The sequence below is a fragment of the Bufo bufo genome, chromosome 2 (assembly GCF_905171765.1).
Source record: "Bufo bufo chromosome 2, aBufBuf1.1, whole genome shotgun sequence".
NCBI classification, from domain to species: domain Eukaryota; kingdom Metazoa; phylum Chordata; class Amphibia; order Anura; family Bufonidae; genus Bufo; species Bufo bufo.
This window is the reverse complement of record NC_053390.1, coordinates 200,676,183-200,748,271: the sequence shown is the minus strand read 5'-3', so window position 1 is coordinate 200,748,271 and position 72,089 is coordinate 200,676,183.

Sequence of the window (72,089 nt, the reverse complement as noted above, 5' to 3'; positions counted from 1 at the left end):
ACAGTTTTCTCCAGGATCGCCTGGAGGTCAGAGCAGGATTCCTCAAGCGCATGAATGCTGGTCTCTGCGCTGTCAAGCCTGTTGCCATGTTCGGCCGTAGTCGCCTGCAGGGATTGAAGCGTCTGCCCGACTGTGCTCGCCAATGATTCCTGCAAGTCAGGTAAGATTCGGCTAGCAACCTCGATTGCTAGTCTAACATAGTCCACCTGCGGGTCTCCTCCCTGTGTCTGAGGCTCTCCTTGTGTAAGCCGATCGCACTGCTCACTTAGCTGCTCGGGCGGGAAAGGTTCCTCCTCATCTGCTTCATGTTCCCGCGCTGCAGGCTTTCCCAGCTTCTGGGCTTTTGTCTTATTCCTCGTCCCCATGTTCATAATGTAGCGGTCCATATGCCCTCGCTTTATCAGCAGGTACGATTGTCCCGGAATTTATCCGGTTTGTATGGGGGATTTAGCTCGTTTTTCACCAACTAGCACGGAGCCGAGATTAGCTGCGTCCCACCATGTCGGTGCCGGAACCGGAAGCTACCAACATATTTTTAATCACATGATTCATGAACAGCACCTCCCCCACCCCAGATTGTGCCAAACCCTACAGAGAGTGGGAAAGAGCACAATTTTATAAAAAGCACCACTCCCACCCTTTTGTGGCACTAAACCTTACAGGAGACAGTAAGGAAGCACCATTATATGAGCAGCACCACCCCCACCCCTGATTGTGCCAAACCCTACAAACAGTGGGACGGAGCACCATTTTATAAACAGCACCACTCCCACCCTCTTGTGGCACTAAACCTTACAGGGGGCAGGAAGTAAGCACTGTTATACGAACAGCAGCACCTCCAAACCCGGTTGTGCCAAAACCTACAGAGAGTGAGAAGGAGCACCGTTTTATGAAAAGCACCTCTCCCACCCCCCTTGTGGCACTAAACCTTACAGGTGGCAGGAAGGAAGCACCATTATATGAACAGCAGCACCCCCACCTCCGGTTGTGCCAAACCCTACAGTGAGTGGGAAGGAGCACCGTTATATGAACAGCACCACTCCCACTGCCTTGTGGCACTAAACCTTACAGGGGGCAGGAAGGAAGCACAGTTATATGAACAGCACCACCTCCACCCATGGTTGTGCCAAACCCTACAGAGAGTTGGATTTTATGATCTGTAGGATCCTTGACTTGTAGAGAAAGGACACAGAATCAGTAGTAACACAATCTTTATAAAGGGCAGGGAATTCCTGGATTATATCATTGCCTTCATACTTTGAGGTCTCTGTAGACATGCAGAAAACATGACATGTCCTCATATAGAGATATTGGGGCTCCCCTACAGGTAAGATGAGGTATCCCCACTGTTGTGTGGAGGGCTGTCTGCTGAAGCCCATACACCAGGCTGGCTTTCCATGGTGTAATTATCACTCTCTCTGAGTGACTTGTCGTATCTATACAGCAGTAACACTGATATATGTCCATTTGTGGTCACGGCTACCTGTGTGACGAAGGCAACTAGAGACGTGACCATCAACCTGCCTAACTAACTAGATCTAAGCGGCTTCAATTGTGCCATAACCGCTGCGTAGGAGGGACACCTAAAAGAGGGCATACCCTGTAAGATGTAACATGAAAAAGAAGGCCCAGAGGGGAACACTTGTGAGGTTAATGAAGGCTGCTGCCGCCCCTCCCACAAATACAGGCCAATAAATCGGCCTTCATACTTGTGGTCATGCAGGGCCGGACTGGGGATAAACACCAGCCCTGGAAAAAGTTGCATACCAGCCCCACAGCATTGCGTCATTATTTACTTGCTTATAATAGGAGAAAGCATTCATTTTAAAACACGTGTGTAAACACGAATATGAACTTTGCCCCACTATAGCTCTTTTGTAGAACCCCCATTGTTCATATTATCACAGTGTTTTCCCAACCAGGATGCCTCCAACTGTTGCAAAACTACAACTCTCAGCATGCTCAGACAGTGTTTTACCACGCCCTTTGACCCGCCCCTTTTTTGTTGGCCACCTATTTAATGATTGTTGTATGCAACATTTTACTTGACCAGCTATTTTAGATATTCTACGGCAGTCCTGTTACAATCCCCCCATGAGCCTTTCGACCAAATAATAAAAATATTTATAAAATCTCACCTATATGCTGCAAAAAAAATAAGAAATCTGCAATGTAAAATCGATAATAAAGATCAACTACAAACATAAACATATTTCACATAAAAACTTACAGTTACTTGGCTTGGCCCTTGGGGATCTCGGACACCACTTCAACACTTGGCCGGGGGCTCGGCAGAGCTGATGTTGTGTTTTATCCTAATGAGAAAGATTTCATAATAAGGATTTGGAGAAGGGGCAGAGGGATAGCAGAGCAGGGAGAGGCTGGTGCTGCTACTAGTGGGTCATACCATGGGGGAGTAATAAAGCCCACCATAATGCCCCCCCAGTAGTAATAATTCTCCTTATAATGTGCAAAACAAACCCCCTTGTAATGCCCCCAGTTGAGCTAATGTTCCCATAATGTGCCAATATAAAATACCCCTTCTCAGTGCCCCCATAGATGACCCCATAGTGCTCCTCCCCCCTTCCCCATAGTACCCACCATAATGTGTCCCAGTATAAAATGCCCCTATACAGAGCCCCCCATATAGAATACCCCTTCTTTTTAGCCTCAGTAGATGCCCCTATAGTGCCACCCAATAATCTGCCAGTAATAAGTGCCCCAATAGATGTCCCCAATCATGTGCCAGTAAGATGTGCCCCCATAGATGCCCCCAATCATGTACCAGTAATAAGAGCCCCCCCACCATCATGTGCCAGTAGCCAGAGCCCCCCCATATCATGTGTCAGTAGCCAGAGTGCCCCCCCTATCATGTGCCAGTAGCCCCCCCTTATTATGTGCCAGTAACCCCACTCATGTGCCAGTAGCCCCCACTCATGTGCCAGTAGCCGCCCCTTATCATGTGCCAGTAGCCGCCCCTTATCATGTGCCAGTAGCCGCCCCTTATCATGTGCCAGTAGCCGCCCCTTATCATGTGCCAGTAGCCGCCCCTATCATGTGCCAGTAGCCCCCTTATCATGTGCCAGTAGCCCCCATATCATGTGCCAGTAGCCCCCATATTATGTGCCAGTAGCCCCCCTTATCATGTGCCAGTAGCCCCCTTATCATGTGCCAGTAGCCCCCATATCATGTGCCAGTAGCCCCCATATCATGTGCCAGTAGCCCCCCTTATGTGCCAGTGGTCCCCCTTATGTGCCAATAGCCCCCTTATGTGCCAGTAGCCCCCCTTATCATGTGCCAGTAACCCCCCATCATGTGCCAGTAGTCCCCCTTATGTGCCAGTAGCCCCCCTTATGTGCCAGTAGCCCCCTTATCATGTGCCAGCCCAGTAGTCCCCCCTTATCATGTGCCAGTATTGTACCTATATAAAAAATAAAAAAAACACTTATACTTACCTCCAGCGATGCGAAGCAGGCCTCTTCCGGCCTGTGTCCCTCGCTATACGGCTCAGGCGGCGCAATGACGTCATCGCACCGCCTGCACCGGCCTCTGATAGGCTGCCAGCACTAGGCCGGCAGCCTATCAGAGGAACAGGAGGGGACACACCTCTCCCTCCCCTGCCGCAGCATAGACATCTGTATCGCCGTCCTGAGGACGGCGATACAGATGACTATGGAGATGATCGCTTCCACAATGGAAGCGCTCATCTCCTGCTGCTGTGCCCTGCCGCCGGCCGCCCCCACTTGTCACCAGGGCCGCGGCCTTGCGGCACTCAGGCCTGCCGGCCTAGCGGGAAATTTCCTGGTATCCCGGCAGGCCAGTCCGGCCCTGTGGTCACGGCTACCTGTGTGACGAAGGCAACTAGAGACGTGACCATCAACCTGCCTAACTAGATCTAAGCGGCTTGAATTTTGCCATAACCGCTGCGTAGGAGGGACACCTAAAAGAGGGCAAAACACCACAACTCAATGATTAGCAATACTTTATTACAAACCAACACTACATGACCAAATCCTGAAATGCAAGTAACATCTCTTGATTGGGCTGAGGTATATACCTATTAAAACACGAAGAGTGTCAACGACCTAGTTTGCGGATAATATGGGCCGGCACTCTGTTCCTGGAGGCAGCGGATGCTGCACCTATCCTGAAAGAGTGACCCGACACGGTTGCCGGGTTCAACCCTAAATTGGACACCAGCATACGGACATGACATACAAACTGAAAGGTGGTGAGTGGTGCTGTGGGAAACGGCAAAAAAAGAACTGTCTGGGTCTCGGTCTGCTAAGGCTGTCAGTAACTGCTGAAATACCTGAACCGGGCACCATGAATGAGACGTCGGAAAGAAAATGACCTGAGTGGGGGGTCCTGTCTGAGATGTCTTGGTGATGGGTAAGGTCAGCGTGTAACCGTCGGGGCTCAGGCTAAACTGGTTGAGGCAAACAAACCTGCTATTGGTAGAAGCGCACGTGAACTCGCCCGGCCTCATGAACCAGTAGAATGCTAAGTATATGGCGGCTTTAAGATCTAAACTGGGGAGTACACCGAAAGGGGCTCTATCCAACATGTCAGACAGGTCCTGAAAGATCTTTCCAGTGATGGCCTGTCTGCGAGGCTGGCCTTCCGTACTACATTTACCCAAACCTCTCAAGGCGGCCTTGATCACATGAGCAGAAAACGGGGACCCCCACTCCGGATGACTAATGGCGGAGAAATGTTGTACCCCAGCCAGGTAGGACCGAACAGTGTTGTGGGATAACTTCAATTCCGAGTGGCAGTATCCTATGAACGCCAAAATATAATCTATAAAGCTAGTATTTCCCTTGGGGTATCTCTTCTGAAACCTGCCGAACAGATTCCAACCTGTGTTGTAATTCCTAGCCGTGTTAGATGACAGTGACCTGGCTACCAGGCTGTGTGCAGTAACCAGATGGTTTGCTAGTCCAGAACTAATGCTGAGTAAGGAGGAATCGAGGCCCCTATGACGTCCGCTTCTGTCATGACCTGTGAAAAGAGGGAGCAGTTAGCCCGTGACAACGCGTCAGCCGCCACGTTCTGTGTACCTCGAACATGGGAACAACAGTAGTGAAAGTTGTATTGTAACAAGAGCTGCACTAAACGTCTCATGAAAGACATAACATGTGGGGATTTAGATCTACCTTTTGTTAAAATGTCCACTGTAGCCAAATTATCTGAAATGAACACAACCGTGGAATTGGCCCATGAGCTACCCAAAACGTATGCGGAAGCCACTATGGGGTACAGTTCAAACAAGGCTGAAGTCTGTAGAAAACCCGGGATCTGTCTAACTTCTGCAGGCCATGTCCCGGCCATCCAGTGGGTGCCAAAAATGACTGCAAAACCAGTGCCAGCGGAAGCATCAGAAAAGACCTGGGAGACGAACTAGAAGCAGCGGGGATGAAAAAAGAAATCCCGTTCCACTGACTCAGGAACTGGTCCCACATGAGTAGATCTGCCACTGCCTGGCCATCTAGCTGTACTGGGCTATCCTGATGTGGTGCCATCTCCAATAACGACTGTAAGTCCGCCTTCGTTGCCACCCTCACTACTGTAAACTTGTGGATGACTTCCTTAATACTCACCAGTTTGTCTTCAGGCAGTCTGGCTAACATGTTCCCTGAATCTAGCACGATGCCAAGGAACATGATAACAGTGGATGGGCCCTCAACCTTCCTGGGTGACACTGGCACACCTAGCTGGGAGAAAACTGCTCATAAGGTTTCCAGCCCCTGACCTGTACGTCCCGGACGTTCAATCAGCAAAAAATCATCCAGATAGTGGATGACATGTTCGCAGTGGAACTTGGTTTCCAAAATCCAATGCAGGGCCTGCGCAAACTGATCAAACAACCAAGGGCTACTCTTGGAGCCAAACGTTAGCTTCGTGGTGAAATAGTACATACTCCTCCATTTTATACCATGCCATTGTCAGAGCGCAGGCATGATGGGAAGGAGTTTGAAAGCATCGGATATGTATGCCTTAGACAAGTAGGTTGCTATGGCCTGATCTATCGTAGAATACTTCATGCTGACTTCCTCTGACGGAATGAGGGAATTGAGGCTGGCAATGTGAGAAGCATGCAGAGCTGAGAGGTCGTAGATCAGCCTCTCCTTTCTGCTAAATTTACCTGTGACTACCCCTACCGGGCTAACCCTCCAGCGGTCGAATGGAAACACCGAAAAAGGCCCTATGAGAAACCCTTTCTCTAACTCTCTAACAATTTGTCCACTGAAGTTGGGGCCCTCTCAGCAGACTGTACATTTTTGCACTCGTACGTAACCTCTGACAGGGCGACTAGTCCAGTATGGAACCCTACCATGGACCCAGTGATCAAGAAATTGACGAACTTAGGGTCATGGTGACCTTGCAGACATAACTGTAAATAATTAGTGTTTATGACACTCATGTAAGCTTTATCTGACTTTAATGTGCACGCTATCTTAGGGTGAGCTCTGAAACAATTGGTGCAGACATGAAGCAGACGACATTGGCTGTAATTACAAGCTGAGAAATTGAAGTTGTTGCAAATCTGGGATCTCCCTAAATGTTTGATAGGGTGACCTAACTTATCCACCGTGCCGGTACCCCTGTGAGCATCCGACGGACCGGTTGCAGGGACTTTGAAACTCGACTCCGAGCCGGTAGTGGCACTATGACACCATTCGGCCGTATGAAATATAGACTGACACAGAGAACACGATGGGGCTCTAAGCCCAGCAAAGTGTCTGCAGAAGACCTCAGTGTCTATGTTGGCCCAATTAGTGGTAAACTGAAACTGACTAAGTGCTGTTGCTGCTTTCGCAGAAAAAGAACAGTGGTAGTCGTAAAACGCAGCACTGCCATACTTATGTCCCAAATCAGTGACTCTATCAAGGTAGAGATCCAACTCCTCTCTCCTGTCTGGATGGACAGAGCAGATTACATCCCTGTACAAGCTGAACGCCAGAACGAATAACGGAATCGTTAGCTTCCGATTGAGCCTCTGGTTGCGGCTCTTGAGAACCACCGAAACTTCGCCACAGGCAATAACTTTGTTATCGGAGAGATCTCGAGTGGCAATCAGTAAGGAAGCAAGATTCACGTCTCTACCCTCAAGAATGTCCTTCTTGATATTCGCGGGAATGAAATGACCAGGTGTGATGTTGGGCACAGGGGACATTGTACCTGCGGCGGATGTGGAGGCGACAGGTACATCTGGTGGAGGATGAGTGACAACTGCACCCCGAGACTCCACTGTCTCCAACCTCGCCTGAATATTGGTGATTGAGGACGTCAAGTTATTGATCATGACATGCAACTGTGAAAGAGAAGTCTGTACTGTGGCCATAGACACCTCCTCTTGGCTAGGACCAGCTGTGCCCGCCACGAGCAAGCAGTACAGCTCCGCCTTCCTAGCAGTGGCCGAGAAAGGGATACCCCTTTTCAACAACTTTCACGTGAGCTTGGGAATGGTCCAGCTTCGAAGCGACGGAACACTGCCACCCTCCGACATCCTGGCGACGTTCTCATCCACGGAAGCTTCCACTATGTCAGACGCATGCGACATGTTGCAACTGTTGATGATAACAGACATTTTGGACAACTCAAGTATGAGTGACTAACGAAAACCAACAAGTGCCACTTGCCACCAAGAAAGCTCACTGACGGAAGCAGAGGAAAGCCCTGAAATAACATGACCCCGACTACAGCGGGCCCCCGTGTCAGTTACTCACTGGCTCGGTTTAAACCGTGGAAGTGAGACATGCATAGGCACTGAATATGGCGAACCAGAGTGACCCCTTGTCTACCACTGAGCATATGCTTTTGTATTAAAATTTTAATTTTATTTTTTTTATTTTTTTGCCTAAGTTTTTATTTTTTATTTGCCTATTAAACCTGTGACCCACCATAAGTGAATTTCCAACGGCCATTGGAGAGTGCAGAGGAGCTGCCGAGAAACATGCAAATGACGAATCCGCGGTGACAGGCTTGATGTGACAGGTCGAACTCGTGACACCGTAAGTGAAGCTGGGAGAAAACTGCTCATAAGGTTTTCCGGGCACAAGTGAGCAAACCTGTGACCCACCATAAGTGAATTACCAACGGCCATTGGAGAGTGCAGCGGAGCTGCCGAGAAACATGCAAATGATGAATCCGCGGTGACAGGCTTGATGTGACAGGTCGAACTCGTGACACCGTAATGAAATGAGTTTCACTTACGTAAGTGAACCTGATGTAAATCAACCTGAAGAAAACTGTAAGTAGGCCAGTAACCTAATGAGACAACCCACCCATAAGAAGAAAACGTGTAAGCTTTCCCCTCTTCTACCTGACCCAAAGGCGTATTTGACAATAAACTGAAAATGGAACGCTGACCTGAAAATAAAGACTACGTACTATTACCACCTTTGCTCTGGAGCATGCAGACCTCGACAGAAACCGTATGTGACCACAAAACTTACATATAACATGGACCAATGCTGCTGTAGTTGGGTAAGCTATCAGTTTGTATCCCCCAGAAAGCGGGGGGTGGTAGGGCGGCATAGGCCACGGCGGCGTGCCCAAGCATAAGCATGGACCATACAGCCATAACCTAAAACAGCTGGTGCTGCTACGTGACACAGAAAAGGAACCACTGCAACACGAGCTAAAACCCTCCCCGTCTCACCCCCCCCTCCCCACCCTGCCTCTCTTATAGCACGGCGGCCCGTGCAAGACATTAAACAGGAGGAACCGAAACGGAGGCCCGCCCTAATGGTCCTGCCGTGTGGGAGTCAATCGCCGGCTGCCGGGCAGACCGTTCCGGTGTGATGCTCCTCCTCAATACCTAAGGAGCCGACACACCACCAACCGGACTGCAAGAAGACGGTGCTGCGCGAAGTCGCAGCGGACTCACCTGACCGGGAGTAAATCGTCTGATTCCTTGCTGCTGAGTAGATACCGATGTAGCTGGTCCTGCACACATGCTGCACCGAGGCTCTGGCAGCACACTACTATACAGCACCGATGCTGAGCCCGGAGGGGAACACTTGTAAGGTTAATGAAGGCTACTGCTGCCCCTCCCACAAATACAGGCCAATAAATCGGCCTTCATACTTATGGGAGAACATCTTCTTTACAGGGTCTCCTGCTGTAGACTGTCCGTGTGTTGGGGAATATGAGTATAATAGAGGGGATATCCTGCTCAGGACCCCACTATAATCACCAGAGCAGGGAGCCGCTATGATGGTTTTCCTTCCTTCTAGACGACCTGTCCCATCTGTGCATTTATTTTAATGGCTGTCGTGTAGACTATTCATAAAAAAGTAAGCTGTCAAGGACCTTTGCCTGTTACCCCTTTCCCCCAACTTCCAAAATAACAAGGTTTGCAGCCAGCCATAAAAACTAATATGAGACACATAGGCCCTAATTTATCATATCTTCACTTTAGAATTCTGTCGTCAAAATGTCGCTTTTGCAACTTTTTGCACTCACTTGCGCAAAATTTAAGCGATTTTTACACCACTCACTCCAGTTTTGTATTGTGGGTGGTAAAGTGGGTGTGGTTAGCTATATTAATGAGTTTCCCTCCAGATTTATCATTGAGACTTTTACAATCTCACTCCAGGAGCAGGGTGGAGTAGGAAAACTGGAGGAGCTCCTCTAGACAAAAGGTGTCAAGTCTAAGGATAAGAAAAATTTATCAAGTAACATTTGATAAAAGTGGCATAAAGTACTCCAATGCAGACTCAAATTTTCCCCTAATGATAAATTCCCCCAATATTTCCTCTCATTTCTCTATGTTGGTTGCCATGGAAACCTCACAACCAGTAACCAGCAGCTACAGTCCAGGTCAAAAGTTTAAGACCACTTGAAAAATGGCAAAAAAATAATATTTTACATTGTTGGATCTTAACAAGGTTCCAAGTAGAGCTTCAACATGCAACGATTTTATTTTTCAAGTGGTCTTAAACTTTTGATCAGGACTGTATCTTGTCTACCTGTAAGGCCCCTTGCAGACGAGTGTGCCGGATTCAGTCCGGATGCGTTGTGGGCGGGTTCATGGAAACCCGCGTGAGTTTGCATGCAATTTGTCTGCGATTGTGTTGTTCAGTTTTTTTCGCACGAGAGCAAAGCATTTTAATGCATTTTGCATGCACGTGATAAAAAACTGAATGTTGGTACCCGAACCCGGACTTCTTCACTGAAGTTCGGGTTTGGGTTCGTGGTTCTGTAGTTTTTATTATTTTCCATTATAACATGGTTATAATAGAAAATAATAGCATTCTTTAATACAGAATGCTAAGTAAAATGTCCATTAAGGATTAAAAAATAATAAAAAAATTACTCACCTCATCGACTTGATCGCGCAGCCATTATCGTCTTCTTTCGTCTTCTTGCAGGACCTGCTAAAGGACCTGCACTGACGTCATCGCGCTCATGTGGTGAGCGTGCTGACGTCAGCGCAGGTACTACTAAATGAAGATAGAAGGATCTTCTATCTTTTTTTTTCATTATTTTTTAACCCTCAATGGACATCTTAATTAGAATTCTGTATTAAAGAATGCTATTATTTTCCATTATAACCATGTTATAATGGAAAATAATATAGTAAATGGACTTTAATGAGGTCCCGGGGCTCATCCCAATTTATTAACATCATCTCCTTAGCAACCATCCGTGAAAATCGCATTGCATTCGCACTTGCTTGCCAATGCAATGCGATTTTCACGCAGCCCCATTTACTTCTATGGGGCCTGCGTTGCATGAAAAACGCAGTATATATAACATGCTGCGATTTTCATGCAACGCACAAGTGATGCGTGAAAAACATCGCACACGTACACAGCCCCATTAAAATGAATGGGTCAGGATTCAGTGCGGGTGCAATGCGTTCACGCCCGTGTGAAAGGGGCCTAAGGGTCCATTCACGTGTCCGCAAGTGTTTTGCGGTCCGCAAATTGCGGATCCGCAAAACACGGACACCGGACATGTGCGTTCCGCATTTTGCGGACCGCACATGGCCCGCACTTTAATAGAAATGCCTTTTCTTGTCTGTGTCTGCAGACAAGAATAGGACATGTTCTATTTTTTGCGGAACGGAAGTGCGGATGCGGACAGCACACTGTGTGCTGTCCGCATCTTTTCCGGCTCCATTGAAAATGAATGGGTCCACACAACATTGCAGAACGGATCCGGATCCATTTTGCGGACCTGTGAATGGACCCTAAATAGGGGTCTGTATGAATAACACTCACATGATCTGCTGTGTAGTATCCACTAGAGCTGAGCCGATCACTGACGATCGCCTCATCAGCGTTGTACAATGGGGGAATTTCCTATTGCTGAGACTTATTTGCAGTAGATAAGACAATGGCGGCTGAAATGCTGGAACATGGATTTGTATTTTATCCTCCATTGTCTTATATCTGGTAAATCTCAGAAAATTTCAACTGGTTTCTAACAAGTACATTTATACCCCATGACCCCAAGACACCATGTATTACCACCTTAATTCCTGATTACAGATCTGTGCCATATTTACAGACTACAGGAAACCGAACATGGTGCCATATGAGCAATAACTTTTACACTTATAACATTAAACCAAGAAATGTAATAAACACACAACAAATTAATGTGGTGAAATAATGGCCGCGGTCCTTTATTAAGGGTTAATATACATACCAATAAATATTAAAAAAATAATTAAAAAATTCAATCAATAAATAAACATTAAAAACCAGTAAACCATTACTGACTAACCACCCTCTAACTCAGGATCGCGACTAAACTTTTTGGGGGCGGGTGAATGGGACGACGTCTTCTCTTCTTCAGCTGTTCCAGGGCAGACAAGCGCCGGACCTGCGGACACCTGTTTAAATAGTCCAAATTCCCGCCTCCTGGCCTTGCTTGTCCAATCAGCACTGGGCAGAACTCAGGTACCCAGCAACAGGTAAGTAACCAGGGACCAATCAGCAGTTTTCTTTCGCTTTACCTCAGGTGAAACATGAATTACCTGTGTTATAATGAAAAAAGGAGGGAAAAGACGGAGAAAGCAACAAGGGAGGAGGGGGGCTTGGAAACACACCATATAGAAAAGAAATACCCTCCTATGCTCAATGTCACCATGGTGGTGACTTCGGCATACGCCTACGTACCCACTTCCATTATGGGGGACATGCTGGTGTAAAGGAGGAAAAACTGGCTTATTTGGTTGCTATAGGCAACTAAGCCAGTTTTCATAAATCTCCCTTTATGTTTAACCTGTTTGGGACATAGGGCGTACCTGGTACTTAAGGACACAGGGCGTACCTGTACGGCCTATGTATTTCCGATCACCGCCACGCGCAGGCACCCGGAGACAATGCGCGGGGGGGTCCCGTGTCAATTCAGACCTGCGGTTTGTGGCTTTTTATGGTGCGGAGGCAGTGCCATTGGGTCCCTGTGGGGCTGTAGGGGGGACCCGATGGCATGGAAGGCAGCACGATGCCTTCCTGAGGCATCGGCGCTGCCTTCCTGTGATGAGCCTGTGAGATCCAGCCCCCTGGATCTCACAGGCCGGAAGCTGTATGAGTAATACACACTGTATTACTCATACAGCCAATGCATTCCAATACAGAAGTATTGGAATGCATTGTAAAGGGGATCAGACCCCAAAAGTTGAAGTCCCAAAGTGGGACAAAAAATAAAGTGGAAAAAAAGTTGAAAAAATTTTGTTTTCCCCAAAAAAAAAACATAATTTCCCCCAAATAAAGTAAAAAGAAATTGGTAAAAAATAGGGAAAAAAAAGCTGACATATTAGGTATCACCGCATCCGTATCGACCGACTCTATAAACATATCACATGACCTAACCCCTCAGATGAACACCGTAAAAAAAAACAAAAAAAAAACTGTGCCAAATAAACCATTTTTTTGTCACCTTACATCACAAAAAGTACAGTAAGCGATCAAAAAGGCGTATGCCCACCAAAATAGTACCAATCTAACCTCAACCCGCAAAAAAAATTAGCCCCTACCTAAGACAATCGCGCAAAAAAAATAAAAATATGGCTCAGAATATGGAGACACTAAAACATCATTTTTTTGTTTTAAAAAAGCTGTTATTGTGTAAAACTTAAGTAAATTAAAAAAGGATACATATTTGGTATCACCGCGTCTGTAATAACCTGCTCTATAAAAATATCTCATGACCTAACCCCTCAGGTGAAAACCGTAAAAATAAAAAAATAAAAATGGTGTAAAAAAAGAATTTTTTTGTCATCTTACATCACAAAAAGTGTAATAGCAAGCGATCAAAAAGTCATATGCACTCAAAAATAGTGCCAATCAAACAGTCATCTCATCCCGCAAAAAATGAGACCCTACCTAAGATAATCGCCCAAAAACTGAAAAAACAATGGCTTTCAGACTATGAAGACACTAAAACATGATATTTTTTTTTGTTTCAAAAATGATATTATTGTGTAAAACTTACATAAATAAAAAAGTATACATATTAGGTATCGCCGCGTTCGTGACAACCTGCTCTATAAAAATACCACATGATCCACCCTGTCAGATGAATGTTGTAAATAACAAAAAAAATAAAAAACGGTGCCAAAACAGTTATTTCTTGTTATCTTGCCTCACAAAAAGTGTAATATAGAGCAACCAAAAATCATATGTACCCTAAACTAGTACCAACAAAACTGCCACCCTATCCCGTAGTTTCTAAAATGGGGTCACTTTTTTGGAGTTTCTACTCTAGGGGTGCATCAGGTGGGCTTCAAATGGGACATGGTGTCAAAAAACCAGTCCAGCAAAATCTGCCTTCCAAAAACCGTATGGCATTCCTTTCCTTCTGCGCCCTGCCGTGTGCCCGTACAGCAGTTTACGACCACATATGGGGTGTTTCTGTAAACTACAGAATCAGGGCCATAAATATTGAGTTTTGTTTGGCTGTTAACCCTTGCTTTGTAACTGGGAAAAAAATATTAAAATGGAAAATCTGCCAAAAAAGTGAAATTTTGAAATTGTATCTCTATTTTCCATAAATTCTTGTGGAACACCTAAAGGGTTAACAAAGTTTGTAAAATCAGTTTTGAATACCTTGAGGGGTGTAGTTTGTAGAAGGGGGTCATTTTTGGGTGGTTTCTATTATGTAAGCCTCACAAAGTGACTTCAGACCTGAACTTGTCCTTAAAAAGTGGGTTTTTGAAAATTTCGGAAAAATTTCAAGATTTGATTTTAAACTTCTAAGCCTTGTAACATCCCAAAAAAATTAAATATCATTCCCAAAATGATCCAAACATGAAGTAGACATATGGGGAATGTAAAGTAATAACTATTTTTGGTATTACTATGTATTATAGAAGTAGAGAAATTGAAACTTAAAAATTTGCTAATTTTTCTAAATTTTGGGTAAATTTTGTATTTTTTTTATAAATAAAAATGATTTTTTTCTTTCTTCATTTTACCAGTGTCATGAAGTACAAGGTGTGATGAAAAAACAATCAGAATGGCCTGGATAAGTCAAAGCGTTTTAAAGTTATTACCACAAAAAGGGACACTGGTCAGATTTGCAAAAAATGGCCTGGTCCTTAAGGTGAAAATGAGCCCGGTCCCTAAGGGGTTAAGGGGGAACTCCACCTCCAGCAAAAGTGGGAAAAGGATACAGTTATTGGGGCTCATGAACCAAGACGCCCCCCCCCCCCACCACCACCACTGATTCTCATAAAGAAAAGGACAAAGTACCAAAATCCCTTTGGCATGGCCAAGAAATATGGATATTAACAGCACCAAAGCGGGAACAAGGGCTTCTCTGAGAGCGGCTGCTAGGAGATAGAGATTTCCTAAGGTGTAATTCCCCTGTAATTAATGACATGTGACAACCCAGCTCTCCAGGCAGGTGGCCAGGCAGGTGACCAGTAACTGCCACCCTCCGGTACCAACTGCCATCATCTGCCCAGTGGATGTACCCGTACCCTGCAGTGTTTCCTCCTCACACAAGTGACTGGATCTATATGAACATCACTAATTACATTATATTTGGTTAAATAAATGTAAGAAAATAAAGAACGAGACAATTTCTGTTAATAAATACTGTGTCATAAATTTTCTTCCCCGGGCACTGGTCTGGCGCCCCCTGCTGTGAAGATCTAGGCATGACATCAGAGAGATGATCGCTGGGTCTAGGGTGATCAGATTGTTTCAAACCAATAGAAATCTGCTCTAATCTTTCAATAACTGATGGGAATAGTATCAGCGATCCTCTATTTTCAGCGGCCCCATAGAAATGAATAGAGGGCAGCTGCACATGCTCAATGCACCCTCCACAACTTTTGAGCCTCCGTTGTGGAGGGTGGCACCTGCACCCATCAGACAATGGGGGTATATTCTAGCTGTCTGCCCCCATTGTCTGGAATGGCAAAACCCTTTTAAGTTTTTTCTTTTTTTATATAGCGCCAACATATCCTACAGCGTTGCACAGGGAAGTCACTCGGCATAGCACTCACAATCACACCCCATACTAGGAACCATTTCCTAGGAGACCAATTCATTTACCAGGCTGTATTAGGTGTAATTGAATTTAATAAATATGGAAATATGTTTTATTTCCAAGCATTTTAGAATTGGTTTATTGTATATATGAGAATAGATTTCATATATAGTGCCAAATGGTACACTGCCTGGACACCACCACACAACGCCCCTCTAGTGACCATTTACCTATAGCACCAGCACCATATTTATCTAACCAAGGTCTAATCAGCTTCTAAATTTGAGATCTGTGTGGCAATATGACAGAAGGAAGGCTGCATGAGACATAGGCTGCAAATCAAAAGACATCTGCCATTTACAAAGTGAATAGCGGGGAAGGGAGCCAAGGACTTCTTCATCTGCTAAGAAAATCCCAGCCACAAATAGGGAAGGCAGGTTGTTCAGGGCAAATTATATCCCCCCCACACACACACCAAGGGCACCCCTGTGCCACAAGTTATAAACCCGCCCCAATGTTACTGTATTACAAGGCTTCATGGGTCAGTAGTTGCGGTTATTACTTGTAGCACTGAGGTCCCAGCTGTAAGAAGCTGGTACTTTGTACCCCTGTTAAATACACTTACACCTGGTAAATTAATTAGTCTTCTATGAAATTGTCCCTAGTATGGGGTGCGATTGTGAGCATCATGGTGAGAGACTATATTCCCTGTACAATGCTATAGTATATGTCGGCTCTAAAAACATAAACAGTCAGGAGCTCCCCATACACAATAAGTTGTAGGCCATTCTCGCCAGGTTCAGCTGACAATACACTAATGGGGAACTTGTATTTGGCTCAAGGACCTTCATAACTGGATTAATTGACAAAAAGTTCTTGCGCATACGTTATCCAATAGCAATAACACAATTGGTCACTAGGTGGCAGCACAACCCAAGAACCAAAACAGTATCAGGTCTTATGCACACGACAGTTAGTGTTTTGCGGTTCAGAAATCGCAGATCTACAAAACACAGATCCCAGCTGTGAGCATGCCACCTTTTTTCCCCCCTATCTAAAGAAAAGTCCTTTTCTTGTCTGCAAAACGGACAAGAATAGGACATGTTCTATTTTTTTGCGGGGCGGCAAAACAGACTTACGGATGTGAACAGCACAGGGGTGTGCTGTCCACATCTTTTGCAGCCCCATTGAGATAAATGGGTCATCTCAGTCATGACCAAAACTCCGGCCGTGAGCAAAGTGATGGTTACAACCTATGTACAGTATATGCAATGCCAAATATACGAATTACAATATAGACAGATATACAGGGAGTGCAGAATTATTAGGCAAGTTGTATTTTTGAGGATTAATTTTATTATTGAACAACAACCATGTTCTCAATGAACCCAAAAAACTCATTAATATCAAAGCTGAATATTTTTGGAAGTAGTTTTTAGTTTGTTTTTAGTTTTAGCTATTTTAGGGGGATATCTGTGTGTGCAGGTGACTATTACTGTGCATAATTATTAGGCAACTTAACAAAAAACAAATATATACCCATTTCAATTATTTATTTTTACCAGTGAAACCAATATAACATCTCAACATTCACAAATATACATTTCTGACATTCAAAAACAAAACAAAAACAAATCAGTGACCAATATAGCCACCTTTCTTTGCAAGGACACTCAAAAGCCTGCCATCCATGGATTCTGTCAGTGTTTTGATCTGTTCACCATCAACATTGCGTGCAGCAGCAACCACAGCCTCCCAGACACTGTTCAGAGAGGTGTACTGTTTTCCCTCCTTGTAAATCTCACATTTGATGATGGACCACAGGTTCTCAATGGGGTTCAGATCAGGTGAACAAGGAGGCCATGTCATTAGATTTTCTTCTTTTATACCCTTTCTTGCCAGCCACGCTGTGGAGTACTTGGACGCGTGTGATGGAGCATTGTCCTGCATGAAAATCATGTTTTTCTTGAAGGATGCAGACTTCCTGTACCACTGCTTGAAGAAGGTGTCTTCCAGAAACTGGCAATAGGACTGGGAGTTGAGCTTGACTCCATCCTCAACCCGAAAAGGCCCCACAAGCTCATCTTTGATGATACCAGCCCAAACCAGTACTCCACCTCCACCTTGCTGGCGTCTGAGTCGGACTGGAGCTCTTTGCCCTTTACCAATCCAGCCACGGGCCCATCCATCTGGCCCATTAAGACTCACTCTCATTTCATCAGTCCATAAAACCTTAGAAAAATCAGTCTTGAGATATTTCTTGGCCCAGTCTTGACGTTTCAGCTTGTGTGTCTTGTTCAGTGGTGGTCGTCTTTCAGCCTTTCTTACCTTGGCCATGTCTCTGAGTATTGCACACCTTGTGCTTTTGGGCACTCCAGTGATGTTGCAGCTCTGAAATATGGCCAAACTGGTGGCAAGTGGCATCTTGGCAGCTGCACGCTTGACTTTTCTCAGTTCATGGGCAGTTATTTTGCGCCTTGGTTTTTCCACACGCTTCTTGCGACCCTGTTGACTATTTTGAATGAAACGCTTGATTGTTCGATGATCACGCTTCAGAAGCTTTGCAATTTTAAGAGTGCTGTGTCCCTCTGCAAGATATCTCACTATTTTTGACTTTTCTGAGCCTGTCAAGTCCTTCTTTTGACCCATTTTGCCAAAGGAAAGGAAATTGCTTAATAATTATGCACACCTAATATAGGGTGTTGATGTCATTAGACCACACCCCTTCTCATTACAGAGATGCACATCACCTAATATGCTTAATTGGTAGTAGGCTTTCGAGCCTATACAGCTTGGAGTAAGACAACATGCATAAAGAGGATGATGTGGTTCAAAATACTCATTTGCCTAATAATTCTGCACGCAGTGTATGTGCTGTTTGAGAGCCATCTTGTCAGATTGTAAAAGGGCAAGGGGAGTTCAATATCCTTTGGAGTGAAACTCACTAATCAAGAGATTAAGAATCTAAATAGAGACTTTGTTTGCAAACTTAGGAGTGTTCGTACAGTCTGCTCTTGTGAGAAGAAGGTTTCGACAGACACAATAAAAGGCATATGATTAGATAAGAAAAGTAGAATATAAAGTTACTATGTATTGTAAGATTTATATTAGTAATTATGTGAATGGATTTTGGGTTTTATATCATAGGTTTTAAATACGTGGATTTTAAATGACTAGAAGTGTGGTGAAGATATATTCAATTAGTGTTAGAATAGAGGTGAAAATTCCAATGTAGTTTCAGAGGGTTATGTCAGAGACTAGAGTAGTTAATTAGTTAGTTTTTAGAAAATCCTGAAGGGGAATTTTAAACACAAGTGTTCAGAAGCAAACAATGGATTTTAATAGAGACAATGAGGATAAGTGTTTTACAAAACTGTTTTTCTCTCAATGAATAGGATAAGGCATTTGTAATGTGTGTTTTTAATAGAAAAGGTCTTAGTCCTGTATGGGAGTGTATACTTATGATGTCTGTGGGAATAGAGGTCTAACCCCTGATACACATTGATGTTTGCAATCTATTGTTAGGAAGTGTTGGCCAGAAATTTAGGTTAAAAGTTAAACTTTTCCCTTAAGAAAAACATAAGAACTAGCTATAATTGCAAAATTTTGTTACATAGACCTCCAGTGCCGTCTATTGGTGGGGTTGAAGTATGACATGAGTTGTGAAATAGATGGGGGAGTAGCATAAATTATGTCATTAGTTATTGATAAACCTGACCAAGCCTCATTTCAGAGAAGGATAAAAGGTGGCATGAGTTGACAGGGGGGATCCATCCAGGTTCACTCAAGATTGATCAAGGTTCACTCAAACTCATCCATTGAGTTCTATCCAGGGAGATCAATCGATTTAGATCAAACCATACATTCAGATGATCTACCTATTGTCACGATCAGTGTGGGGGAAAAACCCCACACTAAACACAGGAGGGAAAGGGAACAGTAACTGGGCATGGAAACTAGGTGACCTCCTACACAACCCTAATCCGGGCCCTAACTACCTATCAATATGAATAGACCTTGAAGGTAGGAATATTCATATGCTGTATACCTAGGCTCTTATATCCCTATAAGGCCCTGAAATGAGGTTAGGACAAGAGACAACCCATTCCTCCCCAGATAGATGAATGGAAGTCTCTGTCTCAGGCCCAGATACAAACAACAGGGAATATAACAAACACAAAACAATAAAAAAAGACAAGACTTATCTGAAAGTAGAAAACTGGCAACTCCAGAAGCACCACAGAGTACAACCGACCAGCTAGTTAGAAGGCAGGAAAAAAATCTATAAACAGCACCTCCAAGAGTGAGAAGCGGCTACTTATGCGAAAGGCAAATAACCAACAAGCAACACCTGAAGCAAGGGGTGTGGCATTCACCAAAACACAGACACAATAAGATCCACAGGGAACTTGCCAATTTAACCCACGAGTTTCCAGTCTCTCCGATCTCCTGGTACCGGCCACAGGAACTTCCGTGACACCTATTGATCCATTAATCAACCCATCCAAGGAGGCCACAACAATAAGGAGACTAATAGGACCAGACCTGTCTACACTCCTGAACCTTAACGCTGATCTCTTCCAGTCAGATTCTGTGGTGTGGTATAGTATAAATTTCTATCTATTTCAGGAAATTAATTAATCATATTTTATATATATATTGTATCAACCATATTTTGTGGGTAGGACCTAGACTGAAAGGGGGGGGGGGGGTTGTAACTACAGTATGAATTGCATCCTCTTCAGTCTAGGTAGATCAAAATATATCTTTGATATACAGTACAGACCAAAAGTTTGGACACACCTTCTCATACAAAGAGTTTTCTTTATTTTCATGACTATGAAAATTGTAGATTCACACTGAATGCATCAAAACTATGAATTAACACATGTAGAGTTATATACATAACAAACAAGTGTGAAACAACTGAAAATATGTCATATTCTAGGTTCTTCAAAGTAGCCACCTTTTGCTTTGATTACTGCTTTGCACACTCTTGGCATTCTTTTGATGAGCTTCAAGAGGTAGTCCCCTGAAATGGTTTTCACTTCATAGGTGTGCCCTGTCAGGTTTAATAAGTGGGATTTCTTGCCTTATAAATGGGGTTGGGACCATCAGTTGCATTGAGGAGAAGTCAGGTGGATACACAGCTGATAGTCCTACTGAATAGACTGTTAAAATTTGTATTATGGCAAGAAAAAAGCAGCTAAGTAAAGAAAAACGAGTGGCCATCATTACTTTAAGAAATGAAGGTCAGTCAGCCGAAAAATTGGGAAAACTTTGAAAGTAAGGGCTATTTGACCATGAAGGAGAGTGATGGGGTGCTGCGCCAGATGACCTGGCCTCCACAGTCACCGGACCTGAACCCAATCGAGATGGTTTGGGGTGAGCTGGACCGCAGAGTGAAGGCAAAAGGGCCAACAAGTGCTAAGCATCTCTGGGAACTCCTTCAAGACTGTTGGAAGACCATTTCAGGGCACTACCTCTTGAAGATCATCAAGAGAATGCCAAGAGTGTGCAAAGCAGTAATCAAAGCAAAAGGTGGCTACTTTGAAGAACCTAGAATATGACATATTTTCAGTTGTTTCACACTTGTTTTTTATGTATATAATTCCACATGTGTTAATTCATAGTTTTGATGCCTTCATAGTCATGAAAATAAAGAAAACTCTTTGAATGAGAAGGTGTGTCCAAACTTTTGGTCTGTACTGTATATATATATGGAAATATGATGAAAACCTGATGTCAGCTCAAATCTGATATATCTGTTGGCTGGGAGAAATCAAGTGTACGGTTAAAGATTTGTTCCCTTGTGTTGTTATTATTAATGTTGTAGAAATATTAATAGTTGTAATCTGCTCTCCAATGTCTTTATGTAAGGAAAGGTAAAAATCTCAACCGCAGTCAGCCAAAGGTGTTTTCATGTTGAATTCTTGCTGAGCAACTGCCCCGCCCTGATCAGTCTGTTCACTTTTATTTACTCACAAAAGGTGTAAAAAGGGGTGGCCCATAACAAGGATGCAGGAAGTGATGACATACAGGAAGTGTATGACATAGGAAGACAAGACACCATCATTTAGAATACCCTAGCCAACAAACACATGTATGCAATAATCTACCATTACCACTGGAGCTAATTTTATCCAGCCTTGCTCAGTGATCAATACAAGATAAAGTTACTATGATCCTCATGCATGTTTATTTACAGGACAACGTCATTATCTCCAGCGGCTGATCAGGCGCACTAGAGACAACAAACGCACGTTCCTTTCATATATTGTTCTCTTAACAAATGCATCCACGCCAAGCCAATAAATCCGCGTCTTGCGCGGGGGCCCTAGCCGGCGTCCATACATCAGCCAACAAAACACTTCTCTGCTGAACACATCAGTCTCCCCCGGCCCACAGCCCAGTGCTTAGCACATGGACCATTTGCCGACGGAGACCTCTGCGCCCAGCAGCTGTGACAGGACATACACAAGAAGATATCCACTTCAATGGTTTACCCTGACACTGAGAGACATGATGACAATACACAATATATTATCGATTAGATTTATATTCTTTGGGTTATTTTGTGTTTATTAATTGCATATCATTGTTTATCACCATTTTATTGTTGCTGATTTTATATTTTATTCTATTTGCACTGAATTATTATTAATAAATATATATATATATATATTGTATACCTTATTCTATGCTTTTTTTTTTTGTCTACAATTAAACGCAGATAAAAGAGCTCTAATTAGCTCTTGTTTTGTTTATGGAAATAAGTTGGAACCTCCTTTATTATAGATCCTGTGTCACAGGGCGCCGGCTTCTCGCTCCTTCCCTTCAGTGCCACGGGCGCCCTGCAATAAGTGCGGAGCGAGGACGTCTCCAGAGCAACGGGGGGCGGAGAGGACCTGGCCGCGCACGCCTCCTTAGCAGGGCTGGGGTCCTCCGCTCCTATGGTTTCTGTGAGGAGTCTGAGCGCCGAACTGGGCACTGGGCGCTCAGCAGTATGCAGAGGATGAGTCATGTGATGCTGGCCACGTCACATGACTCCTTCTCTCCCTTATTTAACAGGCAGCCTGCTGGCCACAGGTTGCCTGTGATTAAGGTCCTATACCTTGTGTATATTCCTCTTTAACATTGCTGCTTGGTATTTGTATTTTGGCTCGTTTTTTTACTTTGTCCCTCGCTTGCTCCTTTTGTCCGATCGCATCTCCTGGTATTAGACTTCTGCTTGACTTTTGACTTGTCCTCGCATGCTCCCTGTGTCTTACTTGCTTCTCCTGGTTTTTACTCCCGGTTTGTACATTGACGCTGCTTCTGCTTGTTCCCTGGTACCGCCTTGACCTCCTGGTTTTGACTTTGCTAGTTTGACCTCTCTGTGTTTGTCTATTTGTTTGTCTCTCCTGCACTTACTCAGGTTAGGGATCGCCGCCCAGTTGCGCTCCGTTACCTAGGATGGGTAAGTGCAGGTAGGCAGGGACAGAGGTGTGGGTGGGGTCATTTTTGCACTTTCCCCACCCCTTTCTCGTGACAGAATCACAGGCCTAATTACCTTACCATGGATCCATTGCAAACTCTTACGGATCATGTCCAAAACCTGGCCCAGATTGTCCAGGTTACAAGTGCAGGAAGCTGCCCGAAACCTCTCTGTTTCTTTTTCATCCGCACTACAGGCGGAACCACATGTTAAGCTTCCAGATCGGTTCTCGGGGGATCACAATTATTTTTTAGCCTTTAAGGAGAGCTGTAAACTGTATTTCCGTCTGCGACCCCACTCTTATGGTTCTGCTCAACAAAGAGTGGGAATTATTATATCCTTATTACAAGGTGACCCCCAGGAGTAGGCATTTTCGTTACCTCGCGACTCTCAGTGTCTTTGATCAGTCGACGCATTTTTTCAGGCCCTTAGGGTGTTGTATGATGAACCAGACAGAGCATCTGTAGCCGAAAGTCAGTTAAAATCTCTTGTGCAGGGTGACCGACCGGTAGAAGACTACTGTACTCAATTTCGTAAATTGGGCGTTCCCTCCGGTTGGAATGAACCTGCTCTCAAAAGCCAGTTCAGGTCTGGCCTATCTGAGACTCTCAAAGACATGCTAGTATGTTATCCTTCTCCTGGGACCTTGGAACAAACCATGACTCTTGCTGTGAGACGGGACAGACGCATTAGGGAGAGACAGCGAGAGCATTTGTTTTCTCCACAGATTATGTCCAAACCAGAGACCAGTCCTGTGGGGGTCAAGTCCGAGCCTTGTACTGACGAACCTATGCAGCTTGGTATGACCAGAAGAGACCAACGCCACTGACGTGGTACGTGTTTCTATTGTGGTGACCCCGATCATTGGATCCGGCAGTGTCCTAAGGTCTCTCCTTCCAGAAGATCACCCACACCTGAGGGATCTAAAGACAAGGTACTCCCTGGAGTGGTAAAAAATAAATTATTGGTACCTATTTCTATTTCGTTAGGATTATACAAGGGGGTCAGGTAGTGCCTTTATTGATTCTTTCTCGGCCTCTAACTTTATTGATCTTAAATTTGCTCTTCAGGTGGGGATACCTATATTAGCCCTTCCCAGCCCCATTTACATTGTAGGCATTGACTCTACCCCATTGTTGGGAGGAACTGTTAAGTTTTGTACACCTGAATTAACTTTGACTGTAGGGGTGAGTCACACTGAGAATTGCTCCTTATTTTAGAGAATTTGCCCGCTGAAATGGTTTTAGGTATGCCCTGGCTCCAATTGCACAACCCTGTCATTAATTGGACCAGAGGAGAGGTTGAAAAATGGGGTCCTAATTGTAACTCTTGTTTACCCATTGTACAGCCGGGTGTCTCTGCAGAATCTAAGAATTTACCTTCATATGTCAAGGAATTTGCTGATGTGGTTTCCTCATCTGACCCAGGGAGTCTGCCCCCCATTAGATCTTATGACTGTGCCATTGATTTAGTGGTGGGATCCAGGTTCCCTAAGGGTCGGATATATAATTTATCTGGTCCTGAGCGCAATTCTATAAGGGAATATATTAAGGAAAGTCTAAATAAAGAACACATCAGACCCTCTGTGTCCCCCATGGGGGTGTGGTTCTTTTTTGTCAAAAAGAAGGATGGAGGTCTCAGACCCTGTATACACTATCGTGAATTGAACAAAATCACCATTAAAAATCAATATTCTTTTTCATTGATCCCTGATCTGTTCAATCAGGTTCTGGGGGCATCGTGGTTTTCCAAACTTGATTTGAGAGGGACATATTATTTGATCCGTATCAAAGAAGGGGATGAATGGAAGACTGCCTATAATACTCCTGAGAGACACTTTAAATACGCTGTCATGCCTTTTGGGCTCAGTAATGTTCCGGCAGTTTTTCTAAATTTTAAGAATGATATATTCAGAGAATTTATCGCTAAATGTATGATTGTACATCTTGATGATATTTTTATTTTTTTCTCCGACTCGGCATTCCCATGTTACTCATATCAAACAAGTGCTTGAAATTCAAAAAAAAAGAAAAATTATCGGCCAAGTTAGAAAAATTTATTTTTGGGGTACAGGAAATTTTGTATCTAGGTTATATCCTTACTCCACACTCGTTTAAGATGGATCCGGGTAAGGTACAGGCTATTCAAGACTGGGAGAGGCCATCTTCCCTTAAAGCATTACAGCGCTTCCTTGGGTTCTCTAACTATTATCGTAAATTAATTTTAAAAATTTTGGTAATTGCTAGACCCTTAACCGACCTAAGAAGGGGGCGGATCTTATTAACTGGCCTGTAGAGGCCATAAAAGCCTTCGAAACCCTTAAGAAATCTTTTGGAAACGTGCCAGTCTTGATTCAGCCGGATCAGGAGAAACCTTTTGTGGTGGAGGTCGATGTTTCTGTTTCTGGGGGCAGTTCTTTCCCAGAGACCCTCTAACTTTACTAATCTAAGACCTTGTGTATTTTTTTCACGAAAATTCTCTCCTACTGAGAGGAATTACGATATTAGTAATCATGAATTGTTAGCCATTAAATGGGCATTTGAAGAGTGGAGACTTTTTTTGGAGGGAGCCAAACATTGCATCACTGTTCTTACTGATCATAAAAATGTATTATTTCTCGAATCTGTGAAACACCTAAATCCTCGCCAGGCCAGATGGGCATTGTTCTTCACACGTTTTAACTTCTCTATTACTTTCAGGCCAGGAAGTAAGAATGTTAAAGCTGATGCTTTGTCTCAAAGCTTTTGTGCGTTTCAACCTCCTGACACTCCTCCTGAACTTATCTTAGGGCTCTTTCACACTTGCGTTATTGTCTTCCGGCATAGAGTTCCGTCGTCGGGGCTCTATGCCGGAAGAATCCTGATCAGGATTATCCTAATGCATTCTGAATGGAGAGAAATCCGTTCAGGATGCATCAGGATGTCTTCAGTTCCGGAACGGAACATTTGTTGGCCGGAGAAAATACCGCAGCATGCTGCGCTTTTTGCTCCGGCCAAAAATCCGGAACACTTGCCGCAAGGCCGGATCCGGAATTAATGCCCATTGGAAGGCATTGATCCGGATCCGGCCTTAAGCTAAACGTCGTTTCGGCGCATTGCCGGAGCCGACATTTAGCTTTTTCAGAGTGGTTACCATGGCTGCCGGGACGCTGAAGTCCTGACAGCCATGGTAAAGTGTAGCGGGGAGCGGGGGAGCAGCATACTTACCGTCCGTGCGGCTCCCGGGGCGCTCCAGAGTGACGTCAGGGCGCCCCAAGCGCATGGATCACGTGATCGCATGGATCACGTCATCCATGCGCATGGGGCGCTCTGACGTCATTCTGGAGCGCCCCGAGAGCCGCACGGACTGTAAGTATACCGCTCCCCTGCTCCCCGCTCCTACTGTGGCAACCAGGACTTTAATAGCATCCTGGGTGCCATAGTAACACTGAAAGCATTTGGAAGTTCTGTCTTCAAATGCTTTCAGTACACTTGCGTTTTTCCGGATCCGGCGGGCACCTCCGGCAACGGAAGTGCATGCCGGATCCCAACAACGCAAGTGTGAAAGAGGCCTTACCGGCTAATATCATTGTGCATCTTTATCCGCAGATCTTGCTTCTGATATTGAGGCGGCACAACACCTAGCTCCAGCGCAGACACCCACAGATAAGTTATTTGTTCCTGGTCATTTCCATCTCCAGGTGCTGGGTGACTGCCATGATTCTGTTTTATGTGGTCATCCTGGTATTGAGGCCACCAGGGAACTGGTGTCCAGGTCTTATTGGTGGACCACGTTATTGAGGGATGTCAGTTCTTTTGTCTCTGCTTGCGAGGTATGTGCCAGGTCCAAGACTCATAGAACACGTCCTGCTGGCGAGTTACGACCACTACCCATTCCTAGCAAATCCTGGTCACATATTTCTATGGATTTCATTACTGAATTGCCACCCTCTGAGGGTAAATCTGTGGTTTGGGTAGTGGTCGATAGGTTTAGTAAAATGGTACATTTTGTTCCTCTGGCCAAGCTCCCGAATGCCAAGACTCTGGCTTCTGTTTTTATTGAGCAAGTGGTACGATTGCATGGAGTTCCTGAGAACATTGTATCTGACAGGGGTGTTCAGTTTGTTTCTAAGTTTTGGAGAGCCTTTTGTCAGAGGTGTGAGATATCATTGTCCTTTTCGTCAGCTTTTCATCCCGAGACTAATGGACAGACTGAACGGTTGAATCAGGCTGTGGAACAATTTTTAAGATCTTACATCTCTGAGAATCAGCAATTATGGGTGAAATATCTTCCTTTAGCGGAGTTCGCCATCAATAACCGTGTGAACTCTTCCACTGGAGTCTCGCCGTTTTTCAGTAATTTTGGTTTCCATCCTCGATTTAATTCTTGTTCTTCGATTTCCTCACCTAACCCTGAAGCTGATAGCGTAACTTCAGAACTGTGCAGAGTCTGGGCTCAGGTTCAATTGAACCTGGAAAAAGCTCAAGAGGTTCAGAAAATTAAAGCTAATAGGAAACGTTCCATAGGGGTAGATTTTAAGGTTGGGGAAAAAGTCTGGTTGTCCACTCCTTAAAAGTGTCTTCCAGGAAATTTGCGCCGCAATTTTTTTTGACCATACGAAATTCTCGACATCATTAATCCCTTATCATTTAGTTTGAAGCTGCCAGACTCGTTTCGTATCCACAACGTATTTCATAAATCATTGCTTAAGAAATATATTTCACCCATAGTTCCATCATAGGCAGTCCCTTCCCCGATACTGGTGAATGGTCAAAATGAATTTATTATTTCTAAAATCATTGGTGTTAGGAGAGTTCGTAAGTCGTTTCAATACCTTGTTCATTGGAGGGGTTATGGACCCGAGGAAAAGTCCTGGGTGCCAGTAAATAGGATTCATGCTACTAGGTTGTTAAAAAAAATTCATCTTGCTCATCTGGAGAGGGAGGGGGTACTGTCACAGGGCACCGGCTTCGCGCTCCACGCCTCCTTAGCGTGGCCGGCGTCCTCCGCTCCCATGGTTTCTGTGAGGAGTCTGAGCGCTGAACTAGGCACTGGGCGCTCAGCAGTATGCAGGGGGATGAGTCATGTGACGCTGGCCACGTCACATGACTCCTTCTCTCCCCTATTTAACAGGCAGCCTGCTGGCCACAGGTTGCCTGTGATTAAGGTCCTATACCTTGTGTATATTCCTCTTTAACATTGCTGCTTGGTATTTGTATTTTGGCTCGTTTTTTTACTTCGTCCCTCGCTTGCTCCTTTTGTCCGGTCGCATCTTCTGGTATTAGACTTCTGCTTGACTTTTGACTTGTCCTCACTTGCTCCCTGTGTCTTACTTGCTTCTCCTGGTATTTACTCCGGTTTGTACATTGACGCTGCTTCTGCTTGTTCCCTGGTACCGCCTTGACTTCCTGGTTTTGACCTTGCTAGTTTGACCTCTCTGTGTTTCTCTATTTGGATCTCCCGCACTTACTCAGGTTAGGGATCGCCGCCTAGTTGTGCTCCGTTACCTAGGATGGGTAAGTGCAAGTAGGCAGGGACAGAGGTGTGGGTGGGGTCAGTTTTACACCTTCCCCACCCCTTCTCGTGACATCCTGACTCGTTTACATAAATAAAAGAGTTTTTCAGAGCAGTATAGATATTCTGATACCATCAACATCCTTCATTAGGGAATATGACTGAGTTCAGTGTTCCCTCCGATGTGTAGCCCATTAGTAATGTCACCAGTCTCTAGTATGCCACATACACATGTCCTGGGTGTTTATTAAGTAACCCAGAGCAGTTAGTATCTGCAAATGGTTTGTTATGTAACATATTGTATCGTTATGCATTTTCATGTTATGTATTATACCAGCATAGTGTCACGGATGGTGTTGCAGAAAACTGGAAGTTATAAATAAACATCCGACTGACATCCCAAACTAAGGAACATATGGGTGAGCCCTATAAAACCCCTAGAGCTCTCCCTGACTGCTTTGCCCATGCAAAGATCTTTATGATATATAATGGCATGCCTTCGTACCTAGACTGAGTGACACCTGAAAACCCTATAATAGTGAGGGGACATGACCACCGGCTCCCTGCACTTAATACGGAGGGAGTCAGGGTCACCTAGAATCAAGCCAGCACAGAAACACAAATAAAGGAAAAGACTTATCTGAGGAACCAGCAGTTGCAGCCTCTTGCAGTGAACACAATCCAGGAAGTAGTATAAACCGCAAAGTGAGGCAGTATGGGAGGGAATATAAAGGGAGGCAATCAGTGTAAATAGATGACAGCTGGGAAAAGGAAAAGAGATGACAAAGTGAAACCAAAACAAAGAACATCATGCAAGAGGTACAGAAGAATGTCTGCCACAGCTTCTCAGAGAGCTGGCGGTGACACATAGCTGGGTAAGGATGGCGCAGCCAGGGTTAACAATCATGGCTCAGACCTTGTAGGAAACTAGGTGGTAGATGGCGCCACCCATAGTTTAAGGTTTTTCTAGGGAGAGTTCAGTGAGAGGAGACAAAGTCCATGTGCTCTCTCTTATTAGGCCCAGAAAGCTTCAGAGTCTAATCTCTGCAAGATTTAGAGAAAGAGAAGGAGAGAAATAAAGTAGAGAATTGGAGAATTTGAAATCTGCATGGCCAAGCATAGGAGTCAGTAAGTTAACCTGCTACTATAGCCATTCAGACTTTGCTACAGTGAGGGTCACCTATCACACTTGGACACATCCTAGCCAAATGTGCCTTCAAAATCCTGTATCCTGCAGTGGACATTATAGCCTGCAAGAGTACTATTGCCCACCATAGATTGTACTGAGAGATACTTTAGCAAAATAGTGTGTAAAAAGTGCCATACGTCCTATCCTTGCAATTATCCATACTGTATGTCACTATCTGGGAGAGAATTGCACTGTGTACATTGTTGTAACCGTGTTCTGGGATCATTCTACACTCCACTCGCCAGGATTCAGTAGACATCCGCAAATATCCAGAAAAAGATGTAGCATTCCAAATAGTGTGAAAAGGGTGGTGGACCTGCTTTATTCATCCATGTATGGGTGAATTAAGCGGGTCCACCACCCTTTTCACACTATGATAGTGATATTATACCCAGAGTTACGACCACTCGCATCCTCAGCTCTGGCTCCTCCTGGGTCGCTGTGTTTCTACTCACAGTAGTGCATACAGTATATTCATTACCTAAGAACAGGGAGTATCTGCAAATGGCTGCAGCTTGCTCTCTATTCTGGATAGGCAGACGGCAGTTTCAGTACAGTTATTATTATACTGCTAACCACTGTTCACTCTCCTCCCAAATACCTCTCTGCCATCTTTTCTACTCTGTCACATGTCATTTACTGTTTGCCACCTGCTCCCCACAAGAATCCCCTTCCAAGGTTTTCACCCTGCTGCCCCCCACAGAGCACCTTAGTCTGCTGCCACCTTGCTACCCCTATGGGGGCCCCACCTTGTTACTTATAAAGGGAGGTGCAATCATGCCCACATTTGAGGTTGTCCATTCTCATAGGCCTCAGCACTCTAGGCCTGAAACCTATGAGGCAGTAGAACAGCGCAAGGGGGTGTGATGACATTAGCACCACCTCCTGTCCCAGGTCTCTTGTGACCACGTCATCGCACAAGACCAGGTAAAGGAATAGTGATGTCATCGGGACCGCCTGCGTCAGGACATGGCAACACAGGCCACAGACCATACTGTGGCCTGCATTGTAGACGGCAGTGGAGAGTTTTAAAATTTTAATACTAAACGTCAGCACTACTGGGGGCACCAAGGAAGGGTAGGGGCATTATATTTAACTGTCACTACTGGAGGCACCAAGGAAGGGGGGAAAAATATATATACCTGGCACCGCTGGGGGCACCAAGGAAGAGGGGTGGAGTGGGAGCATTATATATACCTGTCAATACTGGGTGCACCAAGGAAGGGGGGGGGGCAATATATAGACCTGGCACTATTGGGGGCATCAAGGATGGGGGAGGCATTATATAGACCGGGCACTACTGGGAGCACCAAGGAAGGGAGGCATTATATATACCTGGCACTATAGAGGAGGGCATTATCTACTGGCACTACAAGGGGAGCATTATAATACAGGGGACATTACAGGGGAGTTATAACTGAGGGGGGGGGGATTAGAACTACAGGGGTCACTGCAGGAGTGGCTTTATAAATACTGGGGTCACTATGGTTATATTATTACTACTGGAGGATCTGTAGGTGTATTAATATTAGGCACATTATGGAGGGCATTGCTACTAATGGGGCCACTATTGGGGCACTATTACTAATGAGGACAGTCGGGGAGCACCATTGCTATGAGGGACTATCTGTATGGCACTGTTATTTCAGACAGTATAGTGTTTGTGAGCATGGGGGAGCACAGCAGGCACAGTATCGGGAGCAGCAACAGGATGACAGTGGCTTGTATAAATCTGGGGTCTGATCTGAGGTCTATATAAATTTGGGATCTGGGTTGAAAAATCTGTAAGTCCCCCATGTACCATGTGCCATATAGTAATACTGGTGTCTTCTTATGTGGCAGAGGAGGCTGCACACCCCTGACCAAAGACTACCTATCATGGCCAAATGGGGAAGAAACGGAAGCGAACAACCTCGTCCCGGCCCTGACCTAAACTCCCTTTATACATCGTTTGAAGGTCTTGGTCTAACTCTCTTTTGCATTGTATATTTGGGGTATGACACTCCTGTCCATCTGCCTGGTGCTTTTAATCTGAATATCCCAGAGCTGGATTTTATATTGCCCTGAATATTTTAGGCCAAAAGCCCAAGAGAGACTAGACTGTTAGCCACCTTTTCGCTGGTAGACGGGTCTGACACATTCTTGATTAAAAATATGCGCAAATAGCTTGATAAGTTTGATATAGTAAGTATAGCAGTAATGCAGTTTACATTTATTCATGTTTTCAGTATTTGCATGTGTCTTTGTGCATTAAGCAGTCTGCTGCTACTTTACAGTTTCCAGTTCTCTCACTGGATTGCAATTTATTGATGTTAACTCTATTGTTTAATTTAATATTATTTACATGAATCTTTTTTGGGGGGAAAACGTCTGTATGTGGGTAAGTAACTGGCTCAATGATAGAAAACAGAGGGTGGTTATTAATGGTACACACTCAGATTGGGTTACTGTCACTAGTGGGGTACCTCAGGGGTCAGTATTGGGCCCTATTCTCTTCAATATATTTATTAATGATCTTGTAGAAGGCTTGCACAGTAAAATATCAATTTATGCAGATGACACTAAACTGTGTAAAGTTATTAACACGGAAGAGGACAGTATACTACTACAGAGGGATCTGGATAGATTGGAGGCTTGGGCAGAGAAGTGGCAGATGAGGTTTAACACTGACAAATATAAGGTTATGCACAGGGGAAGGAATTATGCAAGTCACCCGTACATACTAAATGGTAAAACACTGGGTAAGGCTACATGCACACGACCGTTGTGTGTTTTGCGGATCTGCAAAACACGGATGGCGTCCATGTGCGTTTCGCAAATTGCGGAATGGCACGGACAGCCATTGATATAACTGCCTATTCTTGTCCTTTTTGCGAACAAGAATAAGACAGGTTATATTTTTTTTGCGGACCACGGAACGGAGCAACGGATGCGGATAGCACACGGAGTGCTGTCCGCATCTTTTGTGGCCCCATTGAAGTGAATGGGTCCGCATCCAAGACGCAAAAACTGCGGCTCACTTGCGGACCAAAACAACGGTCGTGTGCATGAGGCCTAACACTGACATGTTAAAGGACCTATGAATTTTGGTGAACCACAAACTAAGCTGTAAAAACCAGTGTCAGGCAGCTGCTGCCAAGGCCAATAAGATAATGGGTTGCATCAAAAGGGGCATAGATGCCGTGATGAGAACATAGTCCTGCCACTTTACAAATCACTAGTCAGACCACACATGGAGGACTGTGTACAGTTCTGGGCTCCTGTGAACAAGGCAGACATAGCAGAGCTGGAGAGGGTTCAGAGGAGGGTAACTAAAGTAATAACCGGAATGGGTGGACTACAGTACCCTGAAAGATTGTCAAAATTAGGGTTATTCACTTTAGTAAAAAGATGACTGAGGGGAGATCTAATAACTATGTATAAATATATCAGGGGTCAGTACAGAGATCTCTCCCATCATCTATTTATCCCCAGGACTGTGACTGTGACAAGGGGACATCCTCTGCGTCTGGAGGAAAGAAGGTTTGTACACAAACATAGAAGAGGATTCTAAGAGCAGTGAGACTATGGAACTCTCTGCCTGAGCAGGTGGTGATAGTGAGTTCACTAAAAGAGTTCAAGACGGGCCTGGCTGTATTTCTGGAGTGTAATAATATTACAGGCTATAGCTACTAGAGAGGGGTCGTTGATGCAGGGAGTTATTCTGATTGCCTGATTGGAGTCGGGAAGGAATTTTTTCCTCTAAAGTGAGGAAAATTGGCTTCTACCTTAGGATAACAGGCTGAACTGGATGGACAGATGTATTTTTTCAGCCTTATAAACTATGTTACTATGTATGAAAGGTGTAATATATATTTTTTATAATGAGTTTTTATAATTATTTTCTACAATAAATTTTTACATATCCATTTGTGTTTTATCCTTAATGCCCATTGAGCCCCATAGGGAGTGTGTACTACACACCCCTCCTGCGGTTTCGGCACAAATTGTGGCTTTTAAAGTCTGTTGGGCCTTAGGGTCGGAGCCAGAGTGCGCAGCAGCCCGCAGTGGAACCTCTAAAAACCTTCTAGAGCGTTGTGCTTCATGCACAACTTGTTAAGGTGAGCACCCATTTGGCATCTTATGCCCCTATCCTTTGCAGTCCTACCCATTGCGCTTCTTTTTGTCTTTCATTGCAGCACACAGACGTGAACATTGCTTATGTGAATGAGTCTTTACACAGTCCTCCCTCAGTGGTTCTATAACTTTAATCCCTTCCTGACATGGCTATTTTCCGTTTTTGCCTTGTAGTTTTTTACTTCCTGCCTTCCCGAAGCCATAGCTTTTTTTTTTTTTCATTCACATAGCCGCATGAGGGCTTGTTTTTTGTGGGATTAGTTGTACTTTCTTTGCATATAATGTAGTGGGAAGCTGTAAAAAAAGTTTCAAATGTGGTGGAATTGGACAAAAAAAATGCAATTCCGCCACAGTTTTATAGGTTTTCTTTTTACGGCGTTTACTATATGATAAAACTGACCGATGCACTTCTCTCTGTGGGTCAGTACGATTAGAACAATACCATATTTGAATAGTTTTTCTTGTGTTTTAATACTGAAATTTTTTTTAGAAAAATGTTTATTTTAATCACCATATTCTTACCCTCAGAACTTTATATATGTCTATGGAGGTGTTTGAGGGCAGTTGTGTGTCATCAGAGTACCACAGCCTGCTAACTGGTAGGTGTGCTGGGAGTTGGACCTCTACCGATCTCATACTGATTACCCATCTTGGGGATAGGTCAGCAATATTTGAGTCCCAGAAAAACCCTTTAACACTCAATAAATACTAATGAAAAATGAACTGATTTAAAAGTAGCAACGAGTGAATGGGACATTTATAAATTTGGTAATATTTGGTAAGATGCTGCAGTGGCTAAACTGTAACACTCTATGAAGGAATTACTGTAACTGGTTCATGGGAAAAGTGGCCAATAGAAGAAAATTGTGCTCGACTTCACTTGAATACTTTGCAACAAATCTTATTTTTGTCATGGAAAAAGTGGAGTAGTTGCTGATATGTAACTGGTTGGGTCAATGTTTTCATCTTCCAAATGGGCTCTAAAAAATTATAAAAAGAGTCTAACTGGTTGCTATGGTCACACCACCCTAATTAGAGCCAAAGTACCTCAGGTGCCATCCAGGTGCCTCTTATAACATTGCCAGCAGAGTGCCCAGGCCCGCTTCTGCCATGCGTTGAGATGAGAGTCTTGCCTCAGGCGACGGCCAACCTGCTTCTTAAGTTTGCCGCAGGGCATGGGAGCCTCTGGACACAGGTGAGTATTATATTTTTTTTTTCTTTTTAATATATACTGTATAAGTATGTCTCTACTGGGGGCACTACAGGGGGGACACATTATATATACTCGGGCAGAGCAATATATATGGGGGCACTATGCTACAGGGAGGAACATTATAGTACAGGAGGTAGCATTATATGTACAGGGGCAAGCCTGGGGGGAAGCCCATAGTACAGGAGGTAGCATTATATGTACAGGGGCAAGCATGGGGGGAAGCCCATTGTACTACGGGGTGACAGCATCATATAAATAAACAAAGGCATTATATATGGTGTAAAATCCAGTGAAGCAGCCCAATCAAATTTGAAAGAACTAGGCTCATCTCTAAACAGGATCCTTGGTTTGCAGTGGTGAGTACTTCAGATATGCATGGTCACCATCCGTTATAGGTATCTGCCATGGACTATAATGATGAGTGCATGTTCGACCACTACTCTGCTGGTGAAACAGGATCTGAGCCGTATAATGTGGTTGATTGCCCTAGACTGGTACTTTTAATCCTCTTTTAAGATATACAGTATATCCAAATATTGCAGTTCAGCTAGAGACTTATAATGTTGAACTTTTGCCAGCAGAGGGCGCACATCACTAAACTTTGTGAAGGATACAGATGGAATGGTTAATAGAAACTAGTGATTAGTCTTTTCATTATAATAGTTACCATGTTTTTGCCTAAGAAAGTGTACATTTAAATAAAAAACTTACAGTGCTGTGAAATCTTTGCTCGTACTGTACATTTTTGGCAATTTTTTTTATTTTTGGGGAAATTATGTCCGTAAATATTTGTAGAACAGAGAAACAATCTAATCTAACTAATCATCACGAAGGATTGATCAGTAAACCAGGACTTCTACTCGCTGTGTCCAATATGTACTTTGGCAGATAATTATTTCTATTGGTGGGACTTTGGGGAGCAGTAGTACTGTGGGGGGCATCTTTGCACAGTATCAGTTTAGCACAATTATTTTCTGGGACTATATTTGCTGGGTGCAGATATTTTTCAGTAATTATTGAAGGGGCACTGCATTGTACTAGTATTTTCAGGACTGTTTCTGCAGTATAGTATTGGAGAACACATCAGGCACAGTATTAGATGTAGCAGAATAGGGTGTTCAGAAGGTGGAAGGATGATGGAAAAATAGGAAACTAAGATGTCTGTTTGTCAAACTCTAGGCTGGAGGGAAGGGGTTAGGTTGAGAATCTGGCATGGGTGGATGCCGTTTCAATTTCTGCCTTAGGTAGCAGAAACGCTTGGTGCACCACTGCCCATTACCACAAAGCACAGAGGGAAGGGAGGCTCAACCTGAGCTCTTACACTAGGACCAATGAGCCTTTAGCTATGCCTCTGATACAATGCAATAATATTTCAAAATAAATCCTGTGGACAAGTGATCCATGGTGATGTGGTACACATGCCTGATGAATCTTTGCAAGTTATTCCTCACTGCTCCTTTTCACTCTGATCAGAAGGGCCTTGTAAGCAGACACTACAAGGCACTCACATGCATCTTCTAAGACTCACACTATTATGTATGATCTGTATAGAGATGAAAGAATAGAGCTGCAATCTAGTGCTTATTAACATTATTGTCAGTAAATTTGGGGCCCTTCGGCCGTCCCCTGGGAATGTCCAAACCAGCTGGAAATGCCTACTTCTGGGTGGGTCTTAAATAAACCCTGCCCATTTTAAATGGGTATTCCTGTTAGAAAAAGTTATCCCCTATACCCATGATAGGGGATAACTATTAGATCGGTGGGGGTCCTAGTAGTAAAACCCCCACCGATCATGAGAACGGGGGTCCAATACCCCATGGAGTCCAATACCCCCCTGAAATGGACGGAGGAGATAGTCGGAATGTGCAGCGTCATTGCATTGATTTCTATGGGAGCACTGGAGATAGCTGAGTACAGTGCTCAGATATCTCTGGTGCTCCCTTAGAAATGAATGAAGTGGCGGTGCGTATTCTGGCCAGCCACTCCGTTCATATTGTCAAAAAATTATTGTTGTGCCTTTTCATAGGTATATACAATATCAGGGGCGGATCCACAGGGTATGGGGCCCCCATTCTTGTGATTAATAGGGGTACCCCCACTGCTATTCTTTTCTAACTGGAATACCCCTTTAAGTACAAGACAGTCCAAATTTGCAGGGATTATAACTATGCAATCTGCAACCACATTCTGTCTCTACATCATTAGGATGTAAATGTCCTTTAACAGCTGTGCAGAGTCATCAATAGGTCAAAACGTCTGGTGCTTGTGCCCCAAATGTTCTGTCCAGGGCCCCAAACGAACTGGCCACTGACCATACAACTGCAACGCAACTGGTGCATTGACTTCATCGCAACGCCTGGGCCAGGAAGCATGCAACTCAGGGTGCAGGCTGTAAGATGCATGTGGCCTGCATTGCAGACTGCAGGGTGGAACGGGAAGTCAGGTGAGTATGTTGCTTTTTTATCTCTGTCACTTAGGCTAAGATAATACTGGGGCACTATCACTACTGGGAGCAGTAGTGGAGGCACTACAGGGGACATTATAACTTCTTGGGGCATTACAGGGGCATGATAACTACTGGATACACTACAGGGAGCTGGGGTGCACTAAAGGTGGCCAATTTAACTACTGGGGCACTATAGGGGGCATCATATATACTGGGGGCACTATAAGGGACATTACAACTATGGAAGACACTATATGTACTTGGACATTATTGGAGGCATTAGATCTATAGGGCAATATAACTACTGGGAGCACTCTAGGAGGCATTATACGTACTTGGCCTCTACATGGAGCTTTATGGAAGGATCTTATTATTACTCTAGGAGGGATTATTACTACTAAGGGTACTATGGGGCATTATTACTAATGGGGGTTCCTTGGGGGCTGTGGGGTTTCGCTCTGGTAGACAGGATTAGCGGAAGCAGTATAGAGGCAACAACAAGTTCTTTGGATCAAACAGTTCAGTGTTAATTCACACCATGTGGCAATTCTGCCTCAAAGAGTCCTTGACCATAGCAGCACCAACCTGTTTTCATGCCAAACAGGTAGCAAGCCTTCATCCAGATACAAGGCTCCCAGATCCCAACACTGGCTTCTGAGCCCAGCTGTCTATTTAAGGACAGCCAGGTGCTGCCAAAAACCGGACCGACACTTTAAATCCGGTCCGGTATTTGACCTCACCTGGCTGTAAATCAGCACAGCAGCTCATGCTGGGAGGAAAATACCTGTTTTCCCAGACAAAACCTCTCACTGTGTCACATAACACCCCCCCCCCCCCGTCCTTTGTTCAACCCTGAGGGTGTACCCGGAACAGGGCATCCGCGTTTCCCTGTAACCTGCCTGCCCTGTGTTCCACTGAAAACGTAAAGTTCTCATCCACTTGAGAGGGGAGTGGTCAATCACCAGGCAGAATTTTCTCCCCAATAAATAATAGCGGAGAGATTCTAGTGCCCACTTGATAGCCAGGCACTCTCTCTCCACTATACTATACCGGGTCTCGGCTGGGGTGAGTTTACCTGAGACAGTACAGCACCGAGGCCTACTTCGGAGCCATCGGTCTGTACCATAAACTCCCTTTTGAAGTCAGGCGTCACCAAAATCGGGGACCCGCACAGGACTGACTTCAAAGCGGAGAAAGCCTCATCCCACCTATCCATCATTAACTTGTGTCCCTTCAAGAGTCCTGTCAAGGGCGCGGCTAGAGTAGCAAAGTGGGGAACAAACCTCATGTAATAGCCCACCATTCCCAGGAATTACTGTATTTGCCTAATAGTGACAGGTAGGGGCCAAATCCTTATCGCCTCTATTTTGTTTACTTAGGGTTTGATGACTCCATGCCCAATGACATACCCCAGGTACTTAGTCTCTTCTAAACCTATCACATATTTTTTGGGGTTAGTGGTTAGGCCAGCTTACAGAAGGGAGTCCACTACAGCCTGCACTTTGGGTAGATGACTTTCCCAGTTGGTACTGTGGATGACAATATCGTCCAGGTAAGCCGAAGGGTATCGATGATGTGGACGAAGCACGATATCCATTAGTCGTTGAAAAGTGGCAGGGGCACCATGCAGACCAAAGGGTAAGACCTTATATTGATACAGCCCCTGAGGCGTGTTGGAGGCAGCTTTCTCTTTGGCAGCTCCATTAAGGGCACCTGCCAGTACCCTTTCGTGAGGTCCAAAACAGACAAATACCGGGCTTGTCCTAACCTCTCAATGAGCACATCCACCCGGGGCATGGGATACGCATTGAATTTGGAAACCAGCTGTAGTCGGAGCACTCGCCCTGAAAAGAGCGACCCCAGCTGCAGGAACCTCGGGCATGACCTAGTCGTCCCTCTCCTTCACCTTGAAGGAGGGGGATGACTAGGTCAGGCCCGAAGTTCCTGCGGCTGGGGGTCGCTCTTTTCAGGGCGAGTGCTCTGACTACAGCCAGTCAGCCAACCCCCCCCCCCCCCCACTCTAGACTAGACAATTAGGGTCAGAAATAATTAGGCTGAGCTGAAAAGACAGTAGGGAGCACTCTACGCAATACTAGAGAAGCTACCCCCACCGTAATCCATCAACATTTGAGTAGGGCATAAGACCATCAAAATCCTCTCCTCCTCCTTCCAAAAGCAATGCACACACAGTGCGTTCAGAAGAATTTTTACACTAACTTTGTCTCATTTATTTTAACGAGAAAAATAAAAGTTACGTATTATTATTTCTCATGAAGGTACACACAGTTCACCATATAAAAATTGTCGAGACCACTGAGTAATCAGATAGTCTGTCAGTTACAAAAGCCTATCTCACATTGTGTTGAATTTGGAAACCTCGTTAAATTTTCGAAGTCGTTACAAAACCGCAATGTCCCGTCCGGCTTGGGTATCAATACTAAAGGACTGGCCCACTCCCTTTTTGACTCCTTAATGAAGTCTAGCTGCAACATTAGCTGCACCTCCTCCGATATGGCTTGTCGCCGAGCCTCAGGTACCCGGTATGGTTTTAATCAGACTTTTGCCTGAGGCTCAGTGACAATGTCATGCTGGATTATGGAAGTGCGTCCAGGGTGGTCCGAGAACACACCCGTGTTCCGACTAATGAACTCCCTGGCCTCCTAGGGTCTATTTAGAGGAGAGGCTGTCAGCAATTTTTATTGTGGCAGTAGCCTCTCTGGCATCAGACAGAGGGGCCGGTACCTCTTCTCCTAGAAAATCCGTCCGCGGGCTGTCTTCTGTACAGGTTTCCCTATCTTTCCACGGTTTGAGTAAATTCACATGGTAAACCTGCTCCGGCTTTTGCCGCCTTGGTTGGTGTACCTTGTAGTTTACATCTCCAATTTTCTCGAGTACCTCGTAGGGTCCCTGCCACCTAGCCAGGAACTTACTGTCCACGGTCGGCACCAGAACCAAAACCTGATCACCCGGGTTAAAGATCCAGACCTGAGCCTGCTGATTATATACCCGACTCTGGGTTCGCTGAGCTGCCTCCATATGCTCCTCAACAAGAGGCAACACTGTCTCTATCTGATCTTGCATCTGGGTAACGTACTCAATGACACTTTTATGTGGAGTGGGTTGTTGCTTCCAGGCCTCTTTGGCCAAGTCCAAGAGACCGCGAGGGTGTCTGCCATATAGCAGTTCGAAGGGCGAGAACCCAGTAGAGGTCTGGGGTACCTCTCGCACTGCGAACATGAGATAGGGCAGAAGGAAGTCCCAGTCCTTCCCATCTTTAGCCACCACCCTTTTCAACATATTTTTTAATGTTTGGCTAAACCTTTTTACCAGACCGTCCGTTTGCGGATGGTAAACGGACGTTCGTAGCTGTTTTATGTGCAGCAACTTACAGAGTTCCCTCATCACCTTGGACATAAAAGGGGTCCCTTGGTCGGTCAGAACCTCTTTAGCAGAAAAATGGCAAAGTAGGGAGGCTCAACACTAAAGATGAACGGATAGCGGTGGGTTCACTGCTGATTGGGTCACTCACCCAATTAAGAAAGTGAAATGTATAGTACCTCGTAGGGTCCCTGCCACCTAGCCAGGAACTTACTGTCCACGGTCGGCACCAGAACCAAAACCTGATCACCCGGGTTAAAGATCCAGACCTGAGCCTGCTGATTATATACCCGACTCTGGGTTCGCTGAGCTGCCTCCATATGCTCCTCAACAAGAGGCAACACTGTCTCTATCTGATCTTGCATCTGGGTAACGTACTCAATGACACTTTTATGTGGAGTGGGTTGTTGCTTCCAGGCCTCTTTGGCCAAGTCCAAGAGACCGCGAGGGTGTCTGCCATATAGCAGTTCGAAGGGCGAGAACCCAGTAGAGGTCTGGGGTACCTCTCGCACTGCGAACATGAGATAGGGCAGAAGGAAGTCCCAGTCCTTCCCATCTTTAGCCACCACCCTTTTCAACATATTTTTTAATGTTTGGCTAAACCTTTCTACCAGACCGTCCGTTTGCGGATGGTAAACGGACGTTCGTAGCTGTTTTATGTGCAGCAACTTACAGAGTTCCCTCATCACCTTGGACATAAAAGGGGTCCCTTGGTCGGTCAGAACCTCTTTAGGTAGTCCTACTCGGGAAAACATCTCCATTAATTCCTTAGCTATGAGTTTGGCCGAGGTATGTCGCAGTGGCACCGCCTCCAGGTACCGAGTGGCGTAGTCTAGAATGACTAAGATGTGTTGATGCCCTCTGACGGACTTCGGTACTGGGCCTATGAGGTCCATAGCTATTCGGTCAAACTTTACTTCGGTAATCGGGAGAGGTACTAGCGGACTACGGAAATGTGGCTGGGGGCTAGTTACAGTATCTGGCAAGTCTTACAAATCTCTTCCACTTCTTTGAATATGCTGGGTCAGTAAAACCGCTGTAGAATGCAATCCTGAGTTTTCTGCAGCCCCAGGTGACCCCCAAGAACGTGTTGGTGGGCTAGATCTAACACAAGCTTGCGATAAACCTTGGGGACCACCAACTGTTCAACAGGCTCACCCCGTAGTTGGTTTACCCGATACAAGATTTTCTGATGAACCACAAAACGGGGAAACACTGACTCTGCCCCAGGTTGTTGTGGTTCACCATTTACTATTAACACATTTTTACAAGCGGGGTAGGGTTGGGAGGTACCAAAATTATCCCCGGAGACATTGAGGTCTGCCAATTCAGGCCCCGGTGGCAAGTCCTTCATGTCTCCCACCATCACACTTAGCGGATATGTCTCCCCCTCTTCCACTGAAGTGGCGGTCACCCCTACCGCTGACCCTTCGATCTCAGGTTCCCAGGGTTTTTGCCCCCCACTCCCACTGAGCCGGGCCCCTCTGCTAGGTTTACCCCTGTCTCATGGGTATCAGTCACTCTCATAGCAGGCCAAAGTGCCGGGAAGCCTGGGAAATCTCTCCCTATTATGAGTTCATAATGTAGATTTATGGCGACAGCCACCTCGTGGGTCCAACTACCGGCCACCGTAGTTAGAGACACCAGCGCGGCGGGGTAGTCTTTTAAGTCTCCATGAATGCACATCACCCCGACTTTCCGGCCAGTATACTTAGGGGACCACACCGGGGTAGCCCTTACTAGGGTCACCAGACTCCCTGAGTCTAGCAGAGCTTCCGCCGGAGTGTCTTTCACTTCCACCTGGCACAAATGATCTAGAGACTCTGGGGTACCTGTTGCACACAGCCTCCTGGCATATAGCGACTGACGGTAGCCATAGTTTGTGTCCATGGGCTCAACCCGATGGGGACAGTCAGCCCTTACATGGCCAGGCTCCTGACACCGCCAGCAGACTATCGGAGCCAGGTCTGCAGTGGGTACATCCCGGGCGGGTTTTATTGGCTCAAATCTCCGGGCGTGGGGTGGAGATTTCCGGGGTTTGCCGACCCCCCTCCCGACAGAACCCTCCTTTAGATTCCTGGTATCTTCATAGCGTTCCACTAGGTCTACCATCTCAAGTCATTGCCAGTAGACACCTGACCGATCCAGTGCTGGAGAGGGTATGGCAAAGCCCTCCAGAACATATCAGCTAACATACTATCCAGCATAGCAGTGGGACTCAGCACGTCAGGCTGTAGCCATTTTTGCAAGAGGTGAAGTAAGTTATAATACTGGGGTCTTGCAGGCTCAGCAGGGTTGAACCCCCACTGATGCACCCGCTGGTCGAATTACACCCGCTGGGAATCGGATGCCAGGAACGAAGCGACGACCTCAGGCCACGGGTCACAGGGTAGCTTTTCCCTGATGGCCACTTTCTCGTACATCGCCAGGTAGGTTTCGATGTCCTCTGCGGGGTCATCTTAGGAATCGCGGCATGGACTGCTTTCCAGGCATCGTGGACGCTTAGGGTTGCTCCTGCTGTCTGCAAAGCCATCACGTGTTGTATCAGCAACTGGTTAGTCTCCTTCTGCTGCTTATTAGCCTCGCATTGCTGCAGGTTTGTCTCTCGCTGCTGCAGGTTAGCCTCCATGAGGTCCTTCACAACAGCCTCCATTTTATCGTGGGGCACTGGTTGTAATACAGCTGGTTTAATGTACGACATACAACCGTGCCTGAAAAATGCAGAAACCCAAAAAAATCGGCCAGCCTCACTGCTCATGCGTGCATCCTCCACCAATTGTGGGGTTTCGCTCTGGTAGACAGGATTAGTGGAAGCAGTATAGAGGCAACAACAAGTTCTTTGGATCAAACAGTTTAGTGTTTTATTCACACTTTAGGCAAGTGACAAAACAAGCAGTCTTAAAGGAGACCTTTCACCCGAATAAAGTATCTAAACTGACTATATAGACGTGTAGAGCGGCGCCCAGGAATCCCCCTGCACTTACTGTTATCCCCGGGCACCGCTCCGTTCTCCGGTTATAGCCTCCGGTATGTTCATAGTTAGGCTCCACCCAGGGGAACCTGCCGCGGTCTCCTTCTCCTATGCTGTAGCGCTGGCCAATCGCAGCGCTCAGCTCATATCCAATTCAGCGTTTTGCTCAGAAGAAATAATCAGGCACGTGCTACCGGACTATTTATGGGAGGGGGAATAATATAGAGCACGGTAAGATTGTGAACCACTGTGTTGCTCTGCAGGCCAGCCCGTACTAAGCATCCAACCAATTGTTCGTGTTTATTTCAGGGTAATAATAGGTACGGCGAGGCAGTTTTAGTTGTGCCCGCCAGTAGGTAAATTACCGCAAAATTTCCGATGGCATCCATCAGGGGGCGCCGTGCTGTGCAACACAGGGGTCTCAGCCTTTGGACTGGGTGTATGTAAACTTATTTTATGTTCTCAGCATTTGTGGCTATGTTCATTATCATGTGTTCGTAAAATTCAGTTTTTGGAAAAGCTGGCGTCAGAGTTGCTTTCCTAGTTTGTGACTTCGCTGTATCCTTGGGAGCCCACCCCGGTACACGGCTTACAACTTTGCGTAGTCGGCAGGATACAGCGACCATTATGGACGGGAAAGTGTCGGGAGACCTTCCCCCGGCGCCAATGGCAGCAGTCCAGGACCCAGCTCAGGGTGCGCCAGTGCAAGGCCAGCTTGCCACACCATGCCCACCCCAGTAGGGTACATCCCACCCCAAAATATGACGTTAAAACATGACGTTGCAGGACTGGACCGAAAGTGTGCAAAGTGCGGTTAGAATGTGTAACCTGACCCCCGAGCTGCGGGCAGAGGTTGCATTGGGGGCTCTAGAGGGTGACGTCAGACGGACAGTGATGGTAAGGCCCGAATCTGAGAGAGATATCCTAGAGAAAATATTCTCCCTGCTGGAGAGAGCTCGGGGGGGGGGGGGGGGGGGGGAGGGGGGCGTGCTAAAGTAGTGCAGTTGAGGAGCCACTTCTTCAACTGACCACAGCGAGAGGGGGAGACCCTGATGCAGTACTCCAATGCCCTACAGGAGACGCTAAAGGAAATACAGCGGTGAGACCCAGAGGCCATGGGAGCCTTTCGGGAGGTGGACCGGCTACTAAGAGACCAGTTCATAGTGGGGCTATCCAACAAGTTCTTAAAGGATAAATTTCAAGAGATGACCCGGACGATGGCCAACATGACATTCTACAGCGTCTACCTAGCCACCGTGGAGAGAGAGGAAGAGAACATGCCTGTGGCGGCGAGAGTAGTGAGTAGCACCCATGCTACAGGGGACCGGTCAGGGTCTGAAGATGCAGAGTCCTTAAAGGATGTGGTCCAGGCTCTGCGGAAAGAATTGAGAGAACTTCGGCTGGAAGAAGACAAAATCTCCCCAGCCTCCGGAAATTACCCCAGCACCCCGCGCTACTCTACCCGGGATAACCCAGGTACGGGGACATATCAAAAGAGGGCCCCTCTGCTGGGCTTGTCGACAGTATGCCATATGGCCAGAGAGTGCCCCGAACAGATGAAGTCCGAGCAAACGTTAAACTTCCGACCGCCACAGTAGCTGGGTTTTCTGCGGCGGTACACCAGAAGCTAAGCCCTATGCGTGAGGAACATGACCTATATGCCAGCAGCCCCATTATGGAAGCCGAGTTGGAAGGACAAAAGGTACACTGCCTAGTTGATACAGGGTCGGCGTGCACCCTTATGCCTCTTGAGTTCTTCAAAAAACACTTTGGACATATAATGGAGCCAGAAGACGGGAGCGTCATCATGCTGACAGGTGCCAACAACAGAGAGATGGACATCCGAGAGATAGTCTGGATGCGGGTCTGACTGTTTTGGAAAGACATCGGCAAGAAGGGGGTCGTGCTGGTGGACCATTCGTCCTGGAAAGAAATGGACGTGACACTAGGTATGAATGTGCTGAAAGACCTAGACCATCAACTCTATGCCAAAGAAGCGCTGAAGTATTGGCAACGGGCCACCACGCACCAGCCAACCCAGAAGGTTTTACAGCAGATGGTGAGAAGCTGTAGTGTGCAAAAGAGCAAAATATCTGGTCGGGCCATTGGACACTTGAAGGTGCCGCGGAGGACCCAGGTGAAGATACCACCTCGACAAGAACAAATCTTGACGCTGCCAGTGGGGGCTGGATGAAAATTTAATGGACTGGGGGTCCTGATCAAGCCCACTTACCAATAGGAAGCACAGACTCACCCACTGGTAGCCCGGGCCCTCGCTATTGTGAAGGATGGATGTGTGGCCGTACGTTGTCTCAATGTTGAAGACTGCGAGTTAACCGTTCATGGGAATACCTTGCTGGCCAAAGTTTATGTGTCCGAAGGGGACATCCTTCGACAAAGGGGCTTCACGCTACAGCCGGATAGGAGATCAGCCTGGAGCTACGCTGTAGAGGTCCATCAAAGGGAGACCCCAACAGCGGAGTGGAACAGTCATGTGGGGTGGACTGCAAGACCCTGACTCCAGGACAACAGAAGTCGCTGGAAGACACCCTTTGGGAATTTCAGGAGGCGTTCTCAAGACATGATGAGGACTTTGGGTGTGCTTCCGCCATCAAGCACGAAATCCCCACCGGTGATGCTACACCAATCAGAGAACATTACCGACAAATCTCGCCTAAAATTTACCAGGAGGTGAAGGACATGGTGGCCAGCATGTTGAGAAACCAGGTGATCCAGGAGAGTCAAAGCCCTTGGGCTGCTCCAGTAGTCTTGGTGCGGAAGAAAGATGGGAGTCTCCGGTTTTGAGTGGATTATCGGCAGCTGAATGCCCAGATTGTCCGGGATGCTACCCTGTTCCGCGAATTGAGGAGTCATTATCCGCCCTGAGTCATGTGAAGCTCTTCTCGACTCTTGACCTGGCCAGTAGGTATTGGCAGGTATCGGTGGCCAAGAGGGACACAGCGAATACAGCCTTCATCTTACCTATGGGACTCTACGAGTTCAACCGGATGCCATTCGGCCTTTCGAATGCCCCGGGAACATTCCAGCGGTTGATGGAGCACTGTCTGGGAGATCTCAACTTTGAGTCAGTATTAATATACAGTACAGACCAAAAGTTTGGACACACCTTCTCATTCAAAGAGTTTTCTTTATTTTCATGACTATGAAGGCATCAAAACTATCAATTAACATATGTGGAATTATATACATAACAAACAAGTGTGAAACAACTGAAAATATGTCATATTCTAGGTTCTTCAAAGTAGCCACCTTTTGCTTTGATTACTGCTTTGCACACTCTTGGCATTCTCTTGATGAGCTACTGGCGGTAGTCCCCTGAAATGGTCTTCCAACAGTCTTGAAGGAGTTCCACAGAGATGCTTAGCACTTGTTGGCCCTTTTGCCTTCACTCTGCGGTCCAGCTCACCCCAAACCATCTCGATTGGGTTCAGGTCCGGTGACTGTGGAGGCCAGGTCATCTGGCGCAGCACCCCATCACTCTCCTTCATGGTCAAATAGCCCTTACTTTCAAAGTTTTCCCAATTTTTCGGCTGACTGACTGACCTTCATTTCTTAAAGTAATGATGGCCACTCGTTTTTTCTTTACTTAGCTGCCTTTTTCTTGCCATAATACAAATTCTAACAGTCTATTTAGTAGGACTATCAGCTGTGTATCCACCTGACTTCTCCTCAACGCAACTGATGGTCCCAACCCCATTTGTAAGGCAAGAAATCCCACTTATTAAACCTGACAGGGCACATCTGTAAAGTGAAAACCATTTCGGGGGACTACCTCTTGAAGCTCATCAAGAGAATGCCAAGAGTGTGCAAAGCAGTAATCAAAGCAAAAGGTGTCTACTTTGAAGTACCTGGACGACATAGTAGTGTTTGGGGCCTCCTTTGAGGATCACCTTCAAAAGCTGGGACAGGTCCTCAGACGGCTGCAAGACCATGGGCTCAAGATCAAGCCCAAGAAGCACCAACTGTTTCAACAGGGACATTTGGTCACCCAGGAGGGGGTAAAGCCGGCCCCCAGCAAGGAAGAGGCCGTCCAGAAGTGGCCCCAGCTGAGTGCACTAGGAGAGGTGCAGGCGTTCATGGGACTGGCCGGCTACTACAAGAGGTTTATACCCAAATTCGCTCATTTGGTGGGCCCGTTAAACGAGTTATTAATGGGCACTGCGGGGGGCCCGAAGAATTGTCCCATCAAATGGGGACCCCGGCAACAAGAGGCCTTTGAAGCAGTCAAAGAGGCACTGACCAGTGCCCCGATTCTGGCTTATGCGTGGTTCGACACCCCATTCCTGCTGTACACTGACGGAAGTCTACATGGTCCGGGGGCCGTGTTATCCCAAGTCCAGGATGGACTTGAGAGTCATTGCCTATGGCAGCCGGTATCTGAGGAAGTCCAAGCGCAACCCTGACAACTACAGTATAGATCCTTTAAACTGGAACTACTGGCACTTGAGCAGAGGTGGTTGGCTCGACTTTCTAAGTACCATTACCGCATCAAGTTCCGGTCAGGTAGGGAGTACGGCAACGCCGATGCACTCTCCGGAGTCGCTGTAGGGTTGTCGACTCAGAGTGCCGATAAAGAGCTAGAGGACACTGAAACTCCTGGCCTTGGTCGATTACCCATGTTCCAGGACATGGCACATTTAAGTGGGGTGGCGTCCGGGATGTCCATGGTGTTGGGAAAGATGTTGACTGATTGGGAGAGAGTCCAGAATAGCTGTCCGGACCTGTGGAAAGTGAAAGAATGGGTCCGGACCAAGATCTGGCCTCGGCCAGAAGAGCGGGCCTGTCTGACTACAGAGGGCCAAAAGTTGTTGAGGCAGCGGGATAAGCTGACTGTTACCCAGGGCCTCCTGTGTCAGACCATATACTTGCAATCAGAGTTGCAGTACTGGCGACAGATTGTCATCCCCATGTCATTGGGATCAGAGGTTGCCCGCGAAGCCCATGAGAGGGGCGCCCATTTCGGGAGCGAAAAAACGTTCAAGTAGCTTCAACGACTGGTATACTGTCCATATGGTGGCCGAGGCATGTCTTAAGTGTCGGCCCTGCGGGCTGAATAAGAGTACTGAACAGCGAGCTCCAGTCCAGGCCATCCGGACCTCAGCGCCCCTAGAGCTTCTTATGATCGATTACAGATTGGGTACTCTACCTCAGGACACTCATACTGTTTAGTCATGACAGATCATTTCACAAAGTATGCAGTGGCTGTACCACCAGAGACCAGACAGCAGAGTCGGCCGCTGAAGCGCTCTGCAAACATTTTATACAGGTGTTCTGGTGTCCACAGAGGATACATTCGGACCAGGGGGCATGTTTTCAGGGTACTCTAATGAATGAGTTGTACCAACTGTATGGGATCGAACCACTCAATATCGCCCCCAGGGAAACGGGGCGTTCGAGCACTTCAACCGCACCTTGCTCCAGATGCTGCAGACTCTGGAGGACAGCCAAAAGGCTCAGTGGCCCGAGTACCTACCTGCACTGATGTGGGCTTATAACAACAGGGTACACAGTACAAATGGGTACTCCCCCCATATGCTCATGTTTGGGAGAGCGGGACGGGAGATTGGGGATCTCCACATGCCCGATCCGATGGAGCCACCACCAAGAAATACCACTGCATGGGTGCAAGAGTACTGCCGCCAGCTGAGAGCGATCCAAGAAGGTTGTGGGGGAGCGCCTGGGACAAGTGGTACACCCTAATCCAAGACCAGTGCAGAGGGATGGGTATGCCCCGGATGATCGAGTGATGGTCAAAGCCAAGCGGCCGTCTGGGAAGTTGGATGGGTGGTGGGAGGCGGTCCCACACATGTTGAAGAGGAGGGTAGACCCTGCCATCCTGGTCTATGAGGTAGAGCCAATAGGGACTGGGGGACCTTCACGAAACATTCACCGTAACATTTTGAGGCGTTGTAATTTTGATGAGCCGGTGTGCGCTGAGGAGATGCCTCCTCCTGCTCAGAATACAGAGGAAATTCCCTTAGAGGCGGAGGAGTAGTGGGTTGGCCCTGCCCCAGTACCTATCGAGTTGCCAGCCGTGGCAAGTTTGCCAACCAGGGAAAGTGTTGAGCGGTTAGCAGCTCTTCTCCCATTAAATGTGCCTGATGTCCCTAGTGCTTCTGAGCCTATCACTCTATGTAGGTCAACAAGGCCCAATGCTGGCGTGCACCCAAAACGCTATGCCCAGGATGAGTTTGTATGGGGAGAGTTGCCAAGGACGACAACCTCTAGTGGTTGGCATGTTAGATGGAGAAACAGCTCTCATTGTCTGAACATTGTGTTTGTCAGAAATGAAGTTAAATGATCTGGACTGACGTTTTGCTGTTTGGCCACAAGATGCTGCTGTTTCCCAGGCACAGCTGACCGACTGCATATATATTTCCATATTCATGAGAGGTGAGGTTCTAGAAAAAAAAAAGAAGGATCTGCAGCTATCTTAGGAGCGAGCTGAGGAGCTGTGTGTGAGCAGAAAAGCTAATGGATCCAGGAGTGAGAGGACCTCCTCTGTGACCACAGCTGCAGCTGAGTGAAGCTGATTGTTGTTCAAGAACCAGATCCTGTCCAGGGAAAGGAGGATTGTTTCCAGGAAGGCTGACAAGAGCTAAGGAACAAGCTGCATACCCTGTGGGACCTCGTGTTGGCTGGAGACACTGGTTGTTCAGTGGATAAAGAGCATGCGTCACACTGCAGTGTTGGCGCCTAGAGACTTAGATCAGGCCTGTAGTTAGATAGTTAGGGTCTCTGCTTTGTGTCAGGCCTAAAGTGTTGCTACTGTACTACAAGAACGCCATTACTAAAAGGGACATTGCACATTTGAGAGCTGATAAATACCCCCACGATCTCTATCCAGTTCAGCATGTTGCTCAGGAGAAATAACCAGGCACTTTCTACCGGACTAGTTATGGGAGGGGGAATAATATAGAGCACGGTAAGATTGTGAACCGTTGTGTTGCACTGCAGGCCAGCCCGTACTAAGCACCCAACCAATTGTTCGTGTTTGTTTCAGGGTAATAATAGGTACGGCGAGGCAGTTTTAGTTGTGCCCGCCAGTAGGTAAATTACTGTGAAATTTCCGATGGCATCCATCAAGGGGCGCCGTGCTGTGCAACACGGGGGTCTCAGCCTTTGGGCTGGGTGTATGTAAACGTATTTTATGTTCTCAGCATTTGTGGTTGTGTTCATTATAACGTATTAGTAAAATTCTGTTTTTGCAAAAGCTGGGGTCAGAGTTGCTTTTCTCGTTCGTGACTTCACTGTATCCTGGGGAGCCCACCCCGATACACGGCTTACGACTTGCATCAATTTTGACCCAACTACAAAACGGGGCCACTTTTAGTATTCTTTCCAGGGCCACTTTAATTACCCAGTCCGCCCCTGTGTATTCTCCTGTATGTGTGATAGCTCTGAATGTAATGTTCATCCAAATATGCCTTGAGAACTGGGGGCTATAGGGGTTGTATCAAGAATTTTACAAATATGCATTGAGGCGTGGGCCCTGATTCTTTTGAGACTCTAGCAACACTAGCTGTGTCTTTCTGAAACAGAACCTATCATGTCTGTCTCATGATGGTTGGGGGCCATACATAACGGCATCATGGGTTGCAGGTTATGCAATCCTGGCATGTCATTGTCATCCATTGTTTTGTCTTAGTTTCATAACTTGGTGAAATTTTGAGTTTCAGTATCAAATGCCCCATGATAGCTCACTGCTCAGTTTTTCTTTTTCATTCTGGCTGATACTTTCTGTTGTTCACAGGGACAGATTTTCTATTAGGTCTTATGCACACAGCCATGTGCAGTTTTCAGTCCTAAAAAAAACCTGATCTTTGACAAACTTTTCCATGTGCATTCTATTTTTATAACTGCCATCAATATAAAGGGCTGTTCTCATCTGCAAAAAAGGACAAGAGTAGGATCCGCAGTGATATTCTCAATTCCGGCACACAGATCCATTGACTTATATGAGTAAGTGTGCTCTCTCTAAGTACACTGAAGAAAAATACAGTCATATACATGAACACCTAAGTACAGGGTGTAAGAATGTCAGCTACTGCTTTCTGATTCACTTGTATATGTACATACAGTAGAATTAGAGTATATAATGGCTCATTAGAATATATAATAATGTTAAGGGTGTCTTCCCAGTGAATATTTGTCAAATTTGTAAAAGACCATTCACCCAACCCTTTCTATATTGTGATACAGTGAAAGGTCTGTTAGTAGATGTGAGGTATTTTCCTTCCAGCATATGCTGCAAAGACTGATTGTGGCAAGGTGAGGTCAAGCACCAGGCTGGATTTCACTTGCCGGTCCGGGCTTTGTGGAGGCCCAACTCTCATTACCCTGCCATTTTTTCACCTTAAGGACCAGGCCATTTTTTTTTCAAATCTGACATGTGTCACTTTATGCGTTGATAACTTTAAAATGCTTTTACTTATCCAAGCCATTCGGAGATTGTTTTCTCATCACATATTGTACTTCATGACAGTGGTAAATTTGAGTCAAAATATTTCATTTTAATTTATAAAAAAAATAACAAATTTACCAAGAATTTGGAAAATTAGCAATTTTCTAAATTTCTATTTCTCTGCTTTTAAAAAAGATAGTGATACCTCCTAAAATAGTTATTACTTTACATTTCCCATATGTCTACTTCATGTTTGGATCATTTTGTAAATTACATTTTTTGGGGGGGTACGTCAAAAGGCTTAGAAGTTTAGAAGCAAATCTCAACATTTTTAAGAAAATTTCCAAAACCCAATTTTTAAGGACCAGTTCAGGTCTGAAGTTACTTTGTGGGGCTTACATAATAGAAACCACCCATAAATGGCCCCATTTTAGAAACTACACCCCTCAAGGTATTCAAAACAGATTTTTATAAACTTTGTTAACCCTTTAGGTTTATCATTCAAAAGAGCGTTTCTACAGGGAGGAACAAAAATACCAAACTTCAAAAAAGCTAAATTTAGCCAACTAAGAGAGGCCATAGGCCAAACTAACTGGGACAAAGTCCTCACAAATACAGACACAAAATGGGATATCTTTAAAAACATCCTAAAATCTCATTGTGAGAGGTACATACCGTATGGTAATAAAAGGTTAAGGAACAAAAAGAAACCAATGTGGATAAATAGAACTGTAAAGAAAGCAATAAATGACAAAAAGAAAGCATATAAAACACTAAAACAGGAGGGTAGCACGGAAGCACTGAAAAACTATAAGGAAAAAAATAGAACATGTAAAAAACAAATAAAAGCGGCCAAACTAGAGACCAAAAGATTAATTGCCAAAGAGAGTAAAACTAACCCTAAAATGTTCTTCAATTATATAAATGTAAAAAAGTATAAATCTGAAGGTGTTGGCCCTTTAAAGAGTAATGAGGGGGGAGTCGCAGAGAGCGACGAGGAGAAAGCAAAGCTGTTAAATATTTTTTTCTCCAATGTATTCACTGAGGAAAATAAATTGTCAGATGACATGCAGAATGCAAAAATAAATTCCCCATTAAAAGTGTCCTGTCTGACCCAGGAAGAAGTACATCAGCGACTTAAAAAGATTAAAATAGACAAATCGCCAGGACCGGATGACATACACCCCCGTATCCTAAAGGAATTAAGTAATGTCATAGCCAGACCCTTATTTCTGATATTTGCAGACTCTATACTGACAGGGAATGTCCCACAGGATTGGCGCGTGGCATATGTGGTGCCAATATTCAAAAAGGGGCCAAAAACAGAGCCTGGAAACTATAGGCCGGTAAGTTTAACATCTGTTGTGGGTAAACTGTTTGAAGGTTTTCTGAGAGATGCTATATTAGAGTATCTCAACGGAAATAAGCAAATAACGCCATATCAGCATGGCTTCGTGAGGGATCGGTCATGTCAGACAAATTTAATCCGTTTCTATGAGGAGGTAAGTTCTAGACTTGACAGCGGCGAATCAATGGATGTCGTATATCTGGACTTCTCCAAAGCATTTGACACTGTACCACATAAAAGGTTAGTATATAAAATGAGAATGCTCGGACTGGTAGAAAACATCTGTATGTGGGTAAGTAACTGGCTGAGTGATAGAAAACAGAGGGTGGTTATTAACGGTACACACTCAGATTGGGTCACTGTCACTAGTGGAGTACCTCAGGGGTTAGTATTGGGCCCTATTCTCTTCAATATATTTATTAATGATCTTGTAGAAGGCTTGCATAGTAAAGTATCAATTTTCGCAGATGACACTAAACTGTGTAAAGTAATTTACACATTTATGAGGACAGTATACTACTACAGAGGGATCTGGATAGATTGGAGGTTTGGGCAGATAAGTGGCAGATGAGGTTTAACACTGATAAATGTAAAGTTATGCACATGGGAAGGAAAAATGCAAGTCACCCGTACATACTAAATGGTAAAACACTCGGTAACACTGACATGGAAAAGGATCTAGGAATTTTAATAAACAGCAAACTAAGCAGCAAAAACCAGTGTCAGGCAGCTGCTGCCAAGGCCAACAAGATAATGGGTTGCATCAGAAGGGGCATAGATTCCCGTGATATGAACATAGTCCTACCACTTTACAAATCGCTAGTCAGACCACACATGAAGTACTGTGTACAGTTCTGGGCTCCTGTAAACAAGGCAGACATAGCAGAGCTGGAGAGGGTTCAGAGGAGGGCAACTAAAGTAATAGCTGGAATGGGGCAACTACAGTACCCTGAAAGATGATCAAAATTAGGGTTATTCACTTTAGAAAAAAGACGACTGAGGGGAGATCTAATTAATATGTATAAATATATCAGGGGTCAGTACAGAGATCTATCCCATCAGCTATTTATCCCCAGGACTGTGACTGTGACGAGGGGACATCCTCTGCGTCTGGAGGAAAGAAGGTTTGTACACAAACATAGAAGAGGATTCTTTACGGTAAGAGCAGTGAGACTATGGAACTCTCTGCCTGAGGAGGTGGTGATGGGGAGTACAATAAAGGAATTCAAGAGGGGCCTGGACGTATTTCTGGAGCTTAATAATATTACAAGAAGGATTCAAGGTTAGGTGGCTCACTCACTGATGCACAATGGAATGGGTGCACTGCCACACAGCACTCCCTGTTGCTGTTTGAAAGTACAATTTGGAAAACAAGGATTTGGCGTCACTCAATATCTGGCACAAATATAGGCAAGCAAAGGGCAATATTCAGGAATATTATTTATTAGGTTACTCACAACATGTTGTATAAAATAGCTGGATAAAATGGCAGTAAAACTTTAAAAATTATAGAAAATCACACATATAGCTTATTAGGACTCCTCTATTACTTCCTATATTCAGTCTCTTTGTATTATTGCATAGTTCAAAGTTCCTATATGGTGAATTACCAAGTGAGGTCAGTGGCAGTTCAATTGATTTAAAACACTTTGGTAAAAAAAAAAGTACTTTACCACTCCTGTTTGGCCGTGTAGATGCCTGGCTATGGGCTGCAAGGATCACTCTTATTGAACGTGCGGCCGCTTGACTGTAGGCTGCTCGGTTTGTAAGTTGCAGGAAACACTCCTGTTGGCCGTGCGTTCACTTGGCTGTGAGCTGCAAGGACCTTTGGAGGCGGATTCGCCTGTCGACACTTCCCCGTATTGCTGAATGTTACAACTAGCTCTGACCTTCCAGGACCTGATCGTGGCGTCCCACGTGGTTCGGCCGGATAGGTCAGGTGACTTCCTCTTTCAGGCGGGGTTTTCAAATGAGTACAGCTTTCGCTTGTAATAATCGGTGTCTTCCTTATATCGTCCCACACTGTCTGCCGACCATACGCGTTTCGGGATGAAATCCCTTCCTCAGTGGTACCACTAAGGAAGGGATTTCATCCCGAAACGCGTATGGTCGGCAGACAGTGTGGGACGATATAAGGAAGACACCGATTATTACAAGCGAAAGCTGTACTCATTTGAAAACCCCGCCTGAAAGAGGAAGTCACCTGACCTATCCGGCCGAACCACGTGGGACGCCACGATCAGGTCCTGGAAGGTCAGAGCTAGTTGTAACATTCAGCAATACGGGGAAGTGTCGACAGGCGAATCCGCCTCCAAAGGTCCTTGCAGCTCACAGCCAAGTGAACGCACGGCCAACAGGAGTGTTTCCTGCAACTTACAAACCGAGCAGCCTACAGTCAAGCGGCCGCACGTTCAATAAGAGTGATCCTTGCAGCCCATAGCCAGGCATCTACACGGCCAAACAGGAGTGGTAAAGTACATTTATATTACCAAAGTGTTTTAAATCAATTGAACTGCCACTGACCTCACTTGGTAATTCACCATATAGGAACTTTGAACTATGCAATAATACAAAGAGACTGAATATAGGAAGTAATAGAGGAGTCCTAATAAGCTATATGTGTGATTTTCTATAATTTTTAAAGTTTTACTGCCATTTTATCCAGCTATTTTATACAACATGTTGTTAGTAACCTAATAAATAATATTCCTGAATATTGCCCTTTGCTTGCCTATATTTGTGCCAGATATTGAGTGACGCCAAATCCTTGTTTAATAATATTACAGGCTATAGCTACTAGAGAGGGGTCGTTGATCCAGGGAGTTATTCTGATTGCATGATTGGAGTCGGGAAGGAATTTTTTATTCCCCTAAAGTGGAGAAAATTGGCTTCTACCTCACAGGGTTTTTTGCCTTCCTCTGGATCAACTTGCAGGATAACAGGCCGAACTGGATGGACAAATGTATTTTTTCGGCCTTATGTACTATGTTACTATGTTACTATGTTACAAGATTAAAGGAAAATGTAGATGAAATTTCAGAATTTCACTTTTTTGGCAGATTTTCCATTTTAATTCAAAGCAAGGGATAACAGCCAAACAAAACTCAATATTTATTACCCTGATTCTGTAGTTTACAGAAACACCCTATTTGTGATCGTCAACTGCTGTACGGGCACACGGCAGGGCGCAGAAGGAAAGGAACGGCATGTGGTTTTTGAAGGGCAGATTTCACTGGGATAATTTTAAGTTGCCATGTTACATTTGAAGACCCCCTGATGCACCCCTAGAGTAGAAACTCCAAAAAAGTGATCCCATTTTGGAAACTACGGGATAAGGTGGCAGTTTTGTTGCTACTATTTTAGAATACATATGATTTTTGGTTGCTCTATATTACACCGTTTTTATTTTTAGTTTTTTTAGTTTTTTTTACAATGTTTATCTGACAGGTTAGATCATGTACTATTTTTATAGAGCAGGTTGTTACAGACGTGACAATACCAAATATGTTTTGGTTGTTTGTTTTAGTTTTACATAATAAAGCATTTTTTAAATAAATTATTTTCGTAGTTTCTCCATATTCTGAAAGCCATAGTTTTTTTGGGGGGCGACGGTCTGATGTAGGTCTCATTCATGCTCCCCGATCGCCATGGTAAGATCAATCACATATATCCTGTGAGTATACCGCAAGCTCATATATCCTGTGAGTAAACTGCAATTATGGGGCCGTGCGTGTTCATGGAAGAAAGGCATTCACAGTCTATATCGAGGTTGTTTCGGCCGCCGCGCATGCGCGGGCATTGCTTTGGGCTGGTGAAAGGTGGCCGTAACCAAGGGATAACAACAACAGTGATGTAACTGGGGGAAGATTATATTGAATATGGTGCAAATTAGGTTATTATTGTTTCAAAAATGATATTATTATCATTTGGTACCACTAAGGAAGGGATTTCATCCCGAAACGCGTATGGTCGGCAGACAGTGTGGGACGATATAAGGAAGACACCGATTATTACAAGCGAAAGCTGTACTCATTTGAAAACCCCGCCTGAAAGAGGAAGTCACCTGACCTATCCGGCCGAACCACGTGGGACGCCACGATCAGGTCCTGGAAGGTCAGAGCTAGTTGTAACATTCAGCAATACGGGGAAGTGTCGACAGGCGAATCCGCCTCCAAAGGTCCTTGCAGCTCACAGCCAAGTGAACGCACGGCCAACAGGAGTGTTTCCTGCAACTTACAAACCGAGCAGCCTACAGTCAAGCGGCCGCACGTTCAATAAGAGTGATCCTTGCAGCCCATAGCCAGGCATCTACACGGCCAAACAGGAGTGGTAAAGTACATTTATATTACCAAAGTGTTTTAAATCAATTGAACTGCCACTGACCTCACTTGGTAATTCACCATATAGGAACTTTGAACTATGCAATAATACAAAGAGACTGAATATAGGAAGTAATAGAGGAGTCCTAATAAGCTATATGTGTGATTTTCTATAATTTTTAAAGTTTTACTGCCATTTTATCCAGCTATTTTATACAACATGTTGTTAGTAACCTAATAAATAATATTCCTGAATATTGCCCTTTGCTTGCCTATATTTGTGCCAGATATTGAGTGACGCCAAATCCTTGTTTAATAATATTACAGGCTATAGCTACTAGAGAGGGGTCGTTGATCCAGGGAGTTATTCTGATTGCATGATTGGAGTCGGGAAGGAATTTTTTATTCCCCTAAAGTGGAGAAAATTGGCTTCTACCTCACAGGGTTTTTTGCCTTCCTCTGGATCAACTTGCAGGATAACAGGCCGAACTGGATGGACAAATGTCTTTTTTCGGCCTTATGTACTATGTTACTATGTTACTATGTTACAAGATTAAAGGAAAATGTAGATGAAATTTCAGAATTTCACTTTTTTGGCAGATTTTCCATTTTAATTCAAAGCAAGGGATAACAGCCAAACAAAACTCAATATTTATTACCCTGATTCTGTAGTTTACAGAAACACCCTATTTGTGATCGTCAACTGCTGTACGGGCACACGGCAGGGCGCAGAAGGAAAGGAACGGCATGTGGTTTTTGAAGGGCAGATTTCACTGGGATAATTTTAAGTTGCCATGTTACATTTGAAGACCCCCTGATGCACCCCTAGAGTAGAAACTCCAAAAAAGTGATCCCATTTTGGAAACTACGGGATAAGGTGGCAGTTTTGTTGCTACTATTTTAGAATACATATGATTTTTGGTTGCTCTATATTACACCGTTTTTATTTTTAGTTTTTTTAGTTTTTTTTACAATGTTTATCTGACAGGTTAGATCATGTACTATTTTTATAGAGCAGGTTGTTACAGACGTGACAATACCAAATATGTTTTGGTTGTTTGTTTTAGTTTTACATAATAAAGCATTTTTTAAATAAATTATTTTCGTAGTTTCTCCATATTCTGAAAGCCATAGTTTTTTTGGGGGGCGACGGTCTGATGTAGGTCTCATTTTTTTCGGTATGAGATGACAGTTTGATTGGTACTATTTTAGGGTACATATGACTTTTTGATCGCGTGGTATTACACTTTTTGTGATGTAAGGTGACAAAAAATTGCTTTTTTGACACCGTTTTAATTTTTTATGGTGTTCATCTGAGGGGTTAGGTCATGTGATATTTTTATACAGCAGGTTGTTATGGACGCGGCAATACCTAATGTATACTTTTTATTTATTTAAGTTTTACATAATTGCATTTTTAAACAAAAAAATCATGTTTTAGTGTCTCTGTATTTTGACACCGTTTTTATTTTATTTTTTTCACCTGAGGGGTTAGGTCATGTTTTTTTATTTATACAGCAGGTTTTTACGGATGTGGCAATACCCAATATGTATACTTTTTTTTATTTATTTAAGTTTTACACAATAATATCATTTTTGAAACAATAATAACCTAATTTGCACCATATTCAATATAATCTTCCCCCAGTTACATCACTGTTGTTGTTATCCCTTGGTTACGGCCACCTTTCACCAGCCCAAAGCAATGCCCGCGCATGCGCGGCGGCCGAAACAACCTCGATATAGACTGTGAATGCCTTTCTTCCATGAACACGCACGGCCCCATAATTGCAGTTTACTCACAGGATATATGAGCTTGCGGTATACTCACAGGATATATGTGATTGATCTTACCATGGCGATCGGGGAGCATGAAGGGAGGAGAGTATGAGGTGCTTGCTGGCAGAAGGTACGGCTGACACGGGAGCGCGCACGCAGGCAGGGTAGGCGGAGTCAGTGGAGCTGCAGAGCGCTCATTCCGCTGTCAGTCAATACAGAGGACAACGCCCCATGACTGAGCGGGTTGAAGAGCGGGAAAGCGATGCGACGGCCTGAAAATTGAAAGGTGGGATAACCCCTTTAAGAACTGTACAACACATTATTAAAAACTGGAAAGATAGTGGGGACCCATTGCATTCGAGGAAGAAATGTGGCCGGAAAAAAAATCCTGAATGATTGTGATCGGCGATCACTTAAACGTTTGGTGAAATCAAATCGAAGAAAAACAACTGTAGAACTCAGGGCTTTGTTTAATAGTGAAAGTAAGAGCATTTCCACATGCACAATACGAAGGGAACTCAAGGGATTGGGGCTGAATAGCTGTGTAGCTATAAGAAAACCACTAAACAGTGAGGCAAACCAGAAAAAAAGGCTTCAATTTGCTAGGGAGCATAAAGATTGGACTCTGGAGCAATGGAAGAAGGTCATGTGATTTGATGAGTCCAGATTTACCTGTTCCAGAGTGATGGGTGCATCAGGGTAAGAAGAGAGGCAAATGAAGTGATGCACCCATCATGCCCAGTGCCTACTGTACAAGCCTGTGGAGGCAGTGCTATGATCTGGAGTTGCTGCAGTTGGTCAGGTCTAGGTTCAGCAACAGTATGTGCTCCAAGAATGAGGTCAGCTGACTACCTGAACATACTGAATGACCAGGTTATTCCATCAATGGATTTGTTCTTCCCTGATGGCACGGGCATATTCCAAGATGACAATGCCAGGATTCATCGGGCTCAAATTGTGAGAGTGGTTCAGTGAGCATGAGACATCATTTTCACACATGGATTGGCCACCACAGAGTCCAGACCTTAACCCCATTGAGAATCTTTTTTTTTTTTTTTGGTGACGACTTTTTTGGACAGGCAGTGTATATATATATATATATATATATATATATATTTATATTTGCATAGAGGTTACCTTGGGTTCCTTTGTGACCTTGCAAACTATTGCACACCTTACTCTTTGTGTGATCTTTGTTGGTCAACAACGCCTGGGGAGGGTAAAGCCCGTATTACACTGCCCTATTTTTCGGCAGTTAAATGCAAACGAGGGTTTGCATGAACGCTCGTTAGTAATCATCTGGCATTGTAATACTGCCGCCGATTACTCGAACAAGCTAATCCAAATATTTTGACATGTTAAAAAAATTATCATTTACAGGTGGCAGATTGTGGTGTTTAATCACAATATGCAGCCTGCAAACCATTATACAGCATGGGGACGTGCAATGGCATAGCGATCGCTCCTCCTCATGATGCGGAATAGATCGCTACATGTAATAGCAGTGGTCTCCTCCACTAGTGAGCAGGTGACTGCCGGGAGAGAAGACTTCCCTCCTGACAAACTGTGTAATACTGCCTTAATTATCTGTCAAATTATCCGCTAATCCTAAAGGTTCACATACTTTGGCCATGCACAGACATGATATTGGCTCATTTTCACCTGGCTTCTGTTCAAATAAAAAGTTTTCATGTCATGATGAGATTGTATTTCTACTATGTCAGTCAGTAGTAGTATCTCACAGTTGTATGAATATTATGCCAAGTATACACAAGAAAGAATGAATCCATATTATCTTGGCCCCCTTCCTAAACACAGATGGGTGTATTCATTTTCATGCTGAAGCTAAACAAATATTCAAATTACTCATTGTTGTAGCTCCTTAGAGTTTAAGGCTTCCTTTACACACAAATTTGCTCTAGCTTCTTTATTATTAGGGGAAAAAAGCCATAAAAACCAAAGATTCAGATAGAGGATACAACTCACTCTTTAATTTATATGTGTCCTCTACAATCTGTTTTTGGCTTTGGTTTCTGCATCAAAGAACCCCAATGTGTAAACCCAGCCCAATCAGATTTATCTGTTCATTCCTTTGAATGGGTTTGTTTTGGTGGAAAGCACATGGATTTCTGCAAGCCCAAAAGATTTTCAGTTGCAAAAAATGTCATAGAAAATTTGCCACGCGTGAAGGCACCCAGAGTTGTCACAAAATTATCCATCACTCTCATGACCATATACAAAGTGTGAGGCTGCAGGAACTCCAAGGTAACCTATGCTGCAAGCAGTTTAGCAGAAGGTACATTAAAATACACACATCAGCTGCATAATAGGTGGAGATCATTTTCCACCCTTGATTGAAAGTGATTGTTCAGCAGATCTTTTTTGTTTTAACACTTTGCTGTCATTCATGCACATGTAGGGCAGAAGATGGGAGTTTAAATATAGTGCGGCCTATATGTTACAGCTACCCTGTCCTTGTTGGCTTACATTTAGACCATTTTCTATGCCTAAAACAGGCCTAGAAAATGATGAATGAGACGGGCCACAAGCCAACCCCCTTCCAGAGCCACTTTTTTAGACATGTGTGAGTGGGGAAAAGTCGCACTTTGGAGCGCAAATAACCTTTGAGCCACAATCAGCACCAGAAATACGCCTAATATCGCATAAGATTTTAGTTTTTTGCAAATACAAAGTGGCATGGAATTTTTTTAATCAAATTTTTGTAAACAACTATATGTTTGAAATAAAAGCCTCATTTAAACCAGTGGTTATCAACCTTTTCACACCAAGTACATGCTAGTGACAAGAAGTTCGAACTCTCAAGGAGGCGAACAGTGATACCAAAAGAAGGCTATTCTCACGCCGCTGTCATAGGTTCTGTTTTAAGCCAATGTCAGCAGTTCATATTTGACAGAAAGAATAGCACAGGATGCAGAGCTAATATCTAATCTTCCTGTCAAAATTACAGACATCACATTAGGATCCATGATGAATGACTAATACTATTGGAATTACATTTCATGCTACAAAACATACATAAAAACACAGCACTACATACCTCTTAGATCCAGTCATGTTTCCTCTGATTATACATATAATTGTGCTACACTTATACTATGCCAGGGTGCCCCAACCGTAATAGTGCTCCCAAAAGTCCCACCAATAGTAATAATTCTCTCACAGAGTAGTCTTAGTAGTAACAACACCCATACAGTGCACCCAATAGTAATAATGTCTCCCGCTGTGCCCCAGAAGTAATAATGCCTCCATAGTGCCCATAGTGGTAATAATGTTCCTAGTATTCCCCAGTAGTAATAAAGCTCACTCGCCATAATGTCCCCCCAGTAGTAATAATTCCCTCTATTGTGACCCAGTAGTCGTAGAACCCACCATAATGCCCTAAGTAGTACTAATGCCCACATAAGTAGTAATTCCTTCCTTTAGTTCCCTTAAGTAGTACTAACGTATGCAATAGTGGCCAAAGAGTTATAAAGCCTAAAATAATGCCCCCAGTAGTATTAAAGCACCCACTGTGTGCCCCAGGTGGATATGCTCCTTTATAGTGTCCCAAGTAGTACTAATGCCCTCCAGTAGTAATGACACTCACTATACTGTCTTCTAGTAGTAATAAAGCCCTCATAGTATTCACCAGACATAATTATGCCTGCCTATAGTGCTCCCAGGAGTACTAATGTCCCCAAAATATATCCCAGTAGAAAAAGAATGCCCCTTATAGTGCTGCCAGTAGTAATAAAGCCCCACAGTGCCCTCAGTAGTAATAAAGCCCCCATAGTGTTCCCCAGTAGCACTAGTACCCTCCTATAGTGCACTCAAAGTAATAATGGTCACCATAGTGCCCCTAGTAGTAATGAAGGCCCCACATTGTGCCCCAGTAGCAATAATGTCCACTATAGTGCCCCCTGTAGTACTAATAGTGCCCCAAAAGGAGTAAAACCCTCCATAGTGCCTCTCATTAAAAATAGTAGTGGCCTGACAGTATGCTTTCCCAATGAAAAATAACAAAATCATGTACTCACCTTACGGCCATTCCATGCCGTCATCCTGAGCTGGTTTCATCCTGGCTTAGACAGCATACCCCACCGCAGTATTTAACAGCGATACTGTTTAATGTGGAGTGGTCCACTAATGAAATACTGCTGTATACTAAGCCAGCCCTGCGTACCCCTTCATCCTGTGGCGTGTACCCCTTGTGGTACACATACTGCAGGTTGAGAAACACTAATTTAAACAATAGGTCATTTTCTGAAGACACTCTCCCTTTAAGACAGAGAAAGCATTAATCTTGATACTTGATAAGCTTATTTGAAATGTGAGAAGCTAGTTTTGTTTGGACAGGCCCAGCTCATTCTTTTTTGGCAGACCTGGTAAACACTTCAGAGACTGCCTCCTATATTCTGCCCTATTCAGTGTTACGTAAATTGAATTTTAGTAGTGATTTTTGTTCAACTGCAAGAATTTGTAAGCTACATAGTTTATCTGAATACACACAGAGACAGGATTGAGTTAAGGCCAGCAAGAAGGAAAAATAAATGAGACCCTGCCAACAGGGCGTAGCTGGGTTCATGTAAGGATAAAAATTCACAAATGGCAAGGATAATGGGGAGGGCTCAAACATGGAGCAGGACCAAGTGAAATGTAGTGTTGAGATCACAGATGCTTAGAGGGATCACTCTAAATCTCTGGTATCTTCTAAAGCATTTATCAGCCTGCAACACAGCTGTAAAGTAGTCCACTAATACTATAGTATGTGCCTACAAATACTCCTCATGGCACTACACTTTCATACTGTATAGTTAGCACCACGAAAACAGACAGATCATGTATCTGTCACCATGAAATTCAATGTTAAAACCAGGCACCATGGCTTGTAGGACTAGCTCAGCTGAATGTAATGATACCTCTCACTTAGTGATCTTTTGCTTCATTCTGGAGAAAAAGTACTTTTAATTCATATGCAAATGATTACTTAGGCGCACCAAGGGTGGGTCCAAGTAACTCTGTGCACCCTCAATCTGTCTTATTGCTGTGCCAGCTCCTCCCTCTCCTTCTTGATTAAGAGAGCCAGGCAAGATGACTATGTAGGAACCTGGCCCTGTCAATCAAGGAGTGGATCTAAAAGGTTCCTTAGATCCACCATAGCAATCCAGCTGTAATTATTTGACCTTATGGCCACTGGGATATGTGAACCCAGCATACGGTATAGTGTTAGGTCAAGAAATTGGCATTATGTGGGGGAAGGGGGCTGTTTCAATTTTTGAGTCAGGCAACATGAAGGGTATATCAGGGATCTCAAGTCTCCCGGAGGTTCAGGGAGTCTCCCGCTATTAGATAACAGCTCCCTGACACCCACATGTGAAACAATATCTCCAGGAAAGGTTTACTGATAGCAGAGCAGAGAGATAGGAGAAGTGACAGGACAGAGTTTAGATTACAGGTTGAATTAACCCTTTAGTGTCAAATTGGCTTCTCAAGGAGATATATACACTCACCTAAAGAATTATTTGGAACACATACTAATACGGTGTTGGAACCCCTTTTGCCTTCAGAACTGCCTTAATTCTACGTGGCATTGATTCAACAAGGTGCTGATAGCATTCTTTAGAAATGTTGGCCCATATTGATAGGATAGCATCTTGCAGTTGATGGAGATTTGAGGGATGCACATCCAGGGCACGAAGCTCCCGTTCCACCACATCCCAAAGATGCTCTATTGGGTTGAGATCTGGTGACTGTGGGGGCCATTTTAGTACAGTGAACTCATTGTCATGTTCAAGAAACCAATTTGAAATGATTCGAGCTTTGTGACATGGTGCATTATCCTGCTGGAAGTAGCCATCAGAGGATGGATACATGTTTTCATTCTGTTTACGCCAAATTCGGACTCTACCATTTGAATGTCTCAACAGAAATCGAGACTCATCAGACCAGGCAACATTTTTCCAGTCTTCAACGGTCCAATTTTGGTGAGCTCGTGCAAATTGTAGCCTCTTTTTCCTATTTGTAGTGGAGATGAGTGGTACCCGGTGGGGTCTTCTGCTGTTGTAGCCCATCCGCCTCAAGGTTGTGCGTGTTGTGGTTTCACAAATGCTTTGCTGCATACCTCGGTTGTAACGAGTGGTTATTTCAGTCAACGTTGCTCTTCTATCAGCTTGAATCAGTCGGCCCATTCTCCTCTGACCTCTAGCATCCACAAGGCATTTTTGCCCACAGGACTGCCGCATACTGGATGTTTTTCCCTTTTCACACCATTCTTTGTAAACCCTAGAAATGGTTGTGCGTGAAAATCCCAGTAACTGAGCAGACCGGCCCGTCTAGCACCAACAACCATGCCACGCTCAAAATTGCTTAAATCACCTTTCTTTCCCATTCTGACATTCAGTTTGGAGTTCAGGAGATTGTCTTGACCAGGACCACACCCCTAAATGCATTGAAGCAACTGCCATGTGATTGGTTGACTAGATAATTGCATTAATGAGAAATAGAACAGGTGTTCCTAATAATTCTTTAGGTGAGTGTATGTTAAAGGCATCCCTCCTTCTGTCTCATTCAGTAGCTATATAACTATTGAGAGAGATGTATTTTTTTTAAAGTACATTTACACATTTAACCCTCCATTTTAATTATATAATTTACCCCAGTGTTAAATTCACCCTCCGTGGATGCTTTAATCATATACATAAATATGATAATTTGGGGCAGGGTAATGAGCCCAGTCCTCCACACCATAGAGCAAAGTGTGCAGATACTGCATATGTTTGGAAAATGTAATAAAAAGTTCGTGAAAAAAAAAAAAAAAGAAAACCTCCCTGAAATGAGAAGTGCACCTCCCTGAAATGAGTTTTTGCAGGTTGGGATGTCTGGGTATATGCTTTCCTGCCCCTGGCTATTACTACTGCAATATATGTTTTTAGAAATAGGCTCTATGCTAAAACATGTTAACGGGTGTGGACAATAAGTAGATGGATAAAGGAGCATTAAAGAAAAGAATGTGTTGCACCTTATGAATACATTGTGTTGCTAAAGACAGAGATTCAGTGCCATGCTCCAATAGTAAAATTTAAAGGGGTTGTGTCAATAACTACTTTTTTTTAAATTAACTCAAAGAGGACCTTTGACTAGAATAAAAAAATCTAAACTAACTATACAGACATGTAGAGCGGCGCCCAGGGATCTCCCTGCACTTACTATTATACCTGGGCGTCGCTCCGTTCGCCCGGTATAGCCTCCGGTATCTTCATATGTTAGGCTCCACCCAGTGGAACCTGCCGGCGTCTTCTTCTCCCATGCTGTAGCGCTGGCCAATCGCAGCGCTCAGCTCATAGCCTGAGAGAAAAAAAAAACTCTCAGGCTATGAGCTGAGCGCTGCAATTGGCCAGCGCTACAGCCTGGGAGAAGGAGACCCCGGCAGGTTCCACTGGGTGGAGCCTAACATATGAAGATACCGGAGCCTATACCGGGAGAACGGAGCGGCGCCCTGGGATAATAGTAAGTGCAGGGAGATCCCTGGGCGCCGCTCTCCATGTCTGTATAGTTAGTTTAGATTTTTTATTCTAGTGAAAGGTCCTCTTTAAGTTGCAGTTTTCTCTTATCTCCCATGCTTCAATTCTACTTCCAGGCTTGTCATGTGACTGCAGCCCCATCATGCCTTAGGGCACTGAAATATGTCCTGACAACAGGTCATATGACCCTAGCTGAAGGCTCATCGGATGGGCCCTGATGCAAGAGTTCAGCTTGGGACCCCTTTTCCTCAGTGCTTTGTGGCCAGGGAAGCATATAGCCTTCATGTTGCTTGACTCAAAAATTGAAATAGCCCCCCTCCCCCCCATGATGCCAATTTCTTGACCTAACCCCTTCTCTCCAGCCAGAGGTGTAACTTGACCTGCCTGCACTTTGTATGTATAATACTGGTGTCTTCTTATGTGGCACAAAGGTCTTTGGGCCTCCTCAGACTCCTGGGCCCAGTAGTGACTGCTACCATCTGCACCCCCTATAGCTACGCCTCTGCATGCCACTTGTTCTTATCAATGAGGATTCCTACTTCCTACTTTATAAGGCTCCAGTGCAGGACGTAACAAACAGCAATTGAAAATCGAAACGGTAGGCTAATAACTTTTGAAAATGGCAGTTTTGATGAATGGTGGTATTTGGGAAAAGTGATATAACAGCGATGCTACCAGAAAACAAGGAGGTATGGTACCATTACGGGGGAATGTTTGGTCAGCCATGTGAGGTGCTGGAACTGGTGCATGGAAAAGCTGGAACCTGGTCAACTGGCTTGTTCTTCTGCAGTGAGGTAGGAGAGACTGGAAGATGCTTCTGGTGGTACACGGAGGTCAGGAGATTGTGATGTAGGCCTGTGCAGAGCTGTGGTCACCTACCAAGAGTCAGCAAATTCTTACAGGGATACATTACTGCTACTTTACCAAGCGCAGCCTGTGGTTGTGAGCTAGCAGTTGATCATTAGTGATCTGGGAGCTGTAATGCCTGGGATCACAGATAACACCTTTCTCAGCCGTTTAACCCCTTATATGCCATGGTTAATAGCGACTGCAGCATCTATGTGGTTTGGCACAGCTCCCTCTGTCACACGCCCTGCAAAGGCAATCACAAGACACCTAACAAGTACTTCCAGGCCTGAATTATTTCAATGATCATCATATCACATTGTGATGTAACCTAGTAGGACTAACTAAATAAATATTATAAATTATTATTAACCTCTTCATAACCCTGCCATTTTTCAACTTAAGGACCAGGCCGTTTCTTGGAAATTTGACATTTGTCACCTTATGTGGTAATAACTTTGGAACACTTTTACTTATCCAAGCCATTCTGAGATTGTTTTCTTGTGACACATTGTACTTCATGATAGTGGTGAATTTCAGTCAATATTTTTATTTTTCTAAAAAGAGGTGTTAATTGTGTGGATCACAGTGCCCTGTCAGAGGTCAGGTGCCACCAGGCAGCAGGGGGCCAGTATGTATGCACCTGTTGGTATACTCTAACTTCAAGCGTCCCCATCACCATGGGAACGCCTTTGTGTTAGAATATACCATAGAATTTTAGTTTTCACGATCTAACTCAGATCCGATTGTATATTCTAACCACCAGGCGTTCCCATGGTGACGGGGACGCTTGTGGGGAGGAGTATGCCAAAGGGGTTTAACTGTACTGTTTGGAGGGGAAAAAAAAAGATGAATATTCTAAAAAATGTCAAAAGGAATATATTCGCTATAATGCTATATATTTGTTTTTTAGAATATTCGTCTTTTTTCAACATCTAAAGTCATGATTCCTCCCTGCTTCTTGCTTGTGGGCCAATGACTCATTGACCCACAAGCATTTTAAGCAGGGAGGAATCATTTGTTCAGATGGGAAAAATGTAGAATATTCTAAAAACAAATATATAGCAGTATATTCGTTATATTCGCGAATTATCAAAGTTGCGACATTCGCGATTAATATTCGCAATTCGAATATTCGTGCTCAACACTACTGACAACCTGCCTGTGAGACTCGGCCTAAGAGGCTGGATCTCACAGGCTTCCGTAGAAGGCAAGCCCCAATGCCTATGGAAGGCATCGTGCTGCCTTCTCTGCCATCGGTTCCCCGTCACTGCAGTGCGGGGACCTGATGGAGATGCGGAGACACCTGTACCCTCCGCAAACCCTCTACATGCCGTGGTCAGCTTTGACCGCTTCATACAAGGGGTTAATATGCCAGCATCGGTGTTTTCACCAATGCTGGCGTATGCAGCAGAGGCCCGGCTGTCAGTGACTGCTGGGTCCGTGTCGCTGATCGAGCAGGTGCAGCTCCTGCACCTGGCCAATCATCCCGCCATACATGTACGGCGCTGGTCTTTAAGTCACGTCCACCAGCGCCGTACATGTACGACGGGGTCCTTAAGGGGTTAATATATTAGTTATACGTTTATAACATGTCAAATGTAAAAAATTTAATTTAACCATGAAAAGTGGATTTGTTTAATAAAAGTGTTAAAAGAATAAACATATGGTATCGTTGTGACATAACTACCCGGACAATAAAGTTGATGTGTTAATGCATGGTTAACGCTGGAAAAAAAATTATCATAAAATACAGTAGCACATTCCCCCCCCCCCCCCCCCCCCAAAAAAAAAATTCACCAATAAGTTCTACTGGTATGTACCCCACAATGGCACTAATCAAAGCAACATCTCATCCCGCAAAAAGACAAGCCCACATTCTGATATGTTTCTTGGAATGTGTCCTCATAAAAAGGAATTAACATGAGATGTGCTATTATTGTGAAAAAACTGTAAAACACAAAAACAAACACAAAAAATATGAATATTTGGTTTCACCGTAATTGTACTGAACCATAGAATAAAAGCAACAGCTTATTCCACATTGTAAACAGCACAAAATTTAGACTGCAAAATTGCGGCATATTTAAAATTCAGCAGAAAAGGTCATAGAAAACATTAAAAATGTTGAAAAGGGTTACACGCAGAAAAAAAAAAAAAAAAGTCCCCACCCCTCCAAAGAAAAAAAATTAGCCTGAGGAAGTTGTCACTCATAGGTGAGATTTATTCAGATTCTATAGGTGAAACTCGAAAAATTAGAATATCGTGCAAAAGTCCATTTATTTCAGTTATGCAAATTAAAAGGAATTGCATTAATGCAGCTTAATATTTGACTTTTGTGAAAAGGTTCAATATTCTAGGCTCTAAGTGTCACACTCTAGTCAGCTAATTAATCCATACCCCCTGAGCAAAGGGTACCTCAAAATTGAGACTTTGGGGTTTCATAAGCTGTAAACCGTAATCATCCAAATTATAACAAATAAAGGCTTGAAATATCTCGCTTTGCACGTAATGAGTCTATCACATGTTAATTTCACCTTTTAAGTTGCATTACTGAAATAAATGAACTTTGCACGATATTCAAATTATTCGAGTTTCACCTGTATGCCCAGTCACAAATATTAGCACAAATTTTGTCTTACACCAAAATTTGTGACTCTTCCCTCCTTTCCGACATCCTTGGCAGTTTTGTAAAAAGTTGGTGAAGTGGGAGCAGGACCTCAGCAGTCCAATACATTTAGCAATATGTGCACCAGAAAACTGACGCACATTACAGCACCACCTGTAGTAAAATTAAATTCCTTTATTAACGTTAAAAAAAAGTAGATGCCCAGCGTCATAGGTAGGTTTAGAGTAGGTTCTGCCTGACTGAGACCACCTTGGTGCAGGTAGTTAAGCAATAAAGAAACAATTGGACCGAATCGGTGAGTGCCGCCTCTTATCTTCATATTTGCATGTTTCTTGGACTGAATTGAGACTGAGCACCACGAGGTCCGGTATAAGCCGCTAAGCCATCACCACAAGGAATGTTCCTTTTTGAATGTGGAGGAGAGCCGGAGCAGTGCCGTCCTATTACTTGATCTATCCATGGTTATTCAAAAGGCAGGCACAGAAGTGTTTTGATCAAAATATATTGGCTGAGAGTCTCAGATTTTATATCAGAGTGAGGGCTTAGTCCATATACACTCACCTAAAGAATTATTAGGAACACCTGTTCTATTTCTCAATAATGCAATTATCTAGTCAACCAATCACATGGCAGTTGCTTCAATGCATTTAGGGGGGTGGTCCTGGTCAAGACAATCTCCTGAACTCCAAACTGAATGTCAGAATGGGAAAGCAAGGTGATTTAAGCAATTTTGAGCGTAGCATGGTTGTTGGTGCCAGACCGGCCGGTCTGAGTATTTCACAATCTGCTCAGTTACTGGGATTTTTACACACAACCATTTCTAGGGTTTACAAAGAATGGTGTGAAAAGGGAAAAGCATCCAGTATGCGGCAGTTCTGTGGGCAAAAATGCCTTGTGGATGCTAGAGGTCAGAGGAGAATGGGCCGACTGATTCAAGCTGATAGAAGAGCAACGTTGACTGAAATAACCACTCGTTACAACCGAGGTATGCAGCAAAGCATTTGTGAAGCCACAACACGCACAACCTTGAGGAGGATGGGCTACAACAGCAGAAGACCCCACCGGGTACCACTCATCTCCACTACAAATAGGAAAAAGAGGCTACAATTTGCACGAGCTCACCAAAATTGGACTGTTGAAGACTGGAAAAATGTTGCCTGGTCTGATGAGTCTCGATTTCTGTTGAGACATTCAAATGGTAGAGTCCGAATTTGGCGTAAACAGAATGAGAACATGTATCCATCCTCTGATGGCTACTTCCAGCAGGATAATGCACCATGTCACAAAGCTTGAATCATTTCAAATTGGTTTCTTGAACATGACAATGAGTTCACTGCACTAAAATGGCCCCCACAATCACCAGATCTCAACCCAATAGAGCATCTTTGGGATGTGGTGGAACGGGAGCTTCGTGCCCTGGATGTGCATCCCTCAAATCTCCATCAACTGCAAGATGCTATCCTATCAATATGGGCCAA